The sequence below is a fragment of the Silene latifolia genome, chromosome 11 (assembly GCF_048544455.1).
Source record: "Silene latifolia isolate original U9 population chromosome 11, ASM4854445v1, whole genome shotgun sequence".
Taxonomy (NCBI): Eukaryota; Viridiplantae; Streptophyta; class Magnoliopsida; order Caryophyllales; family Caryophyllaceae; genus Silene; species Silene latifolia.
Window position 1 is genome coordinate 154,019,942 of NC_133536.1, and position 72,089 is coordinate 154,092,030.

Consider the following 72,089-nt stretch of genomic DNA (forward strand, 5'->3'; position numbering starts at 1 on the left):
CAACACGATCAACATAAACAAGCTCCAAAAACAACAGAGGGCCACCAAAGTGAGTCTCCTTTTCCTGCCATTCAATTTTGCTTTCCTGCAGACTTTTTAACAAAAAGGCACACCAATTATCATCTTTTATTTCTTCAACATTCATCAACGATTTCAACACATGATGATTAACCAAAGGCTTTTGGGTGTTTCTCATTAGCAAAGAAACAGCTAAGACAACAAAGTTAACCTTGAACTCATCACCACCATCATCGTGATTTATCAACCAATTCTCAAGCGTCTTAAGTGGAACTTGTCCATCTCTTATACCAAATTGTTGTTTCCATTTGGCATAAAACTCTTGAACCTCTTCTGATTCAATGTGAGTTTTAGACATCTCAACAGTTTTATGACGCATTGGAAATCCAAACGTTGATCTAACATCAGAAACCTTCAAGAACAGTTTTTCACCATCAGGAAGAGTAAGACAGTTTTGGTATGGGTTATACTACTTGAGTAACCAGTAGCCAAGCCTTAGAGGAATGGACCGAACCCTTAACCAAAATAGTCCACTAAATCATATCTCTTCTAGTGCATACCATTGTTCATATGATAAATGTTCAATAACCTCTACCATTCCCGTAGGAGATATCCTAGTATATGCACTCTTAAATGAAGAAAAATTAAACTTGTGCTTACCCTTTTCACAACGTGTTTCCTTCGCAGAAAAAATTTGTTTCTTGTCATCAATTTCAACATTCATCTTCTTGCGAAAAGCTAATATAGATTTGGATTTAGTGCAAGATGTCTCCGATTTACGCTTTTTGCCTATTTTCACTTCATTTTAACTATTGCTTGATCATTTGGTGCAGTATCAGTTCGGCTTTCAGCTGGTTCCAACAAAAAATTAACTTTTCTGCGCTTTGGAGATTTTTTGTCTTTACCCTCCATAGTCTGTAATTGTCAAATGATCCTACAAAAGAAATACATATAATTACCACTTAAACTAAATATCCTAAATGTACATCAGCAACAAACAAAATGTACTTTCAGCTTATTCATAATAAATTCAAAATAAAAAATAACAGGCACATAAATTTAAGCTGTATGTACATTATATTAATCAGTTGATATAAAAAATCCTAAATTAACATCAAATAGAAACTAAATGCACAAACAATACTTCAACCATCTAGTTTATAAATGAGAAAAGGAGAATACAAATATATTCCTAAAATTGACGACTAACAAACAGAACAATGCGAATGTATTCCTAAAATTGAAGTATTATAAATATTTAAAATGAAAACATCAAAATTATACTGTTCTTGAACAATTAATTGAAGCAATGTAAACATAATGTTATAATTAACCTAAAGACTCAACGAAAACTTAATTAATCAAAGAAACAAGGTCGAAATTGAATCGAAAATACCTTAGTATAACTGACGAAATTGGGGGTTTCTTCAGGAAGAATAATGTTTTTCAGTTTTTAAAACAAAGAAAAAACCAAATTATATTAGCGCCACAAAAATTGTCAATTGGTCTCTTTTGAGCAAGCATATTTGTTTTAAACGTAAATGGGTCAAATATCATTAGCAATAAATACTTTTGCTTGTGATGTTTGTTACTCGTATTATTTCTTTTAATACTCCTCCATTCACATTTGCCAACAAGTATGTTACGCGCTAAATATCGTTAGCTACATTAACATTTCTTGTCAAAGTACATTACGTTTTCATTAAATGTCCCTAAATTTAAAAAATATAGTCCATAACAGTAACTTTAAAAAAGGGTATTGTGAACCATTTTTGTGGACGAGATTAAAACTACGGTGTCGGGTATCCTAAAATTAGGATGGGAAAGGATTTAGGGTTAGATTAGGCAGCCCGCTACCGTGGAGCCGCCTAATCCAACCCTAAACCCTTTCCCGTATTTGTCATTCGAACGGGAGAAAACCAAAAGACACCCTAGAGAGGTAGAGTGAACTCTTTTTGGGTACGGGATTTAAACTAGGGGCTCGGGTATCCTAAAACGGGACGGGAATGGGTTTAAGGTTGGATTAGGCAGATCCGCGACAGCGGAGCCACCTAATCCAATCCTAAACCCTTTCCCTTATTTGTCATTCAAAACCACAAGACCAAAAGACAACCTAGAAGGGCAGAGTGAACCCCTTTTTGTGACGGAATTAAAACTAGGAGGTCGGCTATCCTAAACTAGGATGGGAAAGGGTTTAGGGTTGGATTAGGCAGTCCGCTACCGCGGAGCCGCCTAATCCAACCCTAAACCCTTTCCCTTATTTTTCATTCGAACGGCCGCAAGACCAAAAGACACCTGAGAGGGGCAGAGTATACCCTTATAACTAAACAATGCATGATATAATATATTATTAACACGTGTAGAAAATAAGACAATAAGGACAACAAACAACACCAACACGCCCATCACAATCGTGGCTCACGCAACTCTCAATCGAGCTCCACTGCAGACTCCAACTAACCACCTGCCATGCTTGGCCTATACTCAACTCTAATCCACGGCTCTTCCACATACTCGTGTCCGACCAACAAAATTCAGGTCAACAACCGCAGTCGTGCTTGACCTATACCAAAAATATCAATAGACAAATAATACTCCTCCTCCAACAACCCCAACAATATCTTAAGGTGAATTCCAACAGTATAATACAATAAAGATAATAACTGCGTGCTTGTAAGACAACTTAGCCAATTATGAGGCAACAACGATAATTATAAGACAACAATACTCATATAAAGTATGCTCCAATTATGTAATTATAAGACAAACAATCCAACTGTAAAACAAGTATATCAATAATTCAACCATTGAGTATGATTGAGTAGTTAACCTACCTTTTCGCAATTCTTCAATTAAATAAGTTATGTAAGCAATCAAAAGTATTTCTCCACAAAATATCCTCCTAATTAAGACAATAATAATATATAATTATAAACTAATCGCATTACTTAAATAAAGATGCAAAACCTACCCAACAACAACACCCAAATCATCCCACATAGACGGCCGGTCAACGGCACCCACACGGTGGTCAATCGTCCCAGTCGACGCCGGTCAAAGGCTGGGTCACGGCTAGGTCAACGGTTACATGGTCAATGGGGGTCAAGCTTGCAAACATAAATAATCAATTTAAAGCGGAGTTTAGACTATCTTACCAATTACATCTTTAAGGTGGAAAAGATGAACAAGCTCTTATCTCTCTAGTCTTCTTTTCTCTCTCTTGAATTATGTTTGTATTTTTGTAATTATGATGAATAGTGCTCAAGGTGGTGGGTAAAGAGAGTATTTATATAGAAACAAAGGAACCTTCTAGGTAATAGCTAGAAATATTATAATAAAGTTATATTATCAAAATATCTAGAGTAGGTGGATATAACCTACACTAGTTAAGACCTCCACTTCCCCTTACTTTATAAAGAACACGCTCCTTTCCCATTGGTCCATTTTTTTTCTTTTTTTTTTCAAACTTCCGTCATACTCCCTCTTATTCCCGATAACTGTCCCATTGTCCATTTCCGTCTATTCACATAACTATCTCATTGCCCCTTTTTTGTAATGCTTTTTCTTACATAATGACTATACTACCCTTATTACTTTTCATTATTTACAACCTAACCCACCCTTAACTCATCCTATTAGTACTTTTCATTGTCCATTTCCGTCTATTCACTCACTTTCTTAATTCTTGTGTCATTTCAACAATGAGATAGTTATCGGGAATAGGAGAGAGTATAACTTAGCCTATTTCCAATACTTATTAAAAATACATTTTTACAGGCTTTGACCTTTGACCATGTTGACCTTGTATAAAAATACGGAGTATTACTGTTACTTTATTAAATTTCTCTCGTAGTTTAGTTATGGGTTAGTTTACGAGTTATTAATTAGGGTTCAATTTTTGCAATCAAATTGCCATATTAGTTCAACTCAATCTTCTCCTTTAACATGGTATAATTTTCTCACTCTATCTTTCATTATTGTTATTACTATATTTTGTTATTTGTATGATTTTTATATTTAACTAGTCCGAAATTTCAATCTTTCTCAGTTGGATTAAATTTACTATTATTATTGCTAGTGGGTTATTTGAATAGTGTAGTTTTATTCATGTTTAGTGTGCAATTTTTGTTGGATGTTGGGTGTGTACAAAGGATGATGAATTGATGAGTGATTAATCAGTGTTTGACTTATCTTGCGTAGTTATCGATTTCATTGTGTGTGGTTGGTTACCTTGGTAGATTTGTATGTCTTGAGAATTCCTAGACGCCTCTAGGCGTCTCATTCGTTTTTTTATCCCCGTTGAAAAAGATATTTGGGGCAAATTGAGCACATTTTAGGTTGGTTTAAGGTCTATTATCGTGAGACTGAGTAGTTCTTTATCCGGGTTCTTAATAGAGTTTCCTTCCCCACGAGAGTGAGAATTTATCTTTGTCGGGTCTTCGAGGTTTGAGAGAACTTCATCCCCCGACCCTCAATCCTCACTGTAATATCCGGTTCTTTTGGGAATTCTAAAGGACTCTTTGGGATTAATGAGAGGACCCTATGGATTGACGAGAGTCTACTCGGGTGTAAGGTATCTCGTGGCACTAGATCGAGTGGAAGTTGTACTAGACCTAGTATGGGTTTGGTGGACCGAGTAAGTGGCACTCGGTCAAGTATTGGTATACTCGACCGAGTGAGGCCACTCGACCGAGTGAGGCCACTCGGCCGAGTGAGGCCCACTCGGCCGAGTGTACTGATCCACTCAACCGAGTTGAGCAGTTCAGTGGACGTTATAACCTATGTCTGGATTAGAATCCATCTAACCTTAAATCATTTCTTCCTCTCTCTCTCTCTCTCTCTCTCTCTCTCTCTCTCTCTCTCTCTCTCTCTCTCTCTCTCTCTCTCTCTCTCTCTCTCTCTCTCTAAATCCTCAAAACACTCTCCTTTCTCTCTAGAACTCTCCCAAATCCTCTTCCAAGGAATCTAAGCTTAAGTTTAATTTGAAGATCATACACCTCCTCCTCCACTTTTGCGATCTTCATGTGGTAAGCCTATGTTAGGATCTTTGTTAATTGAGTTATAATTAAGGATTTGAGTAATTAAAAGGTACTAATAAGAAATTTTATATAATGAGCATGGGATGTGTTGTGATAAAAATTATGTGACTCATGTAAGATGTGACGATTTTGTGAGACGGATGTTACGCGTATTGGTTTCTTGAGCGGAGTTGCTATGAGGTAGGGTTTCCCTACTCGGTTTCAATAGTATGAATGTTTACATATGTCATTATTGTTGTGGTTAGTCTCGCATGATTGTTGCAATTGCATATCACCATCTTATTGGGTACATGTGTCTTAGAGGATTGTTGTAGTGTTGGATTTGCATTATAACATGTTAATGAGGAATTATGTCTTAAAGCATTATAGAAATTATTGTGATTGCATTATAACACGATAGTGGGTATTTGTCATTGGTTTCATATTGTGGTCGGATTTGGATTATAACATGATAATGAGGTTTATGTTGTTTGATAGTGTCTCACTTGGCATTTTGCAATGTATATTGATTACATGTGATTGTTGGTGGAGATTGGAGGTTGTGGTGGAGTTGTGTGTGTGGTTGTTGAGGAGAGGTATGGGGGTTTGGGAGACCGTCTTACTCTTAGTCGCTCCTTGGAGTTTCTCACTCCAAAGAGGACGTGCATGTTTATGGCTTGAGGACTGAGGGATTTGGGTGAGTCCCGAATATGGCAGGGGTCCGGTTAGCGCCCGGGCTCGGTACTTCGGGTGCGTCCCGGGTACCGGTGAGGCGGTTGTGGAGTTTAAGCCAGAGGTAGACCTGGAAAACGGGTCAATCGGGCCGGGTTCGGGTCGGACTAATTCGGGTTGGGTTCGGGTCGGGTCTTCCATTGATTTCGGGTTAATTCGGGCCGGGTCGGGTCATTTTGGGTTTCGGTTCAAGCGGGTCGGGTTATTTCAGGTCGGATCATTTTCGAGTAAATGAATATGAGAGAAAAAGTCATTTCAAGTCTTTTCGGTTCAATTAGAGTTATGTTTTATTGGGTCACTTTCGGGTTGGTGGATTAGGATCGGGTCACTTTCGGGTTGGATCAGTTAGGGGTCAAGAAATCTCGGGTCAAGTCGGGTCAATTTGGGGTTTCGGGTCATATTCGGGCGATGTAGTTCGAGTCAATTTATGGTCTCGGGTCAGCCTTTTTGGGTCGGGTCAATCAGGTCGGGTTGCTTTTGCCAGGTCTAGCCGGAGGTGACTTGTGATCTATGTGAATCTTATTCATTGTATGGCATTGTTCTCATATCGTGTCATAAGCATTTGTATTATTGTAACTGACGTGTGTGGTTATGTGTAAATTGTCACCTTCTTTAATTGGGGTGGCCTGTGATGATCTATATGATATTTCCGATCATATGGGGAGTTTGGAGTACAAGTTGGATATTATGATGATCAGGATATGGGCCGAGCCACAGACTTACGGAGTCGAGTCGAGTAGTCACATGTTAGTCGATGTAGATTCATTAGATGATTATAGTAATTGAGACATTTTGTATTGTATTATTCATTTATGACATTCAGTAAACATGTACTTTAATAGAATGTTGCTTAATTGTAGTTTAGATTCACTATCTTGGCAACCGAGATGGTGACACTCCCAATTACCTTGACCGGGTAAGAGGGGGTGTTACAAAGTGGTATCAGAGCGACGATTTTGGAACCTGAACCAATTAACCAAAATGAACCTAGATGTGTAATAAAATGAACCCGACATGAGTACAATAGGAGGTCGGCTTTGAATGAGTAGGCGCCCTCATTCCAAATCTAGACCTTACTGTCTTACCCGGTAAACTACGGAGCGGTTATTAATACGAGTGAACACTTACGTGAAACGTGACGTGAATTATATGTGTGTAATAATGAGTTGATGAACTATTTGCATGGTAAAGTCTTACATGATGTAATATATGTCAATGTGTAAATTTAGCATGAGAACTCCGCCTGTGAGTGTTTTCGGGCATTCGCTGACGGTCCCAAGCCCGGATAAAGGAGGAGGGTTGCGGTAGGTCTGTGGCAGCCAGCATAAAAACTTAGTCACTTTTTATGGACATGAATCGGAATTTGAACATCGTTGGGGCGTCTCCTCAAAAGCGACGCGCTGCACTTCTTAAACCCGGGTGTAGTGAAAAGTATGTGAGGGTTGCTAGGTCGTCGCCCGGAAGCGACGCGCCATCTTTACATCTGGGGGTGGTGTCAAATAGGCAAGGGTGCGCTACATCTTCTAGACCCGGGTGTAGTGAAAAATATGCAAGGGTTGTTAGGTCGTCGCCCAAAAGCGGCGCGCCACCTCGAAGTATGGGTGTGGTGTCAAATAGGTTTGGATCTAGGAAGCATGGTCAAGAGCGGGTAAAGAAATCAGGACATGTCTTTAGGAAGGGTAGTAGGTTACGGTTTGGTACTTGGAATGTTGGCTCTTTGACAGGGAGATTAGCTGAGGTAGGGGAGGTTATGAAAAGGAGGAGAGTGCATATAATGTGTCTACAAGAGACAAAGTGGGTCGGAGATAAAGCAAGGGTGATAGCGCCTTGGGGTTATAAGCTTTGGTATACGGGTAAAGACAAAAGTCGTAATGGAGTGGGTATTGTCATTGATAAAGATTACATTGATGATGTGGTAGAAGTATCGAGAAAGAGTGATAGGATTATGAGTATTAAGCTTGTAGTCGGGGATGAGGTGGTGATGGTTATAAGTGCTTACGCACCTCAAGTAGGTTTGGATGCTTCTTTTCGACGAGCCTTCTAGGAAGATTTGGAAGAGGTTGTAGAACGAGTCCCTATTGGAGAGAAATTGATCATTGGTGGTGACCTCAATGGGCATGTGGGTACTAATGGAGTTGGCTTTGAGAACATTCATGGGGGTTTTGGGTTCGGGGAGAGAAATGAAGCAGGAAGTGACATATTGGATTTTGCTTTGGCATATGACTTGGGTATAATGAACACTTGGTTCGAGAAAAGACATTCTCATTTGGTGACTTATAGAAGTGGAGGTAATGCTAGTCAAATTGACTTCCTTTTGGTAAGGAATGTGTGGAGGAAAGAGTACACCGATTGCAAGGTCATACCCGGGGAAAGTGCCGTAACACAACATAGACTAGTGGTTCTTGATTTTCGGGGTAAGAGAGACTTGAGGAAGAGAAAGATAATCGGTGAGGCACGGATCAAGTGGTGGAAGCTACAAGGGGGAAACCAACAAGCGTTTTTGGATAAGGTTGGAAGTAGCGATATTTGGTCGGATTGCGAGGAGAAAGATATTGATGCAACGTGGGATAGATTGGAGCATGTTGTAAAGGATTTGGCTAGGGAGGTACTAGGGGAATCTAAAGGGAATAGACCATCAAGTAAGGACACATCTTGGTGGAACGATGTGGTGAGACAAGCGATAAAGACTAAACGTGTATGCTATAAGGTTCTGGGGAAATGCATGAGTGATGAGAACTTTGAAAAATACAAGGAGGCTAGACGAGCCGCTAAAAAGGCCGTACGGGATGCGAGGTCAAAAGTTAACCAAGAAGTGTATGTCAGGTTGGACACGAGAGAAGGAGAGAAGGATATCTATAAACTGGCTCGCATAAGAGACCGAAAGACGAGAGATATTGGGAGAGTTAGGTGTGTGAAAGATATGGACGACAAGGTTAAGTTCGGATAACGAGATAAAGGCTAGATGGAGTTCTTACTTTGATAATTTATTCAATGGACATCAGGAACAAGGTTTTGGGGATGTAGAGGTAACACCAAGCATGGTTAATCGGGAATTTGTGCGTAGAATACAAAAGAGTGAAGTTAGAAAGGCGTTAAGGAAGATGGGGTCAAAGAAAGCTGAGGGACCGGATGGTATACCCATAGAAGTTTGGAGGTGCTTCGGGGAGAAAGGGATTGAATGGGTAACCATGCTCTTCAACAAGATTTGGAGGAGCAACAAGATGCCATCGGCTTGGAGGAAAAGCACTCTTGTTCCTTTGTACAAGAACAAAGGTGATGTCCAAGAGTGTTCCAATTATCGGGGAATTAAACTTATGAGTCATACAATGAAGTTATGGGAGCGGGTAATCGAGCAAAGGCTTAGGAGATATGTAGACATCTCGGAAAATCAATTTGGATTTATGCCCGGGAGATCGACTATGGATGCGATTTTTATCATGAGACAGTTGATGGAATACCATCGGGACAAGAAGAAGGATTTGCATATGGTTTTTATTGACTTGGAAAAGGCATATGATAGGGTACCAAGAGAAGTACTTTGGTGGGCTTTGGCAAGAAAGGGTGTGTCGCGAAAATATATTGACCTCATAAAGGACATGTATGAGGGGGCTAGTGCAAGTGTTCGCACTAATGTTGGGAGAACGGAAGAATTTCCTATTACCATCGGGGTGCATCAAGGTTCCGCACTTAGTCCTTTTCTCTTTGCTATAGTTATGGATGAGTTAACAAGGGATATTCAGGACGACATCCCTTGGTGTATGATGTTTGCTGATGATATTGTGTTGATTGATGAGACAAAAGAGGGGGTGGAGAGAAAGTTGGAATTGTGGAGGCAGACTTTAGAGACTCGTGGGTTCAGCCGAGCGAGTAAGACCGAGTATTTGAGGTGTCAATTCACTAAGGTGGCGGGGTTGAGATCGACAGAGGCGGGGAGTATTATTTTCGATGGGAATGTTGTTGAGGGTTCTGATTTCTTGAGATATCTAGGATCTATTATTCAAAAAGATGGGGAGTTAGACGGAGATGTGGCTCAGAGAATTAAAGCGGGATGGTTGAAATGGAAGAGTGCTTCGGGGTTTCTATGCGATAAAGATATGCCCCAAAGAATAAAGGGAAAATTTTATCGCACGGCAATTAGGCTCGCCCTACTTTACGGCTCGAGTGTTGGGCGTGAAACATTGTCACATTCAAAAGATGAGTGTGGCGGAGATGCGCATGTTGAGGTGGATGTGCGGACATACAAGGAAAGATCGGTTAAGGAATGAGGTGATTAGGGAAAAGGTAAAAGTGGCGCCAATAGAGGACAAGATGATGGAAAACCGACTAAGATGGTTTGGCCATGTGAGAAGGAGACCTATGGACGCACCAGTTAGGAGGCTGGAGCCTTGGAGAACAGAAAAAGGTCCCTAGAGGCGAGGAAGACCGAGACAGATACATGGTTGGTTGAGAGTGATAGAGCACGATATGAGAGTTCCGGGGCTTGAGGAGAGTATGGTGACGGAGAGGGCACAATGGAGGGAAAGGATACATGTGGATTTTTAGTATTTGATGTTTTTTGATAGATTTAGTGTTTTTTTATTTATTTAATTTAAAGAAATTAATTTATTTATTTTTCTCTCCTTTATTACACACTTTTTCAACAACCACTTTCTTATAGATTTTACCTGGTTCATTCCGGATCCTTAACTCTATTTCGGTTTTTAAAAGTCGTTTTAATCTTTTCTCTCGATTTAAATTTTAGGTTTTTATAAAAGAAAGACGGAATTCGATTTTAAAACCCCTAAGTTCAGCTTGATTTTCCATTACATTTTCGTTCTCCCTTTTTGTTTTTCATCTTCCCTTTTTTATTCGCATTTTGAGGCGTGCATTCACCCTTGGACGGTTCGAAAGGATGATTCATGTCAGCCGACCCCAAATCATTTTGGGATTAAGGCTCTGATGTTGTTGTTGTTGTTGTTGTTGTTGTTGTGTGTAAAGTTAGCATGAGGAATATGGCACCATATGAAGTTTGGATGAAAGCATGGATACGTATAACATGTTTTAGGAGCGGGTACTAGATGTTGGAGTATGATGAGCCTTGATTTCGTTCTTTGGCATTCTACTACCGTATATGTGCGTAGACTATGCTAGTACTACCCTTAGAGTGCGATTTAGTAATGGTTGCTAGTATGTTAATTGCTTGTATAGGAATAGTGCATCGGAGACGGTAGATATAACGACGCGTAAACTAACTTGGGATAAGTCACCGTGGCTAGGAGTTTTTGTATGTCAATGTGAAACTCGATTATGTTACAGCGTTGTTTTTTTGGTACAAACATTACTTTGCTTTTAATTTTTTAGTACATGGAACTCTTAACCTCAACTGTCATCTTCGTTCTAGTGTAAGTTGAGGCAATCCCACATCAGAATTATAATGCCTACATAGTTGCTTTATAGGTAGGTTTATTACCATATTTATCACCCATCTACATCTACGATATATAGGCAGCTTTAATGAATTTGAAATCCATAACTCATATGACAAATTAATATCTAGCCATTTGTAGGATGGACTAGTTTTGAACGGCCTAACCATTGATGTCCGTTTTATATCCGCCATAGAAAACCCATATTATCCTAATATCTTTTTCCTAAACAGTAGGCGCACTGAAAATCTAATAACCAATATTTTCCTCCTTTGCTAATGAGTTCAAAGCATAAAAGTTGAACAGACAAGTGACCATCATCAGAATTCAAACCCAATTAGCATCAAATCACGTTTTGTTGTTCAATTGATCCGGACCTTCCAACAAATATAAGTGTATAGAACCATCGCTTAGAACACCACAAATGCAAGAAATTGGAAGTACGCAGCCTTAAAACAACATAGATATTGCACAGCACGGAAAAAAGTTATGCAGATTGTATTGCAAAATCCGGAAAGCAAAATGGAACGAGTCATGTCATAGTGACAGGAGCTAGTAACTGTACAGGCCTATCTCCGTGACTACGGCAAATTAAACCAGAACTTGTAACTATAAACATTTCAAGTGAACAATGATACGCCACATGAAATCTGATACATGATGCTGCCGTATTCGGATTGGAAAAACATACCTCAAAAAGTTCCAGCAACACTCACATGTTACCATAGAAAAACAACGAGCCTCAACCAATACTTACAGAACCAGCCCTATAGCCAAAAAAAATCCGGTTTCTAAGCAGATTTGTTACCTTTTCTGAGGAATTTCATCAACCAATGCTTCTTCGTTCTTAACCATGGCCTTCTTTGCAAGCTCGTAACCTGCAAAGTTCATTGCACCGAGAGGGGCCACCCAAAAGAACCTGGGAATGGCTCCTTTGAAGAATCCAAGGGGACCTTCGTGATGGAGAATGGACAAGGCTATGATAGAGGTGGATATCGGGCGTCCATGAGGAGCTGTCATCATTCTGGTCTTTAGCACATCAAATGGTGTAGTGATTACTGCGGCAATCCCACCTGAAAGCGCTCCTACTGCAATCGTCTCCCATGCCTCTAGTTCCCGACCAAGGAGATGTTGAGCAAGCTGTGGAGAAACATAAACAAACCATAAACAACTAAAATAAAGAATACCACACCCATTTATACAGTCCCCTTTGAATTTGATGGTCAAACGATATGGACTTTTACCAATAAATTCTCGCAATAAACTAGAGTACAATACTTGCAATTTCTTTAAAATGACTTTAGAATAGAGAACCTTTTTAGACTCTGCATAAAGCCCCATTCCAGCTACATATAAAGGAACCTCTCGGCAAAGAGTTACACCAGTCCCACGGAAGAAGCCTTTCAAACCGTCTTGTTGCCAGGTACCCACGATGGCCTCCCCAACATTGTTAAAAAGCCCAGCTTGCAAACGCTGCTTCAATACCTCACATGGTATCCGCGTTGCAGTTCCCAGTAATGTGCTGCAAAATGATGCTAAAGATTGTACCTGAACCACATATTAAAATTTCTGCATTAGTTTTCATCTCCAAAAAAAGCCAAAGATTCACTAGTCTTTGGTTTCCGTTATAATGTAAAGTAAAATGGCTTACACAGTCGACTACAATTCTTTTTGTCGTGAATAGGGTTATTTAATGAAATTCTTGACAATTTTCATCATGAGTCATTCGAAAATGGCATGTTTACAACGCAAGGTTAGGTCGCATACCGTTTTTTTTATCAAGTCTTTGATTCTGGATTATAATGGAATAAAGAAAAATGACTAGCAAAATTGGCTACAATTCCTTTTGTTGTGAAGTAGCGATCACTCGACGAAATTATGGACAATTTTTTATTTTAGGACACTTGGAAACAGTCTCTCCGTTGTTAACAACACATGAGTTAGGTCGCATACGTTTGACTCGCTAACCTCATCGATTGGCGGGGCCCTTGACTCCTTGAGGCACTAGGATAATGTTATTATTGTTGTTTAACTAGATGAATCACAAGCTGGCCCACAATTATCAAACTCAAGAAGGGTTTATATGGCCATTACAAGGAAGACTTCCCAGCTCCCAGAGTTAGAGTGTATTAAAATGGAATGCATTACATTGCTTTCGATTTTGACACCAAAGGATTAAAAAATGACTCTATCCATCTCCACGAATAGTTTACGTTTGCTTTGGAATGCTTTTTTTTATATAAGCCAAGTAAGTGATACATGTAGTGCAACCAGTGAGTTTGAATAGGGTCCCCAAAATGTTGGGGTAAAAAGTTATCCTCGTAACTAATTTAGAATACTCTGAATCTGAACTATTGGCTTGATGTTTAACTCTGAAATTTATATTCCACATTGACTTGCTTTCGGAACCTATCGGCCTAAATTTTTCCCAAAACTAATCGTTTAGTCTCCCAGTTAATCGCACAAGTTACTCTGCCAGACGCCTCATTTCCTTCATAACTGAATCAATCCTCCGATTAGACAAATGAAGTGTACTTTTCAATTAAATAATTCCTTAATTACAAAGCCTACCCCTTAGTTTAGTCTCTCTCCATTCATTAATCAAATCTAAAGGAGTATATGTTACAGTCTATTCATTGCTGATAAAGCGGAAGATGCTACCTTGAGCAAAATGTTACCTGAATTTCAGGCAGCGTTGGGGCGACATTAACTAGCACGAGTTTGGTAGCCTCAAATATTCCAGTTCGTAGTCCATGGCTGCCATTGTAAGAAATCAAAATTTAGAAATACGACAACAAAGTGAAAATGGAGAAAAGGATCACAAGGAGTAACTACAAACCTAGTAAACTGCCCAAGAATTGCAGGGATGGAACCCCTGTACAAACCCCGAACTCCAATCTGAGGAACCCTTGATATAACTTCAGGGAACGACAGTGAGGATGTTTGTACTCTAGTCTGTGAAACAGATACAACACTATTAGACACGCTGATTCAGTAAATATATTTTTTAATTTAAGAAACACGGCAGCGAAACCACATTTTCATGTTACACTCCCTTCACGAACCTATGAGAAAAGAAATGCAACAGAAGGCTGGTAGAATTTATTTCACTGTAGTATTGTATTGAAGACTAAATTACTCTGACTCTTCATATCCCAACCTATCCACATGTAGAAAGTCAGGCATAGGTATGACACTCGGACACTTCAATTTAAGCCAACAATAAGTGGAGTTTTTCATAAAATAGCCGAATAAGACACTTGGTCACTTATCTCGGATAGTTCTAAACAAGACCTAGTGACAGAGAGTCCAGAAATCAGATTTTGGATATGGAAAATTACCTTAATGGTGTCAACTGGGTGCAATAATGAAGTAGAAAGTCCGGAGGCGAGGCCGCCTGCTAGAGCAGAACGTAACACATTTCCAGCAGGTATTTCCACTGGTGGTGCAACAGGAACCACAGTAGCAGCTTCAAACCATACATTCCTGCATACATCACAAACAGTTCGAAATATTAAATACCCCATCTAAAGGAAAAATGTGATCCTCACCAATATAGAAACCCTAAATATCCAAGAAAATGAAAGTAGCAAGGCTGGATCTGTCATACATGAAAATATTTCAGAAAGCTTTCAAGGCAACATCCACAACATAAAAGTAAACTCAAATAATTCCCTTCCCCGAATCGCAGCATCCTTCGTAGTTTAAATGCCAAAAGAGAAAATAATAGTCCTCTCAAAGTCTACATGGACTGAAAGTTTAGTAACTTTCAGAAAGGGACGGAAAAAATTCATGTGAATGATAGGCAACGTGGGTTTGACTTTATTTTTATATTACGATGTATCTTTACTTTTCGTTTCATCTCCTTCACCCTTCTTCCCTATTTCCTTATTTGGACATACAATAATATATAAAATGGACGAGAATACCCATACTCACCCTTTCCCCTGCTCCAATTCACCTCAACCTACCATAATACACCCACACACTCTCTCCTCCATCCACAACCTATTCTCCACAGCCTCACCTCAGCTCAACCCACACCACCATCGACGCCCACCTACCCTCATCACTTACTCTCTCCTCTTCCACAAGCTCATTTCAGGACAAAACAACAATAAAAACTGCTGTTTTGATCCAACCGTGCACCCCCTTCTCCCTCCACACCTGAGTTTGTTTGATTGGATAACAAAGGTTGGCGGCGGTTTTCCGCTGTTTTTTGTGGTGTTTTTGGCTGGAATGCTGGATTGGTGGTGATTAGGGCTAGGTTCCAGTGATGGTGGTGGTGGTCATGGTTGGGATGAGCTGGATGGTTGGGTATAAGTGAGAGAAAAGAACATAGGTGGGTAGTATGAGGGGGTTAAACTCATTACTCTTTGGCTGTGGATTATAATGGAATAAATCAAAATGGCTCACTAAAGTGGTTGCGCTTCTTTCTTTAGTGAAGTAGCGGTCCTACGATGCAGTTCTCGACGGAATTTTCATCTTGGGTCATTCGGAAACAGCCTCTCTATGTTGCTAACACAAGGGTAAGGCTGCGTACATCCACCCCCCTTCCATTTACCACGCAAGTTGCGGGAGCCATTGAGGCATTGGGGTAATGTTGTGGTTGTTGTGTGTAAGGATAGGGAATAAAACAAAAACTAAGAGGGAATATAAATTTTTCTTCTCTTTTATACATACATCTCCAATTTATATCTTGTTTTAATTCTCATTGAAAATGGTTTCCCTCATTTTTATGTCTTTTCCTTTATTTCTCCCTGCTTTGATTTTTTTTGGCACAAATATCGCTTCGATTATCATGTTCTCTCTTTCCTCAACTGTTTCATTGTTGTCCCACCTTATTAGGTTGACAATTGCAGAAGACAATTCATGTTAATTGACTTCACATCATTTCAGAACTAAGATTCTGCTGTTGGTCAAGCATGGAGAGAGTGCACTGATCAATGCCGGGAATAGATCTTTCTTTTTTTTTTTTTTTTTTTATGACGAGGGGTTGAATCCCCCCGGGTCCATGCATTCCCGCACCACCACATGGACCATGTAAGCCACCCCTTCGGGGGCTGCAGTGGCCAAGTGATCATCGCCCCAGCTGGTAGTCGAACCCGGGACCTCTCAACTCCTGCACTTCTGCAAGCTTCAAGGTTTAACCCGGCTACCACTAGGGAATAGATCTTTCAGGAAAAAGGATGACGACACATTTTGGGCATGCTTATAGTGGAGGTGAGTATTATAGGGTGATGGAAGAAAAAACAAATAAAAAAAAAAAGAGAGATTGGTGGTGGTGGTGGTGGTGGGTTTTTGAATGAGATTATGAGTGGGCGATAATCACCCACCTCCCTCCTAGGGTAATGTATTGTCCGTATAGTGGGAGTCTAGCGGAAGTAATAGTTCTCCTCAACTTCTCCCACAACTCTTTCATCATCCCTTCACCACCAACACTACTTCCTTTTCTCATTTATTTTGACCTCCATCACTCCCGTAACAATTACACCTAATCCATGCAAGCCCTTAGAAGAAATGCAAAACAGATACAACGAAAGAGCGCGTCAATCGGTAATCAGCACTTGTTGATAAATAAGTCAAGGCTCGCAGATTAACAGGAGAAAATAGGCTCTCATGTTATATTTACAATGATTGGGTTTTCTAAATTTAATCAGACCAATGTCGGAGTTCACGTCAATTGAAATTATTGAGTACTTTTTAATCGTCAAAGAAACTAATGATTTGAGAATTCTGGAGGCATTTATCATACTTCACCCATTCACAGCAAGCAAATCATTATTGCCATCAATCATTAAAAACACAAATGTACTTTTGTCGTAAGCGCCAAGTTTTAAATTGCCAATTCGCATCCTTCTACATGATGCAAACTCTAACTAGCATGTATGATCCACGCAAGATCGTTCTATTCAAAAGATAAAACGCTCTTTGATACGTATTAAGGACAGATTGCTGCCATATATAACAGTGCTTCTATTACAGACAATTAACAAAAAAGCCACCGCTAGTGCCCAGTAAGACCGATCATGTAGCCCCATGATAGTCGTGAAAACCAATATATGTTGCCAGTAGAACAAAACTCAGACATAACATAATCAAGAACAAATTGACTAATGGATGAAGCAACTATTTCTCCTTCACCACTGTATATTAATAGAAATATTACACACCAAGTGCATCATCGATGAAGGCTCAGAAGAAATCAAACTAGCAGCTGAAGCATGTAATATTTACTGACAAGGAACTAAAGACCATCACCAAAGAGCTGTTTATAGGGCATAAAAAAAACCAGTTTCCTAGGTTGCCTATTCATTATGATACATACCACCAGTTATGCAATATGCTCCTAAGAGAGTGTCACATATATCAATTAAGTAAACATCATGATGCCAATACACGTGAAGCGAATCCAATAACCCAAATTTAACTCAGGCAGTAAGGCCAAAAGTGGAACATTAGACCACAATGTTTAATACTTTAATTCTAATTCTTTTTAGAAAATATATCAAACCTGCTAGGCTGCCATTCTTCGTAAACAGAACTTAGACAACAATTTTATCCAAGCATCCAATTCCTTTGCTGTATCCAAGCATACTCTGTCCATTTCATTTATTTATTTTTACAACTTTTAACCATGGCAGGAGTTCTAAGTAAAACAATACCACACAAAAGTAGTGAGGAGAAAGAATAAGTGGGCCACTTTCTTGAGAGGGGAATTAGAAGATATCAAAGAAACAGACTGAAAAGGGAAATTGGAAGATATCAAGGAAATAGATGATGTACATGAAAGAGAATCTCACCTAGGATCATCTTGCAAGCGATCAGAAGGTAGCAGCAGCATAAAATTGCGAAAATGTCCATAAGAGATGGATCCTCCAGTGTCAGCATTCAAAAATCTCATCATAGCTACTGCATGGTCTTCATTAGCCGGAAGTCCAGCATTTTTAAGAGATGCCAAAATTTCGCTTTTCTGAAGTGTACCGGACTTGGTTAAGCATAGAGAAGTATAAGCACGAAGAATAGTTGCTTCCCTCTGTTCCATTAATGTCAAAAATTGTTTCCAGCCAAATGACTTCGCAAATAGGTGACTTCTAGCACGGCGTAAAAATTCTCTAGCATATCTACGTGGCAATTTTCTCTTTCTCATAGCAATTTCGAGATCTTCGATATATACTTGGCCATCCCCATCTCTATCGAGCTCTTCAAAAAATCGCCTTCCTGCAATATGGTCATGTGCTTTAGACTTTAGTGAATTTGTGACTAGTGATGTGCAAGGGATAAAGGTCGCGTGAGAAAGCAAAGTAGCATAGAATAAAAAATAGTAACTATCAGAAAATGTTGAGTTTCTATCTCATCAATGATAAATTTATTAATGTACATGGATGTACAAAGGAAACAATATTACAATGATGCTAGATTCAATTTTACTCATAAAGGCATTTACAGGAAGCCATTATTTCAACACGAAGAATTCCACGTATATCAAACAACATTATATCCACAACAAAAATAATAAGCATAGGACATACTCAACCTGTTTGTTCACAAATAATTAATCAACTCTGTTTACACTTACATGAAATCTACTATTTGCTTTTTCACGGAAATTTAAGCTCAAGTGTTGGATTTCCATTGGCTAAATTTTCGATACATCCACAAATGTCACATGTTTAAGGAAAGTTTACGAACTCCCACAACAATCACGTTAATGGTAGGTCTGTGGATTTTTTTAAAGCAATATGCTCACAAACAAATTTACATTCACTCAAATAATTGGTAAGATCTTTCTATTTTACTTTCCAAAATTGCCACCATGGACTACAAAATAGAATGTTTGAGGCTATCTAGCTTTTTGTTAATCAATGTTACTTTGACAATTCACTTAGCCAAAATGTTAGGATACTCACACTTGAAATTTTTGAATTGGATTTCAATAGTGTCAAAAAAAAAAAGGAGAACAAAATCAAAAGGATGTGATAAAAATCACTTTGAAGAAGAACAAAGAAGAGAGAGATGTGGGGAGGAAAGGGCTCAATTAAAACTAAACACAGAGCAGAATTAAATTTCCACTCACTTTTTTTATGCAAGGAGCATAGGACTTCCAAATAAGTAAAAAAGTAGCATTGAACTTATTTGACTTTTGTTAATTGTTTTCCCGTTAGTAATGTGATTCTACATCAAAAATGTTACATGGAAATATTTATAAATTAAAGGGTTGGGGTAATTTTAATATTTTACAAAAGGAGTCGTGTCTGTGTCCACAAAATTGTTCAAGACACTTCTTGGATCTTACTCACATGTCACTTAATTCTTATAACTAAGTGTCACCCACTCGACACCGTGTCACATCCCACAGCGTATCAGCGAGTTTGAGTAACATATGTGCTAATTAATGTCAACCAAAGGTTGCATGGAATACAGATACTCCATCTCTTAGGGTAGCACCTTCGGCTTGGCAGCTTTGAAGGCGATAAATGCATTTTGTTTCAGCTCTATCCACTAAAGTTTAACTTCAGAATTTCTTCTCTGAGTCCCCTTGTCACCACGAAGCACGTCGCATAAACAGCAATAAGTGTAAGTTGCAAGATAAGACTCATCTTCAGGCATGCCTCGATTTGTTAAGTAATTAATTCAACAAGATGATGCCTTATATTAGTCATATACTACCGAGACAATAAACCACGCACAACATGAAGTTTGGTAACTATCTTTGTTTATCTTGTCTTTATGCTCAAGCCTCTAAGGTAACAATTCAAAAAAAATTGAACATGCTGGTACCAACTTTCCATGCTATTTCTAAAACTAAAGCGACATTACTCTTACAGTCTTACCCTGATGCCTCAAAGGATCCTGCATATGCCACTGTAACCACACGTACACAATCTTATCTTACCCTAAGTTGACTCAATGCAAAGATTGATTCCAGTTGATCCATGAAGAAAGTTGTGCTGAGCATCTCATAGCTTAGTTTGAAAAGGCGCGCCTCAAGTGCGCCTAAGGCGCGCCTTGGATGAGGCACTATCCGAAACACCTTGGTGCACTTTAGGTGCACCTTTTGGACAAGGCTCACTAAGCGAGGTTCATTAGCACGTCTAAATCTTTAGATATGCCTTTTCTTTGCACCATTATTCCTAAACTTTACTCCTTTAGATGTTAGTCAACTTGAAAACTTCTAAAAGGAGGAGTGTTGCCCAAAATTTTATTTCGGAAATAAAATAAAGCTAAAAAAATAAGGCGCCTCGCGTCAAAAAGGCGCGCGCCTTCGCCTTGCGTCTTGCGCCTCATCGCTTCAGCCCCATATCGCCTTGGTGCGCTTTGCGCCTCTTCAAACTAAGTCTCATAGACCGAAAATATAAGTGCATACAGCTAGTTGAGCAGTTTTCCTTTATTTCTTCATATGCCAAAGATAAAGAACAATGAGTTTCTGGCTCTATTCGAAATGAAATAACCATGACGTCTCTGATATTCCTTTATAGTTGCATTTTGTTCCTTTACCTCGCCAAATTTGAATACCTATCTCACTAGATATATTTTAATATTTCCTCCTTTCATCTCAGATTTGTAGATAAAAGCCAAAACAGGCAACAAACCATTAACTGTCCAACTGAAGTCTATTAAATTAATGAAAATATCTGCTCAAAACGATCTCACCAACAACACTACCAAAGTGCCGAACTCCCGCAAATGGCGGAATATGAGGGAGTTGGATGTGCGACTGTGCGTAGACCAGTCAAATTATGACCCAACCCGAAAATCCAACTCGCCCGACCTATTTTTTCCACGGTCTTGAACCTGAAAATCTAGACCCGCAACATGTTCGACCTGAACCCAAAATGACCCATTAATTTCTGGTCGAAACCCGACCAACTGGGTCAAACAGAATTTTATTAAAATATTAGTATTTATATATTATATTTTAAATAATAATTAAAAAATAATTAGTTTTTGTACTTTCAATTATTATAAAAATAACTAAAAAACCAATACTATAATTATTAATAAAATAATTATTAAAATAGCTATTAAAATAACTTAATTTCTATAATTGTGTCAATATAATTAATGTAACCATTTAATATGATTAAAATATTAATATAAAATATGTTTTAATTTTAAAAAAAAAATATATGTTTTGATTTAAAAAATGGTAAAAAAAAGGCGTAGGAAATTATTCTTTAACACGTATTCTGAACCAGACTCGTAACCTGTATGACCCGACCCGTATTTGACCCGACCCGTATGGCCGAACCTGTGACCCGAACCACCCAACCCGCTTGACAGGTCTAGAATTCTAGATGTGTGTGGTCTTACCCTTGCACAAAGTGGCTATTTCCGAATGATCCAAAATAAAAACTGCATCGAATGACTCCTTCACAAATTAAATGAGGCGCAGCCAAAGTAGTGAGCCATATAGCTTTATTTCATCACAGTTTAGGACCAAAGAATAAAGCGTTTTTTACTCCGTGGAAAGGAAAAACACTCTAAAGAATCTCACCAATGATATATAACCTAAGACATCTAAAGCTTAATAGCTAAGGACGGGATAATCTTCCCACTTATAAAATAAAATTATTTCAAATGTTATGAAACGCAGAAACATGCATCAGCAGGGAAGGTGTGGTGTAACTGAGAGCAACTCGATTACCAATCACGCTCAATAAAGGATAATATTAACCTTAGAGAACAGACAACAAAAGAGGCCAGAGAATGGGTCAAGAAGTGCATAAATCCTGGGCGACAACCCAAGAACCCCACATGGCAAAATTATTTTATTCCAATCTAGCAAGTTGGTTACTGGCATATTTCCCGCTTTAGTAGTTTATTAGTTCACTAGCACCCCTTCTAGTCTGTCACGAGAAACTTAAGCAACAACAGGCAAAACATTAAGCAAGCTCACAATGCAAACACAAGTGTGGATTTCCCAGTATCCAAAAAGGGAAAAAAAAAACACAAGCATTGTAGGAGATGTTTCAACCGATACCCCCTCCTCCCCGCAAAAACATGTAGATGGTACTATGCTTTACACTTTCCCAATCCTGAGATACTCTATAACGGAAATAAGCACAGTTTAGTTATAGACTGACAGATGCATGGAGATGATGATGATGTTTTTAAAACATTCAGTCCTCTGACTTCATCCCGACAGCCATTTACACCCATTACCTAGCACCATACGATTGCACAGCCGAAAAGATAGTAAAGAGATCTGACGAATATAATATCTGGAGCATCCACCTAATACTTGCAAAACCATATTGGCTTTCACCACTTTTCCATAGCGGATATTAGGTTCTCTATGAATACTCGTACCAAGTGCCAAAGTCATTTTCTGACCACGGAAATATTTCAAGACACTAGATTCTGCAATCTGAAAGCTCAAAGCTTCTTAACTCCACGCACAGATATCCAGTTGATGAAGCCACAGATATTTTTCCAGACACTGGCACTTGTCCTCATTATGTTGATGGTTTATACATTTTTTTTTTCTTCTCATCAAGTGACCCTAAAGTTCGCAACTATCCCTGACCATGTGTTTCTCCGTCGTCATTCCTCACCTTCCCCTGACCACACTATATCTCTCAAACTCTTTCAAACATAAAAGCTACATCTCCGAGGGACCTAAACATCTACAAGAGCGACATACAGGACAAGAGATACCAGACAAAACCTGCTCATACCTAATGTGTCAAAATCATTGTCAAGGGTGGCAAAACCCACAAGTAATTCACAGTAATATACTCAATGAAACAATGCCAAACTACATTGACAACAATTAGCTCAAGAAAAACAATAAAGGGGAGCTTCCTCCCGAGACTCAAAGCCAGATTAAAAGTTATAAATATGTTCAAAGTGTTTACTTTGAGGTTTCACAACAGCCTTTTATAATGTGGCTCAGCAATAGTCTTTTCACATTGTAAGAAGGTGTAATAAGTCACCAGACCTGTGATCTACTACTAATCTAGTTCAAAGCTTATTATTTCAACATAAATATTAAGGATTTCTAACAAAAGAGATGCCCTTCTGAGCATCAAAGGATCAAACGCAAAGTGCAACAGCTAACCAGCATATGATTGGATACAAGATGCTTCTATAGCCTAACTAGGTAACTTAAACAGCTGAGAAATGGGAAATAAATAATCAGGATTCTTATCTAAATAGCAGAGCAATAGATGAACTAAATTTAGGATAGATAGATATATAATACCTTCAGCCTCAGTGTATCTGAAAAAATCCTGAACAGAAAACAGCTTCTTCTTATCAGGAATGTCTTTGGTAGCACGCCCAAGTTGAGGCAGAAGCTCAATAAGTTCTGAAATTGATATAGTTGACAATGTTGTTTTCAAGCGTTCCACATTCGACAACGGGATGCTAAGCAGCCCACTAGCAAACTTTTGAGGTGTTAAAGTTCTGGGTTCTTCATTACCACTAGCAGTCTCACCAACATCCCCTTCCTCATTCACAGGCGAAGCAACTCCAACAAGTGTAGATGGTGCTCCACCCACCCTTGCAAACTTCAAATTTCCAAAAAATATATTCATATCGGCCCTTTTACCTTCTAGAATACTAGTAACAGACTTCCAATGATCAACATGAGTAGGGGATGGACAATCATAACCTTTTTCCTCCTTTTGTTTAACGACATGGTCAAGTTTTTGAAGATTATGCATCATCTGTTCAAAAATGAGACTTACCAAAAGCTCAAAGTTTAAATGATTTCCTTCATTGCACTTGGAATTATCAGTCGGAAGCATCATAACAAACAAACCCTTATCTTTTTCTCCTTTCTTCCCATCATAATTAAATGAGGATTTGGGTGACCGGGTAGATAAGAAGGAGGGTGCCTTTCCTTCATCAACTACTTTGGAGCATCGCTTCTTTCCGAATTTAAAAGGAGCAGGAAACCTCTGGACAAAACCATTAACAAACACCGACCACGTCATTGCAAACTGCAAACAGTTGAAGCATGATCCATCCTTTTTCACACAATCCCTACCAGTTGATTGTTCCCTCACCCCATTAACCTTGCGATCAGGATTTACGCAGTTTGGCGATATCATGCCCAATATTGACCTAATTGGAGCTTTTAACGACGACCCTTTTCTCTCATCCTCGTTAGCACTACAACGCGAAGTTGTATTCTTTCTCTTCAATGTGGATACATGAACCTTACTATTCTTTTTGCTGCTAACATTACTAGAACTATTCAAGTGCCCTACAAGTTGAGGATTACTAGAACCCTTTTTCGAATTCAACCAATTTAACTCAAACTCCTTTGTAGCTTTCTTAAAACCCGCCTCTAACGGCGAAAACATATCCTTAACAACATGAATTGATTTAAGTAATGATTCAACAGGGTCATTTCCAGACACCATCACTAAAACCCCAAAATTCTTCCCTTTTTCTTACTATGAAATTTCAGCAAATTAATTCAAATAACCCATTAAAAACCCTTCATCAATCAACCAAATTAATGAACTACAATCAACAGATAACATCAAATTCCCACAAATTCTTAAGTATAATCTTTTGTTATATGAACAACATGGGCACACCTGAAACTGAAGAACAATAAATGGGTTTGAGTTTAATTTAAGTATTATATCTGAAAACTAAGCTGCGAATTGTTCAATTTATGGTTCTTAATTCATTTCATTTAATTTTCTAGAGGTAAGAAGAAAATGCTGAGTAGGAAGTTACCTGATAATGCTAAATTTTGAGGATACGACAGATTAAAAATAGGAAAATTGATGATAAGAAATCTTTTTCAGCTAAAAATATTTGCCAAAATGAGAATTGTGGTGGCTAAAGATTAGACCTCCCTAGCAAAGTTTATTGTGATATACTCCCTCCCATCCAGACCAAAGCTTACAGTTACTTTATCACACTTGTCGATGCACGTTTTGTAACGTGCATATCTTCAGTTACACATTATTGAAACTTATAAAAATTTGATATTCTTATAGCATTCATGGCGATAAATCAAACAAGATCTCACATGACTATATTTTGCCTTATAGATTAAGAATAATATCAAACATTCCCTACGACCATGAATAGTGCCAAAAAGCAACTGTAACCTTTGATCTGGATGAGAGGAAGTATACTTTTGTCTTCCCGAGTCCTTTTCAGAACTATTAATTTAAAAATATTTATGCTTTTGATTTTATAAAAATTTATAAGGAAATGAAAGCAATAGCAATAGTAGAACTTTATATGAAGTTCTTCACATTTTATATCATAATATACCAACACCAATTTCTAAGAATTTTTGTTCACAATAGAAGAACTTCATATAAAGTTCTTAGATGCAAGAAACTATAAAAATGAATAATGTAGTGAGGCATTCCTCCAAATTGACTTCTCTCAACTAATTGTATGAATGCGGATTTTGCAATGAAATTACCGGTCAAGTGGTGTGGTGTTGGAGTACCATTAGGTAGGTTCTCCTCGGTTGGTACGGAATGAGATGAAAAATTAGGCATTATGGGTTGATTTTGTGGTTGGTTTGGGATTGAGTTTTCCTCTCCTTGTCTTGCAAAAGAGTTGGTAAACTCAACACTATCAGATTGGACAATACCAATGTCCACAAGTTCTCCAATACCCACAATTGTCAAAGTTCCTCTAACAACTCTTCTAATATTCGTCAAAGTTCTTTCAATCTCGGGATCAATAGGTAAAGGTTCGCCTTATGATCTCCTAGACATGCAAAAATCAAACAACTAGAAAACACTTAAAACTACTTTGAGGAGTTTTACTTCTCCAAAGTTAGGAAAGACACAACTAAAAACAACAAATAACAACTCAATTGAACACCATCCCCGGCAACGACGCCATTTTGATGAAGGCGGTTCGGAACATTGTCAATTATCCCTATCAAACAATATTTATAGTCTCAACAAACTACTCTTAATAGAGTGGTAAGTAAAGGTCGGATCCCAAGAGACGGGTATTGGATTACGTTATCGATTGTAGAAAGTTATGTCTTAGGGTATCACGATTTGGGTTGAGTTTGGGGTTTGCAATCTAAACTACTTAACAAAGAAAATGTAAAGTAAAGCAAAGCAAGCAAATGAGGTTGTAAATAATTGATTAAAGCACTAGGGTGTCATAAGTTCTTAAGGGAATCATGGTGAGATCATATAAACAAGTTTCATAGATGCAAGCAAGTTATTGTTGTAATGGAATCGAGTTAGTTTATATCTTAGAATTCCTAGGAAGATTTGGGTCCCGGAGCCGAGTTGGTCAAGACTGTACGTCTGTACAACACCTACAAGTCGAATTAATTTCTTCCTATTCAACTATATGCATGGTCTAACAAGTCTTGAGTTAGTTTATGTCTTACAATTCTTGTTGAATGGATAAGAGATTCAGGCTAGGTTGTCAATCAAGCATTTCATCAAGCATAACATGCGCATAAGTTGAAACTACAACAAGCAAGCAATCATATGAACTTATTAAGTAAAGATCTACCCCATGATTAATTCCCCTAATCCCCCATTAACCATAGCTAAGAGACTACTCACTCATGATCATGGTAAACATGCTAATAAGGGTGTCAATCATATTAACAAAGCTAAACATGGTGAATGAGTAAAGCAATAAACAATAATTAAGCAAAGGGTAAAAGAGATTGTACCAACTTAGGATGATCCAAGTAATAAGCAAAGAATAATAGAAGAAAACTTGATGAATGATGAAGAGTTGTCAATACTTCAATAAACCCAAATAGTCTTTAAATTACCCAACTAAATCTAAGAACACTTGAATGATTAAAGAAAGATTAAGATTTGATTAAGATTGAATTGTGTAATACAATGTAATTAACCCTATTAAAACTCAACTAAAACTTGATTAGGAATTGGTGATTAATCCCCTAATACAATGGGGTATTTATACTAAGTACAAGTATTAGGGTAACTATGGGCTTAAATGACGATTAAGTCCCTAAGATGAAGATTAACGCCTTGCAAGTCCCTAAGGAGTCGCTCGACCTAACCCTATTGAATGCCCATGCTGTAACGAAATTCGCTCGTCCTGCTTGTGGGACGCTCGGGCTGTGTCTTTGGGACGCCCGTCTTGTTCATCAGGACGCTCGGGATGAGCTTGGGACGCCTGTCCCATAGGCCAGTGTGGCTTCTTCTTCAATTTGCTGCCTCATGATCCGTGGGGATCGTTGAGGAGCCTTGGGGGTCATTCATCATTGCCCAAATACTTGTTTTATTGAATAGGCTTTTAGTATTGATCTCCTCTTTGTTGCTTGGTCATTAGATGCGGTCCATTTTGCTCCATATATGCAAGGTTAGCATTCCTCTCCTACCAAGGACACTAAACCTCAAAGAATATGCAAAGTGGGAAGCTAAAGATAAGAAACGACCATAATGCATGCAAGAAAGCATAGGAACGAGGCTAATTCGGGACTAAATGTGTGCAAATATGAGTCACATCACTTTTTCAACCCACCTTGAAGTACATCACTAGATTCAACCACCCTCTTCCATACGTTGGAGCTGAGCTGTTTGGCTTGGAACATACTAGCATCACAGCGTCCCTTACAATACTTATGGCAAAGAACACGAGCCCAAACCAAGTTAGGATCCGATAGCATCCTACATCCCAACTTAGCCATAAAGGCCATATTGACATGCCTCATCGAGTGTAGGCCAAGTCCATCATCTGTTTTCTCCTTCGTGACTACATCCCACGATACAAGGCTAAGCCCTCGTTTATCCCGATAAGTCCATTTTATATAGATTTTATCTCCTTATTTTGGCTCTACTTTATATGATTATTGCACTAACGTTAGTGATTTTATGAGCTAATATTGTATTCTAGTTGTCTTTGCATGTTTTGTCACATTTTGTAGGAAGTTAAGCTTTTAGAAGCTTATTTCATCACTTGTGCAAGTAACTAGAATCAAGGCTAAGTATGGAAGCAAGATGGACCATGGTAGGATATTATGGAAATGACAAGTCCAAGCATGAAGATATGTGAAGTGGGTTGATGCACAAATGAAATCACAAATGAAGCCCAAATTAAGAAGTCCACACAAACTCAACGGGGGATGCTCAACTTTGGATACTCATGGGATGCTAAATTGTGTGATTAACCGGAGGCTTAAAGATGGGATTAATGACTCACATTGGATCCCCTTGGCAATTACTCAAGAATTAAAGGAAAATTAAAAGTGTTCTTAGGATACCATTTTGGATTCCATATGAGCATTCAACCGGAGGAATTAAGGAGCATTAAGACATAACATTGGATTCCTTTGTAAATTTTACTCCCTTATTCTTATATAAAGGGTGTTGATCAACACACACTTCTTACACACCTTTTTCCACACATTTTCCACATAAAATTCTCTCTAAACTTCAGTAGTTAGATTAGCTTAGTGTAGTTTAGTTTTCATAAGTTTGTTACCATTTCCTTTAAGTATTACAAATTACAATTTCATTTCCAAGTTATTTTCTTTTGCATTGTTCTTCAATTCCAATTCCATTTCCATTGTTGAGTTAATTTATTTCTAGTATTATTTCTTTATCATTATGTTTATCATTTTGTTCATCATTATCTTAATTTACATAATGCAAAAGTGTATATCTTGTCTAGGGGATAAAGGGAGTCATGCATAAAAAGTATTTATAACATGATAAATTAGGATGCTTAGTGATCACATAATAGTTTCTATAACATGCTTGTACCTTATTGTTAATCTTTGATTATTGGCCATTGTCTTAGACTAAATTTGTTAATTCGTTTTTTATAAGTCGAGAAGCACGAAAATGAATTAGAATAAGTATGTTTTAGTAGACGACCTAGCCATATTGAGAGATCGTTAGGACCCATTGTATGGTTGACACTAATATTGAGAGGTGGGTGTCTTTAAGCCTAAACAATTATCATTACTATCTAATCCGAGTTTGACATAAAGCATTTACATATATTTGCATGTGTGACCCGACTTCCCTAGGCTCTTTCTTTATTATTGTTTTTTTACATCAACATAAATCAAATCAATCAATCAACCGCATTGACTCAAGATAAAATTCACTCCATAACAACTTATTAACAACTACCGTCTTTCTATAGACTCGACCCCTACGTACTACATTCATTTGTGTCTAGGGTATTTTTTTTTGCGTAGGTGTGCGATAGCCTATCATATCCTCATCACCTCCCCACACGAATCATCGAGACTTCTTATCCAGATCATCACAAAAGGAGCGCGAAAGCTTTGTCGTTTGCATAGCATAAGATGGAATAGTACATAAAGTGGACTGAACCAAAGTTACGCTTCTAGCTAAAGATAGATTTTTTGTTTTCCATCCCGAAAGTCTTTTGTCTACCTTCTGCGCAATAAAATCAAAAGTCTCTTTTGTGACACGACCATTAATAGTTGGCACGCCAAGATACATACCAAGATCATCAGTCCGAGCAACGCGTAAAGTACCTGCAATGGCTGTTGTAACCTCATCATCAACATTAGGTGAAAAGTATACCCGAGATTTCGTCAAACTTACCCTTTGTCCTGAAGCTTGGCAAAAATTCTCTAAGCATTTGTTAATAGCTACAGCCTGTTGAACAAACGCCTCGCCGAAAAGGATTATATCATCTGCAAAAAACAGATGAGTCAAAGAAGGCACATCCCTATTACACTTGAATCTGTTCCACTCGTTTGTGAGAGTATCTTGCTCGATTGATTTGCTTAACTTCTCCATACACATCGTAAAATATAAGGAGATAATGGGTCACCTTGTCGTATCCCTCGTGCAGGAGAAAATGAATCAGTTCTTTCACCATTCCACAAAATGTTCAGCGTGGTCGATCTAATACAAAGAATAATAGTTCGAACCATTCGAGACGGAAGCCCCATATCAACCAAAGTATGTTCGATGAATGGCCACTCTAATTTGTCATAGGCCTTCTCAAAATCTAATTTAAGGGCCGTGAAACCCTTTCTTCCCCTCTTATTCCGCATAGAATGGAGTACCTCTTGGACTATGATGATGTTATCCGTAATCTGCCTCCTCGGGACAGAGCTACATTGCATTGGGCTAATCAAGATAGGAAGCACAAGTTTAAAGCGATTAACAATCATCTTAGTTACAATTTTATAAGAAACATTACATAACCCAATCGGTCGAAATTGAGAAACTAATTGCGGGTGCTCAGTCTTTGGGATAAGAGAAATAAACGCTTCTCTTAAGCCCTCTGGGATAACCTGATTATGGAGCACTCCCAAAACCATACGACATAAGCTAGGAGAAATCATGTCCCACTGAGACTGATAAAAAAAAGCCTCAAAACCATCCGGTCTCGGGGCTTTATAAGGCGGCATTTGGTTCAGAGCGCATTGAACGTCAGCCATTAAATAATCCCGGTTAAGTTTCATCTTTTCCTCCCTCGTAAGAGGGGGGCATAACCAGACTGAGCTGCTCGACAAATCGATCCTAGCTGTTGGCGCAGCAAACAAATTCTGAAAGTAGTCCAGAACCATTGTCTTAATCAAAGAGACATCCCAATCTTGATCGAAACCGCAAAACAATGGTTGAAGAGCCTAGATAAGGCCACTCTTGGTATCGATTCATGGAAAAAGTTAGCACTTGCCTTCTACGAGAAGTTCTACCCTCCGGACAAGACTAACATGTTAAGAGTCCAAATCACCGGGTTCAAGGAAAGAGATGAAGAGTCTCTATATGAGGCATGGGAAAGATTCAAGGATACATGTCGTTCTTGTCCTCATCATGGACTAAGTGAATGGTTCGTAGTCCAACAATTTTGGAATGGACTATATGAAGATGTAAGGAATGTGCTCAACATGGGTTCTAATGAAAGATTCACCGAGGTTGATGACAACCAAACTTGGGTAAAGATAGAGGAGATGACGGTTCATAACTCTCAATATAGTAGGCCAAGAAAAGCTACTAGGGGAGGGAGACATGAAGTTGATTCCGTCACACAATTGAGTGCCGATTTGGGTGCCCAACTAAGCTCCCATATTGACACAATGAACTTAAAATTTGAGAAGGCCCTAGCCAAGATGACTGAGGCCTCTCAATCATCCAAGCAACATGTCAATGCCATGATGGCAATCTCTTCTATCCCAAATGGAGTGTGTGAGAGTTGTGGAACTTTGGGACATGATCAACAAGAGTGTAGGGGCACAAGTGAGCAAGTGAATGCTTTCCAAGAATACAAGAATGATACCCCTTACTCTAAATATTACAATGAAAACACCAAATTCCACTCAAACTTCTCATACAAAAGCCAAAAATGTTCAAAATACTCAACTAACATACACCCCACCTCCAATGAGAAATCCTACTCAAAGACCATACTTCAACCAAAACCAACTTTCTTACAATTAATCCAATGACCAAGCTTTTGATGTTCAAAAAGCAGTCCTTTAAATGTAAAAGAGCCAACAAGATTTCATTGCTCAAATGCAAAGAGATAGCCAAGCCAAAGACATTACCATCAACAATATCCTTGCTCATACCAAGATGTTGGAAACATAATTGTCCCAATTGACTTCTTCAAGTTCCCAAAGACAAAAAGGACAATTACCTCCTCAAGATAATCCTCCTACAAGACATGAGACTATTAATGCCATCCACTTGAGGAGTGGTACAAGATATGAGGAACCTAAGATGCCAATTGAAGAGGATGTTATTGAGGAAAGTGCCAAGCAAAGTGATATAATGGAACCAGGATTCAAAAAACACAATGAGAGAGAAAGCTAGAGAGAGAAAAGCTCTTAATTCTTAAAAACCCTAACAATTACTACGCAATGACGGCACTGAAACATATGTCAAACCGATTTTTGCCATTAAATTCTACTACTAAATCAGCTTTACAGTCTTCCAAAGCTTTTGTCGTGGGTTCATCTACTAAAAATGTCCCTAAAGGTGGTGACTTGGTTCCTTCTTCGTCTGATACAGGCAAAACGAAATCTATCAACGCAATTCAGGGCATTCCTGTGTTGGATCTTAGTGAAGGAGAACCGGTAGGAAACGACGGCTGGACGTTGCGGAAGGGTGGAAAGGATATACCTATTTTGGAGACTATTGATGAAGAGGAGGATTTATCTAATTTGCTGCAGTTTACACAGGACGATATCAAAACAGAGGTAGATTTTTGGTCTAACTCTGTTATTTGTTACATTTTGGGAGCAAACCCTCCTTGGGATCTTGTTGAGGATTATGTGTATAAGATGTGGGATTGTTTTGGAATTGATAGGGTTTCTTTCCTGGATAATGGAGTTTTTATTGTTCGACTTACTAAATCTGGGGGTAAAGATGCCTTATTAAAATCTGGTTATTACTTGTTTGATAATAAACCAGTGATTATAAAACCCTGGATTAGGGATATGGAACTGGTTAAAGAGAAGGTTGCGGTGGTTCCGGTTTGGGTGAAGCTTTATGGAATCCCTTTGAAATTTTGGGGGAAATGTTTGCCTCAAATTGCGAATCTGGTTGGGAACTATGTTAAAATGGATATTGAGACATAGGACAAAGTTTGTCTGAGTTTTGCCAGGGTGATGGTAGAGTTACCTATGGATCAAAAGCTCCTTGAGAAAGTTAAGTTTTTAGATGAAAATGGGCAGGTGGTCTATGTTAACATAGAGTATGAATGAAGGCCTATTTCTTGTACGAGCTATACAGGGATAGGGCATGATGCTACTCAATGCAGGAAGCCTAAGAGGAGGAAGGCTAAAACTCAGGGTTCTATACTCCCTGTTAAATCTCCCCAGAAAAAAGAATTGAGACCTGTGGAGAAGCCTTCAATCCAATCTAAAGCAGTGGTAACTCCTCCTACTCTGACCTCTGATAACTTCCCTCCACTTTCTATCAGTAGGACTACTCCTGTAGTTAAGTCAACACCAGTCAAGCAAATCATAAGACTTAATAGGCAGGAGGGTATGGTTGGGGTTAGATTATCAGGAAAGTTTAGTAACTATACTTTTATGGATGCTCTAAATCGTAATGCTGTACCACAGGAGCAGGCTGTTGAGAGTGGGAAAGACCCCCAGATCGTAATATCAATGTATAGCTTAGGATTTTGGAATGTAAGGGGTCTAAATGACCTGAATAAGCAGAGAGTGGTGAAATTTTTTTTTGCACAATAATGGGGTAGGGCTATTTGGTTTGCTTGAAACTAAACTGAAGCCTAACACTTTTTTGAATAGGGATACCTCTATTTGTGATGGTTGGAGTGTCTCCACTAACTGCAGTTGGCATAAGGGTAGTCGAATTTGGATATTGTGGAAGCCTAATCTTTTTTATATTCAGTTTTTGTCTTATAGTGCACAATATATTCATATGATGGTTTACTCTAGAATTGATGATAAAAAGTTCTTGCTTACTATGATCTATGCCTTCAATGGATTGTATAAAAGAGTTGAATTATGGAACACTCTCAAAGAAATTTCTGCTACTTGTTGTGAACCTTGGCTATGGCTTGGGGATTTCAACACTGTTTTGTCTCCCATTGAGAGGTTAGGGGGTAATACCACTGATGCTGAAATGGAGCATTTTCAGGACCGTGTTTCTATTTGTGGTATGGAGGATATCCCTGCCACTGGTGCCATGTTTACCTGGTCTAATAAACAGGAACTCTGTGATAGGGTATACAGTAGGCTGGATAGGGTAATGGGGAACCATGAGTGGTTGGATGGTTTTACCTCTAGCCTTGCTCATTTTCACTCTGAGGGACTGTTTGATCATTGTCCCTGTACCATTGTGGATAGGAAAGCTGAAATTGGAGGGAAAAAGAGTTTCAAATACTTTAATATGTGGGGGCTTGCTCCTAGCTTTAAGGACTCTGTTGCTATAGCTTGGGCTACTGTTTACAAAGGGACTAAAATGTTTTCAATTGTTAAAAAACTCAAATCTATGAAGCCTATTTTGAAGAACATTAATAGAGAATGCTTCTCTGATGTTGAGAATAATACAACTATTGCAAGTATGGCTTTGGAGCATGTCCAAAAAGCCTTAGCTGATACTCCTGGTGATGCTGATCTAATTCATCAAGAATCTGCATTGGCTCATGAACTGAGAGATTTAATTACTGCCAGGGATAGTTTTCTACTCCAAAAAGCCAAGGTGCAATAGTCCTTAGAAGGAGATCTTAATACTTCTTATTTTCATCATGTCATTAAGAAAAGAATGATGCTCAACAAAGTTTTCCAAATTGAGGATCAGGATGGGATTATGTGCACTGATGGTGATTCAATTCAACATGCCTTCTTAGGGTATTATCAAGGCTAGCTTGGGTCTCATAATACTACTTCTAAAGTTAATGTGAATGTGGTCAGAAATGGTGCTTGCTATACTGCAACTCATTGGGATATTTTGGCTAAGCCTGTTACTGTTGAAGAGGTAAAGAATAACATCTTTAGCATTCCTAAGAACAAATCACCTAATCTTGATGGGTATACTAGTCAATTTTTCAGGGATGCTTGGGAAGTAATTGGAACTGATGTGTGTGCTGCAGTGATTAACTTTTTTGATAGTGGGAAGTTATTGAATCAACTCAATGCAACTATTATTACCTTAATCCCAAAAATGGACAGGCCTACCAGTGTCAAGCATTCCAGGCCAATATCATGCTGTAATGTCCTTTACAAAGCCATTTCTAAAATTCTTTGCAATAGGCTGGCTATAGTGTTACCTGATATAATAAGCAAGAATCAGGGTGCTTTTGTCAAGGACATGAGTATTTTAGAAAACATTTTGATTTGTCAGGATTTGGTAAGGCTTTATCATAGGGGAAAAGCTTCTCCTAGATGCATGTTTAAGCTTGGTTTACAAAAAGCTTATGATTCTATTGAGTGGGCTTTTGTGGATCAGATGTTAGAAGCTCTCATGTTCCCAGAAAAGTTCAGAAAGCTGATTATGACTTGCATTTCTACTCCTTCTTTTACTCTTAACCTCAATGGGGCTCAATTTGGCTACTTTAAGGGTAGAAGGGGCCTTAGACAAGGTGACCCTATCTCACCTCTCCTGTTTTGCATTTGTATGGAATATTTGACAAGGGTTATGAACTTTGCAACTAAGAAATGGTTCTTCAGGTATCATCCTCTCTGCAAGAGTTTACAACTTACTCATTTACTTTTTGCTGATGATCTACTAATGTTTAGTAAAGGGGATGTGAAGTCCATCATGTTAATCCTAAGAGTGCTGGCAACCTTTTCTGCTACATCAGGTCTTACTGTTAATGCTTTTAAATCTGAAGTAGTGTTTTGTGGAGTTGCTGAATGTTTGAAATTTGACATTATCCAGATTTCTGGTTACCAGGAAGGTAAGCTTCCCTTTAAATACCTGGGTGTCCCTATCCAACCTGGTAGACTGACTAAAGCTGATTGTAATGTGTTAATTGAAAATATTGTTTCCAAAGTTAGAGGGATTGGGGCAAGGAAACTTAGTTATGCTGGTAGACTTGTTCTCATCAATTCTGTCTTCAATACCCTTCATAATTATTGGGCATCTATTTTTCTGATTCCTAAAGGAGTAATCATCTGATTCCTAAAGGAGTAATCAAGAGAATTGAAGCAATTTGTAGGAATGTTTTATGGTGTGGTGAGTCAGAATATAACAGAACACCTTTGGTCTCTTGGCATGATGTTTGTTGCAGTAAGAAGGAGGGTGGTCTGGGTATTAAGAATGCAGGGGTGTGGAATGTAGCAAGTGTAGGTAAACTTGTTCATTGGTTGTATACCAAGGCAGATAGGTTGTGGGTACTCTGGATAGACCTTGTCTATATGAAAGGAGCAAATTGGGAGAATTATCAACCTCCTCTTGATTCTAATTGGAATTAGAGGAATATTTATCGTGTTAAAGGTCTTCTTGAGGGTGGTTATCAAGGTAATGCCTGGATAACTTCTCCTGGTGATTACATTGTCAGTGCTGGCTACCATTGGATGCAGGGTTCACACCCACCTGTCCTTTGGTATAAGGATGCGTGGGATAATTGGTTATTACCAAAGCATTCTTTTATTGCTTGGTTGATTAAAAAAAAGGCTCTCAATACCAGATGTAAGCTTCACAGAATGGGTATTTGCTTAACTGATAGGTGTGTCTTATGTGAAGTAGGAGAGGAAACGCATGAACATCTGTTTGCTGATTGTGCTTACAGTTCTAGGATTGTTGCTGGTGTTGAGGAGAGGTTTGATATTAGCTTTACTGGATCTTTTCAATCATATTCAAAGCTGCAGAGGAAGACTTGTAGATTGGCAAAGCTGGTTACATGCTACATGTTATGGAATGAGAGAAACAAATGCAGGCTTGACCTTCAACTCAGCAGGCCTGAAAACCTGATTTCCAGAATTTCACAGCAGGTGCACAATAGACTGATTGGCAAGATGAGTACTGTGGTGAAGGCTACTGATTGTGTTTGGCTAAGTAGATTACATATACGTTGTAGCTTTTGTACTTAGTCTCTGATGATGGAATATGTAATCTGGATGATATTGTAATATTTTCGATTATATGAAATACAAAAAGCTCACATGTTACCAAAAAAAGATATAATGGAACCATTGAGGAGAAATTCTAAGGTAGTAGAGCCAACTACCAATGAATCATTGGAGAAGAAAAGTGATGATAAGGATAAAGAGGTTGACAAAGAGCCTATTATGATTAGACTCCCATTTCCAAGTCGCCAAGTCAAGCCCAAGCTTGATGAGTAACTTGGAAAGTTCATGGAGATTGTGAAGAACCTAGAGGTTTCTACACCATTCACGGAGTTGATCGACCATGTTTCGGCCCATGCAAAATACATGAAAGATATCCTTACCTAGAAGAAGTCCATAAGAAAATTGGAAACCATTGCATTCACCAAGATAAGTAGTCCTATACTTCAAGGGATTTCCTCACCCAAGGTCAAAGATCCGGGAAGCTTCTTTATTCCATGTACCATTGGCGATACCACAATCAACAAAGCACTATGTGATCTAGGTGCAACAGTGAGTGTCATGCCATATTCGGTATGTGAAAGACTATGAGTGAGAGAACTCAAGTGCACTAACATGACCTTATAAATGGCGGACTGAACAACAAAGAAACCACTTGGGGTATGAGAAGATGTGCCGATATGGATTGGAAAGTTTTTCATATCGGTAGACTTTGTTATTGTTGATATGGAGGAAGATTTCAATATTCCAATCATTCTAGGAAGATCATTCCTACACATCGTCGGTGCGGTGATTGATGTAAAGCACGGGATGCTCAGACTTGAAGTGGGTGATGAAACAATCACCTTCAATCTTGATAAGACTATGAGAGCTCCCAACTTGTTTGAGCCATGCTTTATGGTTGATCACTATAGCCTGGAAGGTGACAAGAAGAAGATGGAATCCCCATAAAAAGGTCAAGTGAAAGATGGAAATCCTAGCAAGGAGGGCAAAGAAACACCGCCCAATTGGAAGAAAGATATCGATGATGTTGAAGTAGCTCTATTTGGAGAGCATGAAATTTTTCACAATAAGAATGAGAGCTTACAAAGCTCACCCCTCATGACAAGAATTGATGAAGGCCTCTTTGACCATGACAACAAAGAAGAAGAGTTGCTCTCTCCAACTCACGATCTTCCCAACATGGGGAAAGAAGCGAAAGAAGTATGTGGTATATGGCATGACGAGTTTGAAGGACTTGTTAACCCTTACATTGGGAATGCTATTACTCTAGACCAAGACTTTGTGGATCCTTGTAACACCCTCATTTATGTAAGAGCCTTTAGAAAGACATTCCTAGATAAATAGGACCGTTACCATCTCGGTTTCTTAAGGTAGTGAATAACGAAGTCCAACTCACCAAAGTACTTTAAATAAAACTTTAGCGATTACATGATTATTACAAATTAAACAACTAAAACTTAATATAAAATTAAAGTACAACTCGCAGCGGAAATAAATAAAGTGATTAATATCTATGTGATCTAGATTTCTAGTTAAACTGACCGAGTCCTCACGCATCCCATAAGCTCCCAAGTCAGCTAACTCAAATACCTGTCAAATCCGCTCCCCAGTTACGGTTCATCACAGGTGTTCACGAATACATTGTCAACCATGAGGTTGAGTAGAAAACTAAACAATGAATAAAAACAATTATGCAACCTACAATAATAATGTTACACAATATATAAATCACAACCAAAGGCAAACAACCACTTCTGGACACACAGTTCACACCACAGTCAAACGGACACACAATCCCTCCTCAGACGCACAGTCTGGATACTTCTGGACACACAGTCCACACCAAGACACACAGTCTTAAGGACACACAGTCCCTCCTCAGGTCCACGACCCTTCCACATCCCCGTGCATGGCCTACACAAAACTCATCAACCACTTCCAGTAATAACAAAATCCAATAATCAATAATAATAAATCCAATAATCAAGAATAATAATTCCACAATAACATGAGCCAATAAGATAAACTTCATCAAGCCGATACTAATTCCATTTTTTTAACACATACCCAACAATTAATAAACATTAAGAATATAATTCAATTGAGTAGTTTCCTACCTTTTCGCAAATCCGCACACACATAAGCTACTGAGTAACAATCTTCTACAAAGTCGAATTCTACAATTATAACATATATTAATTAATAACTAAATTAACTATCTTACTACTTAATACAAATTAGCTTAATCAATCACTAATTTAACTAACTCGTATACTAATCATTGACGATAAAATAACATACATTCATCAGTAATATTAAATATATCATTACTACACCATGATTATACTACTAGTACGTGTTTACTATCATGTGTACTAATATATTATTATTATATTACTTTATCATTATTTACTACAATATCTTAATTAATAATCACTCATCACTTCAGCCAACTCAATTCCGCACACACGACACTCAGCCCCCGCTTACACCACCCGACTCAGCTCCAACCCTCCTCGACAACCATCCTAAACCCAACAATCTCCACCACATACAACCACCCTTTCGCACCACCACCATGTCACGGTCATACAAGCAGCATACACCAACAACGTATCCCGACACCGCAATTCACACAGCCCAATTACAACCACCACTCACACCATCAACGACCACCACCGTGACACACCATTCATGGTGCGACAGCAACAGCCCTAACCAGCTCCCCCATGACAGCCCAAACACGGTTCACTCACTGCCTTAACACCATCAACGACAACCCTACGCAGCTTATTCAAATACATGGCTTAAACCACTATTCACGACCACCACCACCACTAAACACCACCACTACTGACCACCATACCTCATCTCGTCCTAACCCACAGTCCCGACAAACTCTGCATACACACACGGTTCAACAACCCAAAAAAACCACCACAACTCACCACCGTGGACCACCACCTCACCATACCCAGCCACGGTGAGGCAGTAGCCCAAAACCGCACCTGCGACTCCACTAAAACACGAGCCAACCGCAGTCCTAACACCAACAAAAAACAACAACTCGACACTCCACACAACCCCGGTTTAAAGTAATAAAACACGGTCCAAACCACCCTTGGTCGGTAACGGCGGTCCAGGTCGGGTCACGGTGGTCACGGTTCAGGGTCAAGGTCAGGGGTATGGGTGGTCAACGGTTCACAAAGCTTAATTAGTTATAAGACGGGTTTAATATAAACTTACCTTGTTTAATAAAGGAAGGGTGATGGCGATGGTAACGGAATCACGACGATGAAGCTCACTCTCGTCCCTTGTCCTTGCCGTCTCCCGCTGTCTCTCTCCGCCTCACTTTTGTTTGATTTGCTTGGTGTGTGTATATAGAGAATACGGGAAGGAGTACGTGTATAATATATGTATATATATATATATATATATATATATATATATATATATATATATAGAGAGAGAGAGAGAGAGAGAGAAGGGTTCTTATAAGGCCTTCATACCTTATAAGGCCCTAAGTCTTTATAAGAGCCTTGGATGAAGGGATTGAAGGGATGAGATGAGGAGAGAGGGCGTGTTTTTTAGAGCAAAAAAAAAAAAGAAAATGCGATAGTGTGAGAGAGGGACCACTTTCACCGTTAATGTCTCGCCTCCATATCAAATCCCGCGGACAATAGCAATAAACAAAGCCTCCTATATCATTTTGCATGCTTCCCTCCTCTTTTCACCATTCAAAACCTCTCAACAAGCAAAAACCCATAAAAATCCCCACAAAAACGATCCTAAATCCTGTAAAATACAATATAAATCATCAAAAAAATAAGAGAAATTTCACCCGAATGGAAAACTACTTGATGATCATCGAGATAAATAAATTGTTATGAGATAAAGTACGTTATCGTTCATCCGTTAAAAATCATTAGCTTTGTTGAAGACAAAATAAATTGTCATTCTTCATCGGAGAAACAAGCGGAAATGACAATCGGTGTTTGTGAAGTGGATCATATGAAGATTGAAGTTGCCGTCGAAGGTGAGTTGTTTACTTTCTTATTTGTGTCTAGGTTATTATTGTAGCTTGATGTTCAAATATAAAGTGCTATATGTAATTTTGGATTAATGTTCATTATTGTAGGTTGTAGTTATTTAATTTCTGTTCATTATTTTTAATACTGTTGTACTTTCATGGTGTTCATCAGATTTGTTCTTTCATTTTGGTAGCTTGTTGTTGATGGCAAAAAATGATGGAAATTTAAAAGCTTGATCAAGTACGAATTATAACTTCAGTCGGTTTTAGTAAAACTCTGACCCAAATATGTATAACTTTAATAATACAGTGTACACATGTAGTTCTTATATTCATCGTGTTATAACTCCAGAGGTTTTTTGTAAAACTCTTTGACAATTTCCTGCAGCTTCAGGTAACAGAGTCATTCAAACCCTAAATTGTGCGTAAAAATCTTAATAAAGAACCAATTTTGATATAGTTATTCATGTTATAGCTGAAGTTATACATTCATTAAGTGAAGTTATAGGATGTGGAGGGTTGTACATTATATGCCTAGAGTTATACAGGCTGTGTCTAGAGTTATACATTGTATGATTAGAGTTATTCAGACTGTGTATAGAGTTATACATTGTATGATTACAGTTATACACGTTTTGTACAGGAGTTATACAACACATCACTGAAGTTATCCATATATAGGTAAGAGTTATACAAGTTGTACAACACATCACATTCTGGATCTACCGTAATACACTCTACAATGTATAACTCTAGGCATATAATGTATAACTCGTAGAATATAATGTATAACTCGTAGCATATACAGACTGTGTTTGGAGTTATACATTATATGCTAAGAGTTATACATTGTATAGCTAGAGTTATACATCGTATGACTAGAGTTATACAGACTGTGCCTAGAGTTATACATTAAATGCATAGAGTTATACAGGCTGTGTCTAGAGTTATACATCGTATGACTAGAGTTATACAGACTGTGCCTAGAGTTATACATTAAATGCATAGAGTTATACAGGCTGTGTCTAGAGTTATACATTGTATGATTAGAGTTATACAGACTGTGTATAGAGTTATACATTGTATGATCACAGTTATACACGTTTTGTACAGGAGTTATACAACACATCATTGCAGTTATGAAACAAGGCAAAGTTTATTAGACAGCTATGAGTTATACAAAAAATATCAAGAGTTATACAAATTGTGTACAACAGTTACCAAACACATGATTGCAGTTATGAGATAGGCAAAATTTATTACAGTTATGAGTTTTACAAAAAATAACAAGAGTGATACAAATTGGGTACAAGAGTTATACATTCTGTGAAGTACAGTTATCCATATATAGGTAAGAGTTATACAAATTGTATGACTAGAGTTATACATTCTTGATAATGTATGACTCTAGGCATATAATGTATAACTCTTAGAATATAATGTATAACTCTTAGCATATACAGACTGTGTTTGGAATTATACATTATATGCCTAGAGTTATACATTATATGCTTAGAGTTATACATTATATGTTAAAAGTTATATAGACTGTGCCTAGAGTTATACATTAAAAGCCTGCAGTTATACATTCTGTGCCCAGAGTTATACATGTTATTTGCATGTGTTTTTCTCCGTCATTGTTTTTTCTGTAATTATTATTCGCTTAGTTTTTCTGCGTTTGTTAGTAAAACAAATTAAATAAAATAAAACAAAGAAGAGGATAGTAAAACAAATCCACATTTAACATACATGAACTTAATTAATAGATATAGATACATAAACTTAATGCATTGCTAAAAATACAATTCTTAGATGTTCATATAGGGATGCATTCTCTTCTATGATATTCATCCTCTCCTCCTTTGCTATTTGGAGGTTTCGTTCCGCAGATGCAATATCTTCTAATAGCTTGCATTATCTGCGGCTCTAACAAGCCATTTTTTTTGGCGTCCTTGAATGCGATCCGAGCATCCTCAAGGAAGAGCCTGTACTTCCTCTCGATTTCCTGCAAGCGGCGTATGAAACTTTTGTTGTACTCGGTCATAATGCATGTTAAACGAATGGTATCATTCATTATTGAAGGAAGTTTGGAGTTTATTAGGTTTTAAAGATTTAGGGTTTGGAGTTTAGGGTGGAGATAGGGATATAATGGACTGGTTATTGAGATAGTGAGATGAATTTATAATTAGTAATGTGTCCTTTAAGTTGTTTTTTAATTAATATGTTTGGGGTTTGTTGCTTAAATTAATACGAATTTTGTTTAGGAAGTTGTGCCATATCCCTGCTTCAAATCTTATAACCCTTTGCATTCCATATATTGTGCCGTTTCATTAAATGTATAACTCTTAGAATATAAAGTATGCCTAGAGTTATGCATTATATACCTAGAGTTATACATTATATGCTAAGAGTTATACATTGTGTAGAATGAGTTATACATCTTACAGTCTCTGCCTAGAGTTATACATTGTGTAACTAGAGTTATACATCGTATGACTAGAGTTATACAGACTGTGCCTAGAGTAATGCAGTGTGACTAGAGTTATACATCAAATGCCTAGAGTTATACATTGTATGCCTAGAGTGATACAGATTGTGACTAGAGTTATACATTGTATGACTAGAATTATAAATACTGTGACTAGAGTTATACATTATCTGCCTACAGTTATACATTCTGTGCCCAGAGTTATACAGTGTGACTAGAGTTATACATGAAATGACTAGAGTTATACATTGTATGACAAGAGTTATACAGACGGTGACTAGAGTTATACATTGTATGACTAGAGTTATACAAACTGTGACTAGAGTTATACAGAGTGTGACTATAGTTATACAGTATCTACCTAGAGTTATACAGAGTGTGACTATAGTTATACATGATATGATAAGAGTTATACATTATATACCCAAAGTTATACAGTATGTGCCCAGAGTTATACAGTCTGTACATAGAGTTATACAGTATATGCGTAGAGTTATATATTTCTTAATCATTTCATGGATGTTTGATTCTGCTCAGATGGTCGTAAGGCAGCGGGAACTGATTATTGTAAGCATTTGGCAGCGGAATTTACACCTTGTGTAGGGCAACAATTTTTTGAAATCGACGAGGCAGTGACATTTTATAAAGTTTATGCATTGGCGTCCGGGTTTGATGTTCGAAAGTACTCGACGAAAAAATGGCGCGACGGTGAAATCAAGTCAAAGTTGCTGGTTTGCAACAGAGAGGGATTCACATATGTCCCAAAAGGAGAGGCAGTAATAAAAAAAAATGAGACCGGGATTAGGGAAGAAGAAATGCAATGGGGAAAAAGAACTGCGAACCGGAGGAAATATACGATCAAGAGGGTAGGGTGTAAAGCACATGTCGGGGCTATTTATGAAGAATGGAGTACTAGTAATTGACTGATTCCACATGGGGCATAATCACGAGCTTGTATCGAGTGAGGATCGTCAGTTTCAAAAGATGTCGCGGAACATAGAAGATTTTCACAAGTACTTGATAATGTACAACTCAAGGGTTAGTTTACTATTAAACAAACATCCACTAATTGAATGGAAAACTTCTAAAGTTATTCACCGAGATGATAGAGTTATGTAAACCTAAGAGTTAAAAATAATAAGAAGTTGCACAATCAATCAATGGAGTTATGCATATGTTTCAAGAAGTTATAAGAATAGCTGAAAGAGTTATAGTTGAGGAATTCTTGGTTATTAATCAAAGACGATAAGGATTTGTTGTCCGCTTGCGATTGAGGATAGGAGCAACTAGGACGTATAACATGTGTAAGGAGTTCGTAAACGGGTTCGAGAACATTGGTGCATCCTTAACTGATTTTAAGAACTTCCACCGAGATGTGAAGTGCTTCATCCATAAACGGGACGGTCAATTGTTCATTGACCGGTTCAAGAATATGGCGAGAAAATAGGCGGGGTTTTATTTTGATTATGAAGTTGACAAGGATAACGACCTTGAAGCGCAATATGGGTGTGACGAACCGCTAGAAGGAACTACTCCGTTTTTGGAGATGTAGTGTCGTACGACCCAACATACTCAACAAACAAGTACGATATGATTTTCACGCCATTCACCGGCATAGATCACCATAAGCGATCGGTGACATTCTCATGGGGGCATTGATTGCCCATGAAGACCATGAATCCTTCCGGTGGGTTTTCAACGGGTTTTGAATGCTATGGGAGGAAAGGAACCCAAGTACATTATCACGGATCGGGACTCGGGCATTATTAAGGCCGTACCCCTTGCCTTCAAGATCGCACGCCATCGATTTTGCATGTGGCATATATTGAACAAGGTGCCATCAAAGGTCGGGGTGACAAGGGAGGATTATAAGGAGTTCGTTCGAAAATTGAACAACATTATATGGGACGACAACATAGAAGCAGACGACTTTGACGCTAGGTGGGCAGAAATAATGGAAGCGCATGGTCTTGTGAACGAAGAGTGGTTTACTGAAGCGTACGATAAAAGGAGCCAATGGGTGATGGCGCATTGCGGGGACTTGAACATGGGTGGTGTAATGAGGACAACCCGAGAGATCGGAGAGCGAATAGTTTTTTTAAGAAGTTCGAGCAGAAGTCAAGTACGTTAGTGGAGTTTTGGATGCGTTTTGAAAGCGCTATGGACCATCAACGGCATACGCAGAAGAGACTTGACCATGAAAACCGACACTCAACACCGGCAATGGGGACGCATTTACCCATAGAGGAATATGCGTCGGATGTTTATACCCGTGAGGTTTTCAAGGAATTCCAACTAGAGGTCATTTGCTCAATCGATACATGTAAGACCGGGGCTATCTTTGAAGTCGATGGAGTTGAAGTGACTAATCGTAAAGGATTCAATCAGACAAAAAAGTTTCAACGTAGAGTACAACCCAGGTAACAACATTTTGGCATCAACTTTAATTGGTAGTTGATGAAGTTGCTAGATATAGTGCCAAAGTTACATTGTCGAACATAGAAGTTATACAATTGTTCGATGAACTCAGATTTATCTGTTGTATAAATCTGACAACATTTTGAATAACTTAAGTTTTCTGAATGTATAACTTTTCTTATTATATGCATAACTCTACTTGAAGAATGTATAACTCTTGTTGCCATATGTATAACTCTACTTTCGAATAACATTAGAAGTTATTCAATTTTTCACTTTAATCGTTGTCATTTGTAGTATAACTCTGATTACATTTTGAATAACTTTAGCTTTCGGAATGTATAACTCTTGTTGCCATATGTATAACTCTACTTTCAGAATAACATTAGAACTTATTCAATTTTTCACCGAATCTATGACTATTTGTAGTATAACTCGATTAGAGTTTGAATAATCGTAGCTTTTAGAATGTATAACTCTTGTTGCCATATGTATAACTCTACGTGATAATGTTTAACTCTTATTATTATATGTATAAGACTACTAACGGCATAATTTAATTGGATTACGGGGACACGATCTACACAAAGGTGCGGTGTGTATGATGTTTGAAAGGATGGGATTTACGTGTTGACATATAGTATGGATTTTGTCGGCTAACGGCATGAAGACAATTCCAGTTGATTACGTTTCTACAAGATGGAGAAAGGATGCATTGCAATTCAGATTATCAGAATGTGATGGTGAACAAATGGGAACAAATGGAAACAAATAGTAGCGCTGATGCAAAAGAAGTTGCGATGGTGAAGTTGTGGTCAGAAGTTCATGCAACCATTGGTTTACTTCGTGGCACGAGTGAGACTGAAGTTGTGAACTTAAGCTCGTTAATTAGAGAGTTCAAGGAGAAACTTTTACCGTACAAGAAGGATTTAACAAAGCAACAGGAATTTGAGCAAATCCTTGGTTGCCCCGCCAGTGACGAGGTAACAATACTTCCACCAAAACAATCGAAAAACAAAGGCAGCGGTAAAAGAATGGTGTCAGCTAAGGCTAAAGCTATTGCCTTGGCTTCTAAGCCAAAGCGCATGTGTAATAACTGTAAACAAATGGCACACCACGATAAACGGAACTGCCCTAACCCATTATCTGAGCATCCACCGTCTTCACCAGCATCTGAAGGAGTAGATGAAAAAGAAGAGGAAGAGGAAGAAGAAGAAGAAGAAGAAGAAGAAGAAGAAGAAGAAGAAGAAGAAGAAGAAGAAGAAGAAGACGAAGACGACGAAGAAGAAGAATAGAGAAACTTAACATGCTGTAGTAGTAGGCAGTAGAAAAACACCTCCGTCTCAACAAATTATTTACAATCTTTTTTTCTTTAAAAGGTAAAAAATCTGGTGAGACGGAAGGGGTATTTAATAGCTAGCTTTTGTCTATTTTGAAGGGGGATTGCACCTTCCAGATTGTATAACTTCAGTAATATGGTGTGTGAAATTTCAAGCTAATGTTGTATAACTCTTTTACATTATTTTGATGACTTCTGTTCATGGCAACATATCCAATATTTAAAAGTGGCTTTAAGAAGGAATTATAATTTCAGTGGCTTTAAGTACAACTCTTACCCATATATGGATAAATGTACTTCACAGAGTGTATAACTCTTGTTCACAATTTGTATAACTCTTGTTATTTTTTGTAAAACTCATAACTGTCTAATAAAATTTGCCTTTAAATAACTGCAGTCATATGTTGTATAACTCTTGTACACAGTTTGTATAACTCTTGATGTTTTTTTGTATAACTCTTAGCTGTCTAATAAATTTTGCCTTTTTTCATAACTGCAGTCATGTGTTGTATAACTCCTGCACATAATTTGTATAACTTTACTTCACAGTGTATAACTTTAATACTTATCTCAAAACTTGGATTTTAATTATGACTGACCAAGATGATATAGTAACAATCTATTCCAAAAAGTTGTCTAAGTTGTTAAGGAGTTTCTTGACAACATACTAGAGTTGCAAAAAAAGAGAATACAGAATCAAAGGAAATACATTCTATTTTTTCGCAGGTTTTTTATCTCCTCTCCGCGCTGCTTTCCGCCTGGCTTCTACTTGCTTCAGGATCTGTAATTTCTCGCCAATGAAATCGTTGACCTTGGACAGAACTCCTTCCCTGATGATGTTCATGTCAGCTAGGAGAAGCGTCGCTGCCAACTGGATCACCAAATATCGACGGTTCACCTTCCTCTCGAGATCAACGTGACCAAAACTTTCACCCTCGTACATTAACATGTGCATCATGGCGAACAAGCCGGACTCGGTGTCGTTTATCGTTTGCGATGCCAGGCAAACGGATCTGACGGAATCGAACGCCGGTATGTCTTTCCCTCTGTTCTTCTCGTTGTCCCTAGACTCCACGTAGTCGCTCATGAGGCTCGCCTGGCAGAGACAAGAACGTCAAAAAGTGAGATTGTAAAAGCGGTGATAACACTTTTTAGTTGAACATAATTACAATTTAATTCCGCTTACAATAACGTGACATGCTTTGCATATCTCCGATTGCCGCGGACTTGAATAGTACTTATTGTTCAGAAGATCAATCGTCCTAGAATTAAAGTTGATACACACACATGCATAATGGGCTTCAATCTTAATGGGTACGAAGATTAAATCAGCCTTCAAGCTGAAATCTATCCCACAGTCGGTTCGGAAGACGTCCCACGTATTGTACAACCTATCGGTGTCCGGTGTTTGTTGGACAGGGTTTCGTACAAGGCTCAAGATTAATTCTTGTTCAAGTAGCAGTATATGTGTGAGGATACCAGTGGAGTTATAGGGGTTGTGCATTGGAGTTTCACAGTAACTCTTATAGCATAATGAAGAATGCCTAAGTATATACTGGTTGTTAATAACTTCTCAAAACAAAATGTTTAACTCCAGGGAGGGTATGTATAACTTTAGACTTACTTTCCACTGTGAAAGTTTTAAAGAGGGTATGTGCAACTCTTATAACATATTAAAGGATTGATTAGGACCATACCATATGACGGATACCGAAGAAAGACGAACGAAAAATCGCGCAATACTCTGCCTCCAATCGATTAAGCAACAAGGACCAACACTCAAATCACTTTTTCATCCATTGGCGTCTCAGGGAGCATAGACAACATTTGCAACCTATTAATTGTTCCGTGCCGGCCATAACTCACAAGTGGTTCACTGTAGTTCAGACAGCAGGTGTTAATCAGGCTATAACGTATACTAAATGGGAAGGTAATCGCTACTAAAATGACGCATAACTTCACCGATGAAACGTATAATCATAGCTTTAGGAATGTGTAACTCCATTAACGATATATATAACTTCAGTGATGAAAGATATAACTCCATGTATTACTCTAGGTATAACTCCAGGCCTCTAATGTATAACTCCAAAGTATATATTGTACAACTCTGAGCATATACTGTAATACTCTACGCAAAATACGGTAGAATTCCAGTATGGAAATGTGTCTATATTGATAAAGCTTAATATGATAAAACATTAGGATTTTAGACAGCTTACTCATTTGGAAATTTGTAGTCATCAAGGAAAACGTAATCAGCCACTTGTTTGCGATACACCAGGATATCCCTAGTTAATGCCTTGTTCATCTTCAGCACCTTGGCGACCACGGTAAGGTCGGCGTCTGGTTCCCCGCAATATTTGGTGCAACCAAGGCCATCGCCCTTACCCCGGGAGCGGCTATTAACAGCTGAGAGGGCCCGACTAGACGGCGTCCGGCCCAGGGCTACTTTGGAAGGTGGAGTCTGATAGGTTGAACTGACCTTAGAGCAAAGTCGTTTAGCAGAACTGTTCTCTCCGTCGATTCCAACACCTCTCTTCCTTCCACTTGTGTTGCCGGCTATCCTCTGTTTATCACGCAACTCCTCCATTTCACGGTCTTTAAGCTCCTTAAAAGCTGTTACCCTGGATAACACTTCTTCCCTGTCCAAGTTAATGTCACTGAGGACAAGGGTTGCAGCAATTTCCGCTCGCATGAGGTCATTGCTTTCCTTAGTCCCTAGGGTACAATCGAATGGCTCTCCACGGTGCAGAACATATGAACCATGACGTAAAGACCACGGTCATTGGCGGTATGTCTGTTCCCTGCCAGTTGAATTTAATGTTGACAAAAGGAAACCCTTCAACTTTCTTGCCTTTGTCGAGCCCTTTATAGGCCATATACTTTCCCATTGCATCAGCCTGGCGGAAGTTACGCAAGGCGTTTAAAAGGGGAAGACCAATTAACAAAACAAATGGAGTTGATAATTAATCTAGTCACCAGTTTTATAAGACTTACAGTAATACGCGCAATCCCTCCGTATGGTAATTTCAGAAGATCATCCTCGTAAGAACGATTATCAAGATACTCGATCTGCTCAGAGAGGAAATTTATGCAAATGCAAGAGTAATGATCTTCATCGCCAGTGCTTACCGGGACAAAAACCTACAAACATGCACCAAAAATCTAAGAGTTATAAAACATAATTAGCAGATTAGAGGCATACATATTGTGCGTAGTTGGAATTATACATTATATGGTTAGAGTTATACATTATATGTGCAGAGTTGTACATTCAATTTCTAGAGTTATACAGTATATTCTTGCAGTTATACATTATACTGTATATGCTTACAGTTGTACTTTATGTGCAGTGAGTTATACATTCTATGGTTAAAGTTATACATTATATGCCTAGAGTTATGGAGTGAAGTTAGCCACTCATCAAAACTCTAAGCATATACTGTATAACTCTAGACAAATAATGTATAACTTCAGTCCTAGAACGTATAACTCTAGTCATTCTGAAAGCTAGAGTTATATAATGTATAACTCTTGCCATAGGATGTATAACTCTAGCCATAAAATCTATAACTGTAAGCATATACAGTGTAGTGTATAACTCCAGGTATTACTCTAGGTATAACTCCAGGCCTAACTCCAAAGCATATATTGTACAACTCTAAGCATACACTGTTAAACTCTAGGAAAATAATGTATAATTCCGTATGTAAATGTCTCTATATTGATATCTGAGCTCACCATATCAAAGTCCAGTTGGAATGGACTAGAGCACGACTCTTGCCACATGTCCCACGAGGCACAAAAGCCTTCAGAATTATCAACAACCAAGTTTTTCTTCATGCCTTGCCAAATTGCAATTGCTAGGTCCTATAAAAATGATAGACGGGGGTTGGCAGCTTGTATCACAAGTTACGTACAGTTTGTCACAAAATAACTTGAGGAGTTCGAGCACACTTACAGCGTAACCTAGGCCAAAGAAACAGCGCGAACTTGAAACAACTGCGGTGTTCGCGTGCGTAAGCTGATTGAGTAGAACAGACCAGCAGTCGATGACATTAGCCGTAATCTGAGCCCCTAATATTACATGGTGTTGTGCTATATTGTTGTAGTTATAGTTGGATAGATGTTGGGATCAGTTGCACCATTTCATATTTCAACAATCCATTTCATATTCCAGTGGTTGTATAGAAATCCATGAAAATAGAGATTTCTATATCATGTGAACTAAGTAGAAGAATAATGGTATAATTTTAATCTGGGCTATGCACAACATATAGATATAGTGGACGAAATCCGAAATTAATGAGTTAATTGAGATTCTGAATTGTAATGTACATAATGTTAGAGTTGAGGAGTGACTTTAATAAATCTATGGTATTCCGTCGTAGAATGGATGGACCTAAGTTGGTAATTATTATTGCTAAGGATTTTAAGGTAACACGATTTTACCGATCCTATTATTACTATTATTGTTCGGGGTTGTGTGCTTATGTGTTATTTATTCGTGCTAGGTACTTGAATTAATTCTTGACTCTGAATCGTGATTATTATTGTTACCCGTATTATTTATAATACTAGCTATTATATTTTCTTTTGATAAGTTAATCTTTGTCGTCTAAGTTATATTGTGTCTTTTTGTGAGGATGGTGTGCTATGAAGTTGTGAGACTCACATACTAAGGGTTTCATTAATAAAGAAATGGTTACTCAAAGAGATTACCAGGGAGTAGTGTACAAGGATTTTTAGTGCGTATGATTTGCAAATGGCCATATTGACTCAGGGAAATTGTTTGTGTGGGTTAACTAAATCAACTTGTTAGTTTGCCCGATCTCAGAACGGATTATATGAAATTTGGATTCTCGTATTGTAATTTTTGTTGTCGATTTCTTTGACCGAGACTTGTGGTTGAGTAGCTTAGAGTTTTACTCTAAGTGTTGAACACGGTTCTGTGAACCTTTGACAATATCGATATTGAAATTGAGATGAAAATCGGTTACTGGTATTGAGTTATTGAGGCCGTTGTGCCGAGTTATGTTTACGGTCCAGTGTGACCATGGTTATTGAGTTATTTGAGTTTGAAATCGATATTGAGATAGAAGTATTGTTTCGCGGTTTTATCCGCCAGTTCACTCACCCCTTGTCTTTGTCTTAGGGTCGACGATGAGAATACGATACATGGTTACATTGGATTATTATATTATGAGACAAAGTAATGAGCGAACAGAGTAATGAGATGAAACTTGGTTAATTATTTAGACGAGAGAGTGTATTATATTATGGAGTAGGTTTGGGTATGAGATGAGTTAACGGGGAGTGTTTTAATTATTCTCTCTGTTTATTTTTATTTTTACATGTCTGTGTTATATTGAGGTATTATCTGTTACTCAGCTTTCCGGCTGACGTGTTTTCTCCCTTCGTGGCTATTCGTCATGGGGTAGTTCCTTTCTGTCTTCTGATTTTGCTTTCAGGTCACTTCCGCTGCCGTTCAAAAGGATTTTATTTCAAGTGGAGATTTTATTTCAAACTTTGTAAAAGTTGTTTTACTTTATATTTTATTAGGTAAAAGAGATTTGTAATAAGAGACTTTGTATATTAATTATAATATCCTTGTATTTCGGCTAGTTTTGTATGTAAAAGTTAGTTTTAATTTAGCTGAAAAATCGGGGGTGTTACAATTGGTATCAGAGCTAGTTCTTTCTTGGTTAGGTGTTAAGATCCTCATATCTTGACACCGTCTTATATTTTACTTTTACAAGTGTTTTATGAAAAACTTAAGTTAGTCACTTGAGCTAATATTTTCTCATATTTCAAATTTAAATTTAATTTTAATTTTAAGTTCGGGGACGAAGTTTATTTTTAAGGAGGGTGGATTATAATACCCTAAAATTTTAAAAGTGGGGTTTTGGTGTCATCAAATAGAACTTCGGGGTCGAAGTTTCTTTTAAGGGGGAAATATTGTAATACCCCATTTATACATATTCATTTTAATACTTCAGTTTAAAAAAAAAAAAATAGAACAATCTATAAACTACTCCACCGCCTGACATTCTAATGGACATCCTCCACCTTTCTTTCTTTCTCTCCTTCATTTTTGTTCACCATAAATCTCAAGAAGAAATATTAGCCTACTATTTCTCTACCAGCCTTCTTCGGATCCATTTTCTATACCATACCGATGTATGTATTTTCTTTTCTTTAGTTCTTTTATCTAATTAAATTGAGGTTGTTTATTAAGATAAAATCAATATGAATTATTATTGGTGTAGATGATTGTATATGTCAAATAGCTGGTATTGATGCCTAATTTCTTTAATTTAGTGGATGTGGGCAAGTATGAATCATCCAAATACAAGATTATTGTTTATATGTATTTAAGTGTTAGTCATGTGATATTGGGGTGTTGTTAATCGTCTGATAGAATGAAAGTACAAGACATCTTATTCAATTGTAGGTTATTTAGAATTATGAGTTTCACCAGGATTGTTTCAATTGAAACCCACTTGATGGTGAAAAATAAGTTGGGTTTATTATTGACGGTAGCTAATGAATATCAGGGAACTAGGGGATGGGTTTATCAGCTTAATTTTTATGTTTGAAAACTTAATTAGTGGTGACAAATGCCATTTATTTTATTTTGCTTGTCAAAATGTGAAAACGAGAGCTATGGTGTTGATTGCAGCTAATAAGGGTAATTGTAAATTGTAGACGCAGAGTTTATAGAAGAGACTCTCTGACCGGTCGTATTATCACTATTAAGTAAGAGACTTGATCCTTTTGTAACTGAAATATTGATTTGTAGCTGATTGATTATCTGTTAAATGTTCTTTAGGACCACCTAAAGTAAGTTAAGCAAATTTTTGAGTTATTTATCTTCTTTGTAAAATGGCGACCGAGCTTTGATTCGGAATTTTACAACTTTATTCAATGTATCTAGTAATATTTGAAATAGTTGGCTCACAACCCGCAGTGGCGAGCCGAATTTGAAATAGTTGGCTCACAACCCGCAGTGGCGAGCCGAATTTGAAATAGTTGGCTCACAACCCGCAGTGGCGAGCCGAATTTGAAATAGTTGGCTCACAACCCGCAGTGGCGAGCTGATTTTGAAATAGTGTTGGCTCACAACCCACAGTGGCGAGCCGTATATAAGAAAATGCCTTTAGTAGCTATATAAAGTGGAGCGAGTTTTAGCTCCACCATTAGATACTCTTGTCAGTACGTAGAGGTGTGCACATTAAATTAATGGTCAGACGTACTCCTATTGTTAAGTTTCGAGGAATTTACTAATGCTTTATTTATATCACAAGCAAGCCATTTTTGTAGAGATAAATTAAGATCATTTGTTTTATCAATAGCAATACTAAACTAAATAATCTCATTTTCCTTTCCGTTTGTTCCAATATTTAATTGTGTTGCATTGTCCACCACCCTTCCCTTTAAAGGGGTATTGTTGTTTAATATGTTGATTCTTGGAAGCGTTTATGAACAATTTCAGTTTGATTTTGTTGATTATCATGGCTGAGAGGGGTAGAAGCTGTACAAATATAGTGGTGTATAGTGTACTGATCTAGCTAACTATTCGGAGTTGGATGATGCAACTTTAGACATAATATTACATGGTGTTGTGCTGTATTGTTGCAGTTATAGTTGGATGGATAGGGGATCAGTTGCACCATTTCATATTCCAACAATCCATTTCATATTCCAGTGGTTGTATAGAAATCCATGAAAATAGAGATTTGTATATCATGTGAACTAAGTAGAAGAATAATGGTATAATTTTAATTTGGGCTATGCACAACATATAGATATAGTGGACGAATCCCGAAATTAATTAGTTAATTGAGATTCTGAATTGTAATGTACATAATGTTAGAGTTGAGGAGTGATTTTAATAAATCTATGGTATTCCGTCGTAGAATGGATGGACTTAAGTTGGTAATTATTATTGCTAAGGATTTTAAGGTAACACGATTTTACCGATCCTATTATTACTATTATTGTTCGGGGTTGTGTGCTTATGTGTTATTTATTCGTGCTAGGTACTTGAATTAATTCTTGACTCTGAATCGTGATTATTATTGTTACCCGTATTATTTATAATACTAGCTATTATATTTTCTTTTGATAAGTTAATCTTTGTCGTCTAAGTTATATTGTGTCTTTTTGTGAGGATGGTGTGCTATGAAGTTGTGAGACTCACATACTAAGGGTTTCATTAATAAAGAAATGGTTACTCAAAGAGATTACCAGGGAGTAGTGTACAAGGATTTTTAGTGCATATGATTTGCAAATGGCCATATTGACTCAGGGAAATTGTTTGTGTGGGTTAACTAAATCAACTTGTTAGTTTGCCCGATCTCAGAACGGATTATATGAAATTTGGATTCTCGTATTGTAATTGTTGTTGTCGATTTCTTTGACCGAGACTTGTGGTTGAGTAGCTTAGAGTTTTACTCTAAGTGTTGAGCACGGTTCTGTGAACCTTTGACAATATCGATATTGAAATTGAGATGAAAATCGGTTACTGGTATTGAGTTATTGAGGCCGTTGTGCCGAGTTATGTTTACGGTCCAGTGTGACCATGGTTATTGAGTTATTTGAGTTTGAAATCGATATTGAGATAGAAGTATTGTTTCGCGGTTTTATCCGCCAGTTCACTCACCCCTTGTCTTTGTCTTAGGGTCGACGATGAGAATACGATACATGGTTACATTGGATTATTATATTATGAGACAAAGTAATGAGCGAACAGAGTAATGAGATGAAACTTGGTTAATTATTTAGACGAGAGAGTGTATTATATTATGGAGTAGGTTTGGGTATGAGATGAGTTAACGGGGAGTGTTTTAATTATTCTCTCTGTTTATTTTTATTTTTACATGTCTGTGTTATATTGAGGTATTATCTGTTACTCAGTTTTCCGGCTGACGTGTTTTCTCCCTTCGGGGCTATTCGTCATGGGGTAGTTCCTTTCTGTCTTCTGATTTTGCTTTCAGGTCACTTCCGCTGCCGTTCAAAAGGATTTTATTTCAAGTGGAGATTTTATATAAAACTTTGTAAAAGTTGTTTTACTTTATATTTTATTAGGTAAAAGAGATTTGTAATAAGAGACTTTGTATATTAATTATAATATCCTTGTATTTCGGCTAGTTTTGTATGTAAAAGTTAGTTTTAATTTAGCTGAAAAATCGGGGGTGTTACAATCGAGTAAGTGTGACACTCGATCGAGTAAGGGGCACTCGATCGAGTAAGTCACACTTACTCGATCGAGTACCCATCAGATCAGCTACTGTTTGCGTAAAAAGATACTTACTCGATAGAGTAAAGCCCCACTCGATAGAGTACCCATAGACATAGAAAACCGTAGTATTACAGTCTTCCCTCCTTAAAAGGAACTTCATCCCCGAAGTTCAACCTATACCCAAAAACAACACATACTAACTCGACTCCGACACAACAACATAACCAATACTCAACACAAAACTCAAAACACAACTCCCAACCAACACTCAGACTGACTCAAAACAACTACTAATTGTACTAAAACCAACATAAACCATACAAAAACGTTATGCAACCATCTCCTACCCCCCTAAAAGAAACATGGTTACGTCCCCGTAACCACACACCCTGATCAAAAAGAGACGGATATCGCTCCCTCATAGCCTCTTCCGCCTCCCAAGTAGCCTCCTCAACCTCATGGTTAGACCAAAGAACCTTAAGCAACACCGTTTCCCCATGTCTAGTTTTCCTAACCTTGCGATCAAGAATCTGTTAGGGCACCTCGGGATAAGACAAGGACTCATCCAACTCTATGTTCTCTACCTCTAACACATGTGAAGGTTCGCTCACATACTTCCGTAACTAAGACACATGAAACATATTATGCACCCTATCCAAAGCTACTGGCAACGCTAACCGGTAAGCAACATCACCCACACGATCTAAAATCTTATATGGTCCGATAAACTTCTGGCTCAGCTTCCCTTTCTTACCAAATCTCATAACCCCACGCATAGGAGACACTTTCAAAAGAACCTTGTCCCAAACCTGAAACTCTACGTCACGATGATGTAAATCTGCATAACTCTTTTGTCGATCCTGGGCTGCTTTCATCTTTTGCTTGATCAGCTGAACCTGTTCTATCATCTCTTGTACCATCTGTGGTCCTAAAACCACTGCATCAGCTCTATCATCCCAGCAAATCGGACTCCTACACCTCCTCCCATAAAAAGCCTCAAACAGTGCCATCTCAATACTCATGTGATAGCTGTTGTTATAAGAAAACTCAATCAGATCCAATCTCTCCTCCCAGCTACCACCAAAATCCATAACACAAGATCGCAAAATATCCTCCAAAGTCTTAATGGTCCTCTCTGTCTTTCCATTTATCGCAGGATGAAATGCAGTACTCATCTTCAAAGTAGTTCCCATCAACTCCTGCAACTCTTTCCAGAACCGTGATATGAACCTCGCATCTCTATCTGACACAATATCCTTAGGCACCCCATGAAAACGAACCACAAAGCTAACTGTGTCTTTGTCCAATTATCTTTCATCGGCATAAAGTGAGCTGACTTAGTCAACCGATCAACTATAACCCATATCATGTTGCTACCCTGTTGACTCCTCGGTATACCCACTATAAAATCCATATAAATGGACTCCCATTTCCACTCGAGTACCTCAAGAGATTGAATCTTACCTTGTGGTCATTGCTGCTCTCCCTTAACCCTCTGACATGTCAAACATCGAGCTACAAACTCAGTTGTATCCTTCTTCATCCCAGGCCACCAGAAAGTCTTCTTCAAATCTTTATATAACTTGTCACCACCTGGATGTACCGAATATAGTGTGCAATGAGCCTCTATCATTATCACCTTTTTCAACTCCTCATCGCTAGGAACATACCATCTCCCATCGAATCTCACACTGTCATCTGTATGAATAGAAAACCGAGACACTGTCCCTTTCTCTACTCCAGCTCTCCACTCCTCGATCTTAGGATCCAAAACCTACTTCCTGCGAATATCATCATAAAGGTCTGGCTCCATTGTCAAATCCCCTCTAGCATCCCCTTTCTATATCCTATGTATCCCCATCTTCCCCACCTCATCTCTCAACCTCATTAAAGACATAGTTGTGCATAGAGAGTGCACACTCTTCCTGCTTAACGCATCTGCAACCACATTAGCTTTCCCTTTATGGTATATAATATCCATATCATAATCCCCAATCAGCTTCATCCACCTCCTCTGTCTCATGTTCAGCTCCTTTTGAGTGAAGATATATTTGAGACTCTTGTAATCTGAAAACACCTTAAAGGTTGCCCCATAAAGATAGTGCCTCCAAATCTTGAGAGCAAACACAACTGCACCCAACTCCAGATCATGTGTCAAATAGTTCTCCTGATAAGGCTTCAATTGCCTAGAAGCATAGGCAATTACTTTCCCGTTTTGCATCAACACACATTCCAAACCATTCTTTGAAGCATCTGTATACACCTCAAAGTTCTCACACCCTTCAGGTAATGCCAAGACTGGAGCTATGGTCAAACGCTCCTTTAGTGTTTGGAACGCCGTCTCACAACTTTCATCCCAACGAAACCTGTTCTCTTTCCTCATCAACGCTGTCATAGTTCTGGCTATCTTAGAAAAGTCTTTCACAAACCGACGATAGTACCCTGCCAAACCCAAGAAACTCCTGATCTCTGCTACATTATTTGGTGCTTCCCACCGAGTGACTGCCTCTATCTTTGCCGGATCCATAGCAACACCCTTCTTTGAAATCACATGCCTCAGAAAATCAAATTCCTCGAGCCAGAACTCACACTTAGACAACTTTGCATACAGCTGATTGTCACGCAAAGTCTGCAGCACTAACCTCAAATTCTCCTCATGCTCCTCCTTAGTCTTAGAGTAGACTAAGATATCATCGATAAAAACCATAACAAACCGATCCAAAAACTGACTGAAGACCCGGTTCATCAAATCCATAAACACTACAGGTGTATTAGATAACCCAAACGGCATCACAACATAGTCATAGTTACCATACCTCGATGTAAAAGTTGTCTTCGGTATGTCCTCATCCCGAATCTTCACCTGATGGTAACCCGACCTCAAATCAATCTTAGAAAAGACAGCTGCCCCGTTCAGTTGATCAAACAAATCATCTATCCTCGGCAAAGGATACTTGTTCTTCACTGTAACCCTGTTCAACTCTCTGTAATCGATGCACAACCTCAAACTCCCATCTTTCTTTTTCAAAAACAGAACTGGTGCTCCCCACGGTGATACACTAGGTCTAATGTATCCCTTATCAATCAAATCTTCCAGCTGTTTCTTCAGCTCATCCAACTCCTTAGGACCCATGCGTTACGGGGCCTTAGAGATTGGTCCCGTCCCTGGTTTCAACTCCACACTAAAATTTATCTCCCTCTTTAGTGGTAAACCTGGCATCTCCTCCGGAAAGACATCTGGAAACTCTCCCACCACTGGTATCTGATCAACTGTCAAACTCACCATACTATGGTCTCTCACATGGCATAAGATCAACGGACACCCCTTCCTCAGATAAGACTTCAATGTCACTGCTGCAATCAACTTGACTTTGGGTTTGACAACAAACCCACGATAAGACACACTAACTCCCTTAGGACCTCTCAAAGAGACTCTCTTTTGGTGACAATCTATTCTAGCTTTGTACTTACCCAACCAGTCCATACCAACTATCATCTCAAAACCGTCCAAATGAAATTCTAACAAGTCCACTGGTAGGTCAACCTGCCCAACTATCATAGACACACCCTTATACAACCTCCCACAAGATACAGACTCACCCGACGGTATAAATACCTCCTCTTTTACATACTCAAACTCTCTCAAACCCAAAAGCTTAGCATGACTCGATGATACAAAAGACTGTGACACCCCCGAATCAAACAAAACAAATGTAAAGACTCCTTTAACAAGAAAAGTACTTGTGATAACGTGAGAATTATCCTCTGCTGATTTGTTCTCCATCATGAAGAGCTTACCACTAGTCTTCTGTCCACCTCCCTGGACAGTACTAGAAGAAGTAGACGGCTTAGCAGCTGACCCCTGGTTGTTGTTCGTCGCTGGTCTCTGATATGAATTACTGCCATTGCGATTAGCCCCACCATTGTTGTTACTCTGACCACCCTGATTATTCCACGAACCAGCTGGCATGTTACTAGCATAGCTCTGAGATGGACCCTAAGAGAAACTCCCCTGCGATGGTCGCTGGAAACCCCTGCCCACAGCACTGGTACACTTATGTCTCTTGTGGCCCATACCGCCACAGTTAAAGCAAGATAAACCTTAGATGCTACTACCATCACCACGGCCACGCCTAAAAGAAGCTCCTCCACTGAACCCCGACCCCGAAGAGTAAGCTCTCAGCTAGTTATAGTCGCCCCTCTTGTAAGTAGACTAACCACCACCACCCTCAGTCTCACCCTTCCTCTTCTAAGAAGCTCTTTCCCTATTCTCCTTAGCCATCTATACCAACCTCTCAGCTCTCCCAGCGTGCTCATACACCTCCTTAACATCAGTAAGGACTTCTACCGGCAACTTCTCCATTATCTTAGGTGTCAGACCCTTCTCAAACCTCAATGTTAAGTTCTCCTGATTCAGCCCCATGTCCTCAGCATACCTAGACTTCTCATTGAACTTGTGATAGTACACAGCCACTGTTATATCTGAAGTCATTAAACTCCTCTCTCAACTTACTACGCACATGTCCGGCACAAACTCGCATCGTATAGCTTTCTTGAACTCACCCCAAGGTATAGCTGACAACCCCTGTTTCACATATAGAGCAAGGCACTCTCCCTAACCTTGTCCCGCCACTCTCCAGCTGTATCTCTCAAGTAGAACGCAGCTTGTTCCACTCTAAAGTCCTCAGGGCAATGAACCACATTAAGTATATTCTCCATCTCTCTGTGCCAATTATCAAGCAATATTGGCGCACCCGTGCCCATGTACTCTTTTGGGTTAAACCTTGCAATTTTATACTCATCTTGGCAAAATCCACACCCGCCTCTTTATCTTTCCTGAACTTCTTTAGGGCCTCTGTAAGCGCATCTTGATGCTCTAGCATCTTAACTATCTCATCAACACTCATATTCTCAGCCCTGGCATACAACGCATTCCTCTTTGGCGACATCTTGAAACTATATAAGAGGAAAGGTAAACATAAACACACTTCCCATATATCAAACACGTATATGACCTATACCGTACCTACTCGATCGAGTATCACACCCCACTCGATCGAGTTGAGGCCACTCGATCGAGTTGCCCACCTACTCGATTGAGTGCCTCGACTCCAGAACTTGACCAGAATACATCCAAAAACTTACTCGATCGAGCCACATACTTACTCGATCGAGCTGACCCTACTCGATCGAGTGTCCCTACCTACTCGATCGAGTGCCCAAAAACAGTACACTGCCCAGAAACGAAAAACACCCCACTCGATTGAGTCACACTCACTCGATCGAGTCACTCACCCACTCGATCGAGTGCCCCCCACTCGATCGAGTCATGCTGACTCGTATACTACCTGCATGCTCAACTCAACACTTCCAACCAACTATACTTATATACAAAACGACAAACATACAAACTATATATATACAACAAACGACAACTTACTTCACATGTTTCTAACAAGCCACGTTATAAATCATCTATCATGCAATTCCGTATTCAATCAACATACATACTTATATACTCATCATCTTTCACCACAACATCTTTTATCCTCCACATGCATTCATCCACCAATTCACACAACACACTTCTATATAGATATTTAACCTACGAGATAAACACATAACAATCCCGACACACACCCTATAGTGACTGGTTCAAAGTTGTAGGGCGAGATCGCGACTTTAGGACGTCTTCCAAGTCTTTGCATTAGCTCCTAACAACTCCTACCCGGGTTCATTTTATTTTCAATCCCTAAGTTCATTGTGTTCATTAGTTACAGGTTCCAAAATCGTCGCTCGGATACCACTTTGTAACACCCCCACACTCCAACTGCCTTACCAGGACCACTTAAGGCATGAGAATGCTACCATCGTGGTTACCCGAGCAAATGTATATCAAATAGACCATAAAGAAACATACTTTAATAAATGAGTTTAAAGTGATACAAGCCCCAAAAATCAAACTGGATAAAGTAAATACAACTGTTTCTCAAAACTGTAAAACCAACTGAAATAAACTAAGTTCATGACACAGAGGAAGACTCTAGTGACTCATGTGATAACTCCATCCCAGCTATCCCTCGCGTAAGCCATATCATACATGCTCAATAAGTGCTCACCATCCCCGAATGGATCACCACAGTTTTTAAAATAATTAAACGAGGTCAGTACTGATTACACAAAACAACACAGCTGCAATAAAAGCAATACTACAATCCATTCTAACCAAACCAATCTCCAACACATCGCCACATACCTGACTACACACTAAAGTGTGTAGTCTTGCCAAAATACTCATCGCAACAAGTATTCCACACCGCCAGTGGGGGACCACAACCGTTCCCACCTAAGCCTCGCTCATATCATCCGAGCGATAAACCATAGTTCCTAAATGTGCACATCCCTTCTGTGGCGGGTTCCACAGAAGACGAATCAAGGTCGTGAAGCCACTCTCGCAAGTAACTCCACTCAGCCGAGGACGCACCTCGCAAACCACAGACAGTTATACAACCAACTATACAATCAACAATCACCAAATCCAATACCGATATGATATACATTAACAACAACAATCAATTATCACCAATGCCATGTAAGCAATACTGAGTAAGTAAACTCTACCTGGAATAGCAATCACAAACCGTCACAGCAGCTAATCAATATCGTTCCTCTACAAATCCTCCTCCTATAACACATATGCATATAATTATCACCTAATCAATACAATGCTCCCAAGACCCCCAAATCTACCCAATTAGGGTTTTAAACAAACTTATCAAATCATTATAAAAATTATACAAGAAGCTTACCCTCGACACGACGATCACAACGGCGCAAAGAACAAGACAGTCTGATGATCCTAGCCTTGGGATTTGCTAATAACGCGACGGATGCGAACTACGTAACTTCTTTTCTTTTCTCTTGAAAGGTTTTTGAAGGTAAAAATGATTAAGAATAATGACGGAAGCCTTTTATATTAATCTCGCGTTATTAACAAAACTCAGCTAAAACAACCCGTAATACGCACTTACTCGATCGAGTAAGTGACTTACTCGATCGAGTGCCCCTTACTCGATCGAGTGTCACACTTACCCGTAATATGCACTTACTCGATCGAGTAAGGTAAATAGGCTAGGATATGTGAATGGAGGTAAGTTGGGCAAGTTTGTTGTTGATAGCCACCATCCCTTTCTCAATTCTCCCGAGACCACAAGCCACTTCCACCGAGAGAACCAACTGAGAACTAAAAATGTCAATAGTCCCAAGAGATGTACTAGACATGGCAGCATCATAACACTGTCCACGCAAGCTAATCAATAACCCGAATATGCATCTTACGTAGTCATCCATATCCTCGAACAACGCGTCTCTAATGTAATGAAATATAACCGACGCAAGATTCACATGCTTAGACTTCATAACGTGTTACATGAGAAGCAAATCAGAAATATATAGAGCAATTTCCCTTAGAATACACCCGAGGAGTAATAGTACGACGAATGCAATTGAACACAAATTGGTAAGTACCATCAAGGATCCGGGAACGAATGGATGTTTTATATAAGCATTTGGGTCAAAATATTGTAAAACATCAAGTGGACAAGGCCATTCACAAACTTCAAGCCCACACTTTTCACTTTTTTTTTTCTTTTTTTTTTGTCACCGAAGCTTTCTTTTTTTTTCCCCCTCTTCAGTCACAATTTTCTCAATCACCCCTTTATGACTTTGGCAAGCAAATAATAGAGGCATCAGGTTGTGTGTCATGATTTTAGGGCCCCTCGATTTCTGTAGCCAGTTGCTCGAAAATGGTTGCATATGGGGTAGAGATGGTGGCTGGCCAGGTGATGGGTTTGGGTAAAGGAAATGGATTTTGGGTTGAGCTAGTAGGTTTGGTTGTATTTGGTAGGGTGTCATAGTGTTGGATTTGGTGGTGGTTTGGGGTTTTGGGAGTGTGTGAGTTTTATGGTGAGCAAAGAGGGTTAGGGTTTGGAGGAGTGTTTAATTTGGGTTGGTAATTGGGAAAGGAAGAGGGAGGCTTAATATAGGTAAGAAGGTCGGTTGAGGTAAATAGGGTGGATAGGGAGATATGGGTAAGGTTAATAAGGATACGGTTATATGTATTTTGCCAAATTGCACATGAATATGTAATCATAGTAACAACTCAAAAGACATGTCAACTTATTACTAGTTTATTTGAAAGAAATAAACGACTAGAGTAAGTAGACTACAATCAAGCTCAATAACGAAAAGGAGAATTTACCAACTCAATATCACAACTACTCCATTCTAGTCAATCATCGAGGAATTAATTTTAAGACAAAATTGACTATTAGCCACTATTTAATAGACCTAATTCTAATCGGATTTTCTCAAATTGTTCCTTACCCAATGGATTAGAGAAAATATCGGACAACTGATCTTCAGTTTTATAAAATTTTAAGCATATGTTCTCTTTTTCTATATGATCATGAAAAAGTGATGAACGGGATATTTGAAAAACTAAAAGCACTCGTGTTATCATAGGAATAAGCATACACTTAATAATCATACCTCAATCCCGTAATTGTTGCCTTACCCATAGGATTTGAGAACCACAATTAGTAGATGTATTCACTTCCTTTGGTGGCTATGGTTGAGCACTTCTGATAAATATTGGTCAAGATGTTATCCAAAGGATACGAGCTTTTAATGCTTCCAACGTCAAGGAACAAATATCTCTGGTTTAGGCGTAGATCGAACAGCACTGGTGTCTGTTTAATTATGCTCGGCTTCCCTGTTTGTGCTTCCTGATTCGTCTGCGCCACCGGATGTCTAGTTTGTATCTACATTAAACTCTTTATCTGTCTGTTCATGATCAGCCGTGCTCGTAGATTTCTCTTGATTGAACAGTTCCCTGTTCTGTTTAGTTCCCCCTGAATTTGTGGGCTCTTCAGCGCTTGTTCCTTCTAATGACGAGGGTTCTTCTTCTAAATCAAGGGGATCATCATCTACAAATCCAATCTGGAAATCATCATCCTCCTGTAATTCAGCATTAAGAACATTAGTTTCATCAAAGATTATATGTACACTCTCATCATCCTAGCTTTCTTTTGACTATCCTATGAAAACCGCCTCATCGTTTCTTGGATTAAAATTTTCCAAATTATTTTAGCCATTATTGTGAACATAGCATTTAGATTCAATGTAGCGGAAATGTGAAATAAATGGATTTCGCCCATATAGAAGCTCATAAGCTGTTTTCTTATGGATAAATTTAATAGCAACACGGTTATGAATATAGCAGGTTGTATTCACAGCTTCGGCCCAAAAGTTTCTGGGTAATTCGCTACAAAGCAACATGGATCTAGTCATGTCTTCCAATGTTCTATTAATTCTTTCCACTACTCCATTTTGTTGCGGTGTCCTACGAGCGGAAAAGTTATGATCAATACCATGTTCCCTGCAAAACGATATAAACGAATCATTCTCAAATTCTCTTCCATGGTCGGTTCTAATGGAGATCAATTTGTGACCATGATTATTTTGGAGTTTCTTAATCAAAGCATGAAACTCTTCGAAAGTTTCACTTTTAGCATGTAAAAATAAAGTCCAAACAAACTGTGAGTAATCTTCTACTAGAACACACACATAAAGACTTCTACCTCGGCTTCTAATCCTCATCGGACCACATAAATCCATGTGAATGAGTTCTAGAGGCTTGGTGGTGCTAACGAACCTTTTAGATTTAAAGGAACTTTGGACATGTTTGGATCAAGCACAAACATCACAAACTCCTTCAATTTGAAACTTCATAGAAAGTAAACCTTCCACTAAATCGAGTTTGTAAAGTTTGTTTAGAGATGAGAAGCCAACATGTCCAAACTTCTTATGCCATAAAATAGGATCGTTTTGCATTACGAACAAACACTTAATTGTTTCCCTAGGAATGCTTCCTAAGTCAGCCGCATAAATGTTGTTAACTCTCTTACCTTGAAGAACAATTTCATTAGTACTTTCCTTGATTACAAACAAAGGTTTGCATGAAACTTGACTTTATTTCCTTTGTCACATAATTGAGAAATACTAATCAAATTATGTTTAAGACCCTTCACAAGCAACACATCATCAATGGATTGTGAAAGAGACTTACCGACTTTACCCATACCAATTACTTCACCTTTTTTATTGTCTCTAAATATCACATTTCTACCATCGTATGCCGATAATGAGAGGAATTGGTTTCTATTACCTGTCATATGTCGTGAACATCCGCTATCAAGATACCAACGGCTGCCTCCTCTCATATGGCCCTACAAGAGAGATTAGTTAGATGATTTAGGAACCCAAACAAGTTTGGGTCCCTTCTTATGACGAACAGTATCTAAAATATCTTTCCTAATCCACATTTTCTTAACAACTCTTATGTTTCGATCCAAATGACTTAAACATTTTTCGCTGGCATTAAATACGTGTCCTGTGTGTCAACAAAATTTGCAAATGATGTATTCAGGTAAGCCCACATACTTACGCTTGCGAAAGTCTCTTTCATTGGGTTCAGGTCTTTTAAAGCCAGCAGTAATAGAGTCGTTCTGTTTTGAACAGTTCGGACGTATGTTTACTTTCTGTTCTGGGACCCAAACAGTACAGTGTGGTGAACTGTTTTGTTTAAAGTCAGAACGAGAGTCATAACCTAATCCAAGTTTATTAGTGTTCTTAGATTGGTTAACCATAAAGTTTAGCACAGTACCACTACCTTCCCATTTAGCAACCACATTTCGGGCATTACTCAAATCGGTCTCCAAATTCCTAACTTTTACAAGTAATTTCTTATTCTTATCAAGGAGAGCGTCATAATCAACATTAAATCTATCAAATTTAGAGCGAATTCCAGAATAGGTGGTTGAACTAGTAACATGCATCTTTTTTATCTCATCTAATTCCTTAGTTAAAACATGGATCTTATTAACAAGAGACTCGTTATTGGCAGTAAGTTCAGAATGAATAGCCTGGTCGACTGTTCGTTTAGTTATGTCCTTCAGATCACGTTTTAACTGAAAGTTCTCCTTCGCTATACTTTCTATTTCAGATTGCATTGCATCAAGATGCCTTTTTTGTTCATAACTAGTGTCCAAGGTCTCATCAAGTAATCTCACAATTTTGCTCTTAGATAAAGACCTAATTTGAACTTTAAGATTTGAGAGACTTACCTCGTCATCGGATTTGCTATCTGATGCTTCAGAATTAGCCATGAGGAACTTGACGGAGTCAACATACTTCTTACGTTGTGTCCTTGGTTTGTAAGTAGATCTAAGACAGAGCTTTTCTTCGGATTCTTTGATGGGTTCATCGTCTTCTGAATCAGACTCACCCCAAACTGCAACAATCATTGCACGTTTGTACTCTTGCTTAGATTTTTCACTTATATCCTTAGATCTCTCCTCTTCCCATTTGGGACAATTTCGAACGTGATGATCTTGATCACCACATCCAAAACAGTGCATTCTATACTTTTGTCGTGGTGAAGAAGACGAAGAAACAGATTTTTTCGGCTTATAACTTTCGAACTTCCTTGATTTTGCTTTCTAATTATTTTAGCAATTCGTTTAGATAGCGAGGCAACTTCCTCCTCAAGATCACTTTCATTATCACTTGAGATGGCATTCAAGACTAGTCCCTTAGCTTTGGGTTTCTCATCGGCATCATTGTCAAGAGTTATTTTGTGTGCCATAAGAGATCCCATTTAAGCTTCATAGGTGAGAGTGGTCAAATCCATAGCCTCTTCAATAGTCGTGACCTTTTGTCGCCATTTCTTGGTAAGACTTCTTAAAATTTTACGAACAATGTCCTCAGTTTCAAATTGTCGACCAAGATTTGAAAGCCTGTTAGTTATGTTTGAAAAACGAGAAGACATACTCTTTATTTACTCATCATCTTGCATTCTAAAGGACTCGTATTGTTGCATTAAGAGATCAATACATTGTTTCTTTACTTGCACAGTTCCCTCATGGGCTAGTGCTAGACTATCCCAGATTTGTTTGGCCATTTTACATCCTGCAATACGACTAGTTTTCGATTCGCCAATTCCGGATTACATGAGTGATATGGCCCTAGAGTTCTTCTCTGCCTTTTTATAATCATCAGATGTGTAGTCCTTGGGTGCTTTTACACTAGACACACCATTAGCATTGGTGGTAGAGATAGCGAGAGGACCATTTTCGATGATTACCCAACATTCATAATTTGTTCCTTGTATGAAATGCAACATACGATTTTTCCACCAGCCATAGTCCGTGCCATCAAAGACAAGACATTTGACAGATTTGGAATTCATTGAAAAATAAAAGATAAACAGATAAACTCAAAAGAATCAAACTCTTTGCGGTACGGTAATCAAGAGCACGAGTCTCTAATACCAATTGTTGAGTTTATCGATCCGGTACTTAAGAGGGGGAAGAGATGAATTAAGTACCCTTTTTAATTGTTTAAACTTTAAAGCGAAAGGATAGTTCTCGTTCGATACTGAAACAATACACATACGACTTGAACAGTCTCGGTGGTTGTACAAACAATAAGCATTGTGCTGTATTGTTCTGTTAGTATGCGTGAAATAAGATCTATAAGAATGAACGAGAAATAAAACAAATAAAGAGAAAAGGCACGAGACACAAGAATTTTAACGTTGTTCGACCTACTCTCTAAAGGTCTACGTCCACCCTCTCTCTTATTAATATTTTCTTTATAACCAAACCCGATTACAAAGAAAACCCCCACGATCAACCCTGATCGTGCGACTCGAGTACAACTCCGTACCCCAATAAACACTCACTCACAAAAAGAAGATTACAACACAATTTGTCTCCTTAGATGGTTCAATGAATTAGAACAATAGAGAACAAAATTAACCTTATGAATATAAGAACATAAGCACTCAAGAATGGTTCAAGAACACGGCTTAAAGGATTTTGCAAACTAAGTTAAAGTTTCCAATTGAAAGAAATGATTTGCAAAATAACTTTGAAACTCACGTGAAAGGTTTGCCAAAATAATAAAGACTTTTTAATGCTCAAAACTCAATGTCCGCCCGCTGGTTTCTCATACTCCTTATATAGGAAAAGATTGTTGGCATCTTATTCCTAAATTTTAAGAAACAAATTATCTTCAAATAATACAATATCATAAAATATTCCACAAAAAATTCTGACTTCTTTTCCAAGGTAATTTCTTAACTAAATTAGAAGATAGTATTTTGCACAAGATAAGAAAGTTTCAACATAATATTTTCAGTCAAAATCATATTTCAAGATTATCTTTTGCGAAATCTTTTGTTAAATAAAACCAGAAAAAGATCACAGCCGTGTTTTAACAAACCATTAAGAACTGAACAGTCTTTAGGACTATTCAGAACATACTTAAAGACTATACCCTTACAATCAGCTAGACACACGAACAAGACTTGAACAATTGCTTCCAACTCCTTTGACGGTTGAATCTTGTCCTGCAACATTTCATTTCTAGCCAACATATTAGTCAAGAGGTAAAGAAACGATTAAGGACTTGTCATCATCAATATATATAGTTCAACACTTGGATCTTTTTTAACATCCGCCACAAAGAAGGCACACTCTAGATCTAGTGCACGTATGTCATTTGATGAAAAATCTAAAGAATAATATTTCATAGCGAGTTTGCACAAATCTTCACTTTTCAATGCTAGAAAATTTTAACGTGCATCAAATGATGCGCCAAGAGTCAGAATCTCCTTAGAACAATCCGTAAATTTTCTATCAAGTTCTCCGAGCTAAAAGTCTATCACACCATTAAGTATGTTAAATCAATAATAATGTTCATTTGTTATATCCTTTTCAAAACTTCTCATGCCTTTCTTGTAAGGAGTCGACATATCTGGCATACAAATATCATGTTCAGAACAAAATGCTTTAACCTTTTCAATCAGATTATCCCAGCCATTTTCTCTCATATCTCGAAGTTTTTCTTTCGTAGTCACAAGAGAGTGTAGAGCATTCAATATATCAATGTCTTTTCTTTGCAGTGCTTGACATAAAAAATCGGTAGTTTTTATGATATCATGCATCATATGTAAACAAAATACAAAATCAAATTTTTTCAAAGCCTTACCGACCGCCTTAGCTTCTCCTCGCACTCTGTCTATTCCATTCAAATACAAACCATCAATAGTTAATCGGGTAGCTGTAAACAACTTAATAAGACTTGAAATAGAGCGCAAATGTGAACCCTAAGGAGTAGCTTCTGCCCTTTGCAAAGTCGTTGCTTGATTTTTTTTCCCCGACCCCGTCTTAAGTGTACCAACAACCACTAATTCGAAGATTTCTTCTTCTCGAAGAGCTTTTAACATAGAATATCTTTTAGCGGAGGAAATGACAAAGTTCACAATTATAGTGAGATTTGAAAAAATTGCCACAATTCAGGCACCTCTTTAACCACATCATTTAAAGACAATTGTAACCAACGTGCAAAACAGTGCATATAATACGCATATGGACAACTAAAACCCGCAATGAAAACGCAAAAGCAATCATTTACTCGCATGTTCTAATATGCTTTACGCCAACAAATAATCACAAAATTCAGTAACTTCAATTTTGACCTTTTTAAAAGCATTACTTCATGTGCAAGAGAGGGGGGAGTAAAAAACGTCATTATTCTGTTTCTCTTAATCGAAAGGTTGAACTTGATGCAGCAGCTGTCATAATTTTATCCATCAGGACATTCAAGACACTGACTCAAGACAAACGCAAGCATTTCTTTTCAACAGTTGACAACTTCATGTCTCTATTTCTTGCAAGTAGGGATGGCAATTGGTAGGGTCTGGGTAGGGTCCGTCTAGACCCGGATCCGACCCGAGATTTTTCCTTTGGACCCGTACCCGACCCAGACCCGCAAGGGTCTAAAATTTGAGGACCCATACCCGGACTCTATGGGTAAGGGTAGGGTCTCAGGTCTACCCACGGGTCCAGCTTTACCACTTTAATACTTTAAAGATTAACAAAGAAATGATAGTCTATAATATTTAAAAAAAAAAAAATTCATACTACTTTAACACTATGAGTTTATTAATCTGCTGTTAATGGTGGTTGTCGGTTGTCAGAAGCTATTAGAGAGGTGGTTGTCGGTCGCGTATCGTCTTTGTGGTGGTGGTTTTCTTGTGTCGGTGGTGGAGTGGTGGTATTGTCAGAAGAGTTTGGTTGAGTTTTATCACTTTATGGGATGAGGAAGAAAAGAGACTTTAGTTGAGTTTCTACAATCTGTCAAGTATGAATTCGAAAAAGTTGTAATTTTGATTTTTTTCTTTAATAAAAAGGTCTAAGGGTCGAGTATGGGTCTCATAACTTAGACCCGGGACCTAACCAAATATTTTCTGAAGACCCATACCCGACCCATACCCATTGGGTCTGAAAAAATGAAACCCATACCCGACCCGTTAGGGTCCGACCCTCAGGGTCTGGGTCGGGTCCCCGACCCATTGCCATCCCTACTTGCAAGACCATCATACTCGTCTAATTCTTAAAACACATTTAGGAGGCATGGGTATTGATTTTAGCTCTAGCTTTGGGGAAACAGAAATTCCCACATGTATCCCTCTTGGGTTGGCTATCCATTTGTATTCCTATTTTTTAGAAAAGTCCATTTATACTTTTCAACTTTATAGTTATTCTCACTTATATCCTTCAAATATAGGCTAATCTCATTTGTATCCCTACTTTTAAAGAAAGTTTACACTCCAACATCGTACTTACATAGGAATCGTGACCATAATACTAAGAACCAACATTTAACACGTTAAGTGAATTCTTGCTTATCATTATGAAGTGGGAAAGAAGTGCTAAGTATCGTCAAGTAAGATGTTATGGGGCTACGTAAACAATATGAAGAAGAGTGCCCTAATTAAAATATATGTTTCCAACAAACATCGTTTTTCCCTTCAAATTCATTTTATGTCTCCACTTCATCTTCAA

The 72,089-nt window shown here is 38.3% G+C and overlaps 2 protein-coding genes and 1 non-coding gene across 6 annotated transcripts in view; all 3 read right to left on the minus strand.

Moving 5' to 3' along the window:
- The window catches only part of LOC141611974 (uncharacterized), a 4,472-nt gene extending 1,195 nt beyond the window's left edge, over positions 1–3,277 (minus strand). Inside the window, exons 1-3 of one of the 4 annotated variants that reach the window (XM_074430654.1) lie at positions 3,174–3,277; positions 2,853–2,920; positions 679–952 (exon numbers count right to left, since the gene is read on the minus strand). In XM_074430654.1, the coding sequence (XP_074286755.1) occupies positions 679–742 (64 nt within the window). In that variant the 5' untranslated portion in view covers positions 743–952; positions 2,853–2,920; positions 3,174–3,277. Of the gene's footprint in view, positions 953–2,852; positions 2,921–3,173 lie in introns of all 4 variants that reach the window. The other 3 variants (XM_074430652.1, XM_074430653.1, XM_074430651.1) reach the window with 3 other exon arrangements.
- Positions 3,278–11,652: 8,375 nt separating this feature from the next.
- On the minus strand, positions 11,653–25,006 carry LOC141611975 (calcium-dependent mitochondrial ATP-magnesium/phosphate carrier protein 2-like). The gene is made up of 8 exons (XM_074430655.1): positions 24,875–25,006; positions 23,382–24,735; positions 17,977–18,394; positions 14,515–14,659; positions 14,013–14,128; positions 13,852–13,930; positions 12,488–12,721; positions 11,653–12,313 (listed from the first exon to the last, which is right to left on the minus strand). Exons 2-8 carry the CDS (start codon positions 24,547–24,549, stop codon positions 11,978–11,980), a joined length of 2,496 nt encoding a protein of 831 aa, XP_074286756.1. The 5' UTR covers positions 24,550–24,735; positions 24,875–25,006; the 3' UTR covers positions 11,653–11,977.
- Positions 25,007–30,821: 5,815 nt separating this feature from the next.
- On the minus strand, positions 30,822–30,928 carry LOC141615997 (small nucleolar RNA R71). Its single transcript, XR_012530378.1, has one exon. It is a non-coding gene; the product is annotated as a small nucleolar RNA R71 (small nucleolar RNA).
- Between the last annotated feature and the right edge of the window lie 41,161 nt (positions 30,929–72,089).

Bases quoted from the DNA above. Each gene is read 5' to 3' on its own strand.
- LOC141611975 (XM_074430655.1), bottom strand. From the start codon at position 24,549: ATGGTGTCTGGAAATGACCCTGTTGAATCATTACTTAAATCAATTCAT. The intron at 18,395-23,381 runs GTATTATATATC...ACCATATTGCAG, and splicing joins CAGATACACTGAGGCTGAAG to GAAGGCGATTTTTTGAAGAG. The intron at 14,660-17,976 runs GTGAGATTCTCT...TGATGTATGCAG, and splicing joins CGCTTGCAAGATGATCCTAG to GAATGTATGGTTTGAAGCTG.